Source organism: Mytilus edulis, chromosome 7, assembly GCF_963676685.1.
Source record: "Mytilus edulis chromosome 7, xbMytEdul2.2, whole genome shotgun sequence".
Lineage (NCBI taxonomy): Eukaryota > Metazoa > Mollusca > Bivalvia > Mytilida > Mytilidae > Mytilus > Mytilus edulis.
In genome coordinates this window covers 64,827,030-64,899,118 of record NC_092350.1, presented here as the reverse complement: position 1 = coordinate 64,899,118, position 72,089 = coordinate 64,827,030, and the positions used below count along the sequence as shown (strand labels likewise).

The window sequence follows — 72,089 nt, the reverse complement described above, 5'->3', positions numbered from 1 at the left end:
ATAGATTGGAAACAGTGTCGTCAGGTCATTAAAGACGCTCTGTCCGCCTATTGTAAAAATTGGTGCAAACGTGAAAAATCCGATAAAAAATCTTTAGACAGTTATTTGAATAAAATTATGAATACGGTTGATATTCGAATATCTCATTTAGAAAACAATTCTGAAATTAATAATAGGAACCATGATATACCCATTTCTAGAATAAAAAACAAACTCAAGGTACTCGCAGAGCGGTTTGTGTTCGTACCGGCAGACAAGGCAGCAAATAATGTAGTGGTGGTGTGACGCATATACTACACGAAAGTTCTTCAAAACGAAATTATCAATTCCTCTACATTCAGGTCAGTGCGCACCACAGAGAGTCAAATCGTTAACAAGCATACCACTGCCACTGCCCAGCTTAAAGCATCTTCCGAACATTTGAAAGTCCCTACCATGTACTGGTTACCGAAATTACACAAAAAACCATTTAAATTCCGTTTCATCTCCGCTTCCAGTAAGTGTTCTACTACTAATCTATCAGTGCTTCTAACCACCTACCTTACTACTATCAAAGAACTGGTTATTAACTTTTGTAATAAAGCTTATGAAAATAATGGTATTAATTATTTTTGGAGTGTTAAAAATTCTTTAGAGGTTTTAGATAAAATACATGCTTTCAATGGTCCTTACAATTCTGTTGACAGTTATGATTTTTCTACTCTGTACACTACACTTCCACACAATCTTATAAAGAAAAAGTTTTTGTATTTGATAAAATGGTCTTTCGAAAAATCTCATTGTAATTTTATTTGCTGTAACTCGTTTAAGGCCTTTTTCTGTAACGAAAAGGGAAAGTATGCTAGATACACTTACTGGAAATGTGAGGATATGATTGAAGCTTTAAACTTTCTGCTTGATAACATTTATGTACGTTTCGGCGATAAAGTGTATCGTCAGGTAGTAGGTATTCCTATGGGAACCAACTGTGCCCCTTTAATAGCAGATTTATTTCTATATTGCTATGAATCTCAGTTTATGACCAAAATCAGTAAAGACCCATCATTGTTACATTTGGTTGATACATTCAAAAATACCTACCGTTATCTGGATGATATTTTTTCGTTGAATAATCCAGAGTTCTCTAAATATACTTCAGAAATTTACCCAAACGAACTTACTTTAACTAAATCTAACATAAACAGCAGCAGTTGTCCTTTTCTAGATTTAGACATTTCAATTTCAAACGGGAAACTTCACACTAAAATTTACGACAAAAGAGACGATTTTTCATTTCCTATTGTTAATTTTCCTTTTTTAGACGGCGATGTGCCTTTGGCTCCATCATACGGTGTTTATATATCGCAACTCGTTCGGTTTGCCCGTGTGTGTTCTGATGTCATAGATTTTAACGAACGTAATCAATGCATCACTGGTAAATTGTTGTGTCAGGGATTTCGATACCATAAATTACTTAAAACTTTTACTAAATTCTTTCATAGATACAAAGATTTGATTAGTAAATTTGGCTATACCTGTAGAAAGCTTATTAAAAATGGTATTTCACATCCTAAATTTTATGGTAATATTGTACTTAAAGCGAGGAAATCACTATGTGATCCTTGTAAACTCATCGAACCTTTAAACAAACTTATAAGTAAGGGTTATCGTACCGATATTGTAATAAGATCTCTGAATATAGTTCACATTGGCACTAATATTGATATTGTCATTAGCAAATTAAAACATAACTAAATTTCATTATCTTTTGAGGCGAGATGTATAGAGACACAGACACGTTAACTTTTATTTCTATAGAAGTCGCTCTTCACTATACTACTACCTGTCGATACATTTATTTTTGGCATTGCACAAGTCATGTCTTCCTTGACTATTAATGACGTTAAAATACTAAATCCCTGTGATGTGTTTTAGTCGATTTTAGTCTCTGATGCATGATTTTTTATTATTAATTGGTTTTGGCTTTTAACTAGCTGTCAGTAACTGCGAGTACTCTCAAATCGTATTTTCTTGTTAATTCGACCTGTTGATACTGTTTATAATGCTTTTTTGTCATTTTTTATTTATACGGATCTTGTCTGTACACCAGCTTTGATTATTTGTAATATCTTCACTTATTCTTACAACATTTGTATAAACTTCAAGATTATAATAAAACCGGTTTTTTTCTAAAGTGAACATTGATTGGTTAAATATTTCTCAGTCATGTCCGGTTTTTGAATTTGTTTGTTAGCTTTTTGGTCATGAATGTTTGTCTCTAATATTTAATTAACTGTGCATTTGTATTCAGATATCGCAGATCAAATTTATTCGTTCATTGTTTAATCATACGTTTTTTGATTGAGTTAAGTCTGCCAATTGATATTTTATCGTATGTTTTTCTTTGTTGTGATGTTATGCTATTGTTTCAGAAAAAGGGAGAAGGTTTGGATCCATTAAAACGTTTAATCCCGCTGCAAATGTTTGCACCTGTCCTAAGTCAGGAATCTGATGTACAGTAGTTGTCGTTTGTTTTTGTAATATATACGTGTTTCTCGTTTCTCGTTTTGTTTATATAGATTAGACCGTTGGTTTTCCCGTTTGAATGGTTTTACACTAGTAATTTTGGGGCCCTTTATAGCTTGTTGTTCGGTGTGAGCTAAGGCTCCGTGTTGAAGGCCGTACTTTAACCTATAATGGTTTACTTTTTAAATTGTTATTTGTATGGAGAGTTGTCTCATTGGCACTCACACCACATCTTCCTATATCTATATATGAATGCAAAAGTCTCATCCCAGCTATTGACCCATCCTGTCATGAAAATATAAGTGAAAACTACCGTTTGAATTTATAAAAGATAAAAGCGTAAATTCTGCTTTAAAAATCTTTGTGGTAATATCCGAGCCCTAAAAGCTTCAATTGAAATTTTCGCCTCTTCTTCAGATTACAATGCGATGTTTTCAGCAAACAGGGGCGAAAAATACCAGAGAAAAAGTGAAACTCATAGATCAAAATAAACTGTCAACGAGTTGGCTAATAAAGAAAAAGACAAGTAAAAGTATACAAGTCACAACATAGAAAACTAAAGACTAAGCACGAACTCCGCCATAAACTGGGTGTGATCTCAGGTGTTCAGAAAGGGTAAGCAGATCATGTTGTATTCTTGATCTCTAGTTCGATGGGATAGATGTGTTCAACATAGTCACGATTTTTTTAGTATTTAATGAGAGAGCATCATCTATATAGCGGAAAGCGAAGTTAACGGATATTGCTAACTTCTTATTTTTCTTTCCCAGTAAAGTTGTTAAATAATTTAGAAAAAGACACAATTCATTCATTATGACAATTAAGATATATTTTTTTTTATTTAAAGTATGTACTATGTATGACCAATGTAAAGCTTACCACTCCAACTGCATCCATTTGAGCCGTATGGATTCCTCCTGCATCTAAAGTCCCACACTCTGTCCTCAGCTACATTATTATGTACACTTCTTATGTATGATATCATTTTATTCGCTGGGCAAACAAAGTTAAGAGGCAAATCGTAACCATTCTTCCAACATAGTCCATATTGAACAATACAATTAACGATACAGAAAATAAAACCTACATTACTTGTCGTCATATTTTTTCTCTGAAAAACAAAACAAAGCCATGTTAATTAAATACAACCAAAATGTTTCTCTTTTGAATCTGATTCAATTCGATTAATGTTTTAGGTTTAATTCAAGCTTCATAACAATTAAGTCACACTCTTTATGCATTAATATCAACCCCTTCTGGTACAGCTTTATTGTAGCCATTAACGTACTTTTCTTTCGTAATATATTAACTCGCGATCAATTTGTGTTTGTAATATTACACCTTTTCAAAAAATGATATTAAGTTCTTTGTTATCGTTATTGAAGTGATTAAGACCTTATTGGTTTTCCCGTTTGAATGGTTTTACACTAGTAATTTTGGGGCCCTTTATAGCTTGTTGTTCGATGTGAGCCAATGCTCTGTGCCGTACATTGACCTATAATGATTTACTTTTTTTAAATTGTTATTTGGATGGAGAGTTGTCTCATTGGCACTCACACCACATCGTCCTATATCTACTTATTACATTTATGTGTAGTCGAAATAATTCCCGGAACAAATCCAAATTGCTTGACATCATTTCAAAAAATTAAGATCAATTAAGAAATTCAATGTACATAAATCAGTATTTATCGTTCTTTAAATTATTAAAAAAAAAAGATGCGGTACAATTGCTAATGTGACAACTCTTAACCAGAGACTAAATTTCACAGAAATTAACATATATAAGTCATCGTTAGGCCTTCAACAATAAGCAACGCCACTACCGCATAGTCAGCTATAAAAGTCCCCGAAATGACAATGTTAAAACAATTCAGACGAGAAAACAAAAGACCTATTTCGTGTTGTAATATTGATCAAAAAATAAAATTGTCTTCATGTAATGTATTATTTTTTTTGGAATTTGCAAGCTATTAAATTACTAGTTTGTTTTCTTTTTAAAAGCGTTTTACGAATAATCAATGATTTCCCAATTGCACCCACTCTTGAAAGAAGTTTGTTAAAAGATTTAGAATACCCGGTTAAGAAACTTTGATATTTGACGATGCGTTTAACCATGCCTTAATATAAAATTTCATGTTTTAACTTACTGTCAATATGCTAGATAATACTTCCGTAATACAATAATCGAAATACAAAGTAATTCTGTTTTAATGTTATGTGTAGGACAGGCAAACACATAGCTTTTCATTTAGTATTAAAAAAAATCCATATACGTGTAACATATGTAGATCGTGCAGTATTGAACTCCGATGTTTTCCTGGAAGACCATACAAATCAAAGTATTCTAAAACTACTTCTATACATATCACACGGACTTTAAGCATTAACAAAACAATGATAATGATGATTAAATTATGTAGCAAACATACCAGCTCATTGGTTTACTGCCAGCAGTAAAAAAAATATGCTTATACATACTTGTTCCTTCAATTTGCATGCGGAAATTAAACAATATAAGATTATAATTTCTCCATTACAATAATCTCTTACAAAAACTATAACGATTCATTAGGCGTGGTTTTGCTTCTATACGACAAAAAGGGCTGTTTAACAAGATGGAGCTAGTCGATTTAATTTGTTTTCTTTTTCTAAGAACTTGCAAATGGAATGAATTCTTTTATTACTTTCATACAGTGCTGATTAGTCGAAATACTTTACATCTAGTAGATTCTTAAATGTTTACCGGATTTATAATAACATGAGCAACACGACAAGTGCCAAGAATCTGCTTACCCCTCCGGAACACATGAGATCATCTCTAGTTTTTGGTGGGGTTCGTGGTGCGTAGTCTTTATGTTTTTGTTGTGTCTTAACTATCATTTGTCTGTTTGTCTTTTCCTTTTTTTAACCATGGCATTGTCAGTTCATTTTCGATCTAAGAGTTTAAATGTCCCTCCAGTATCTTTCGCCCCTATTATATCCCAAAATATTTTTATTTTTAGTAACGCATGAATACACACTGTGTGAACTTTCTGATACAAGACAAACATATTTGACTGTTTTAATTTTGATAAGGTATTACGTATCATTATAATATGATATTTGCGAGTCATTAAGTTATGAAGTATAGGCACAAAAAGTTTTAAATGAATAGTTAAATCCTTTTTCTAAATATTTTGATAGAACAAAAATGCTTTAAAACCAATATTACGGTATTTAAATGATAAATAAATTTCAAACAAGTCATATGGTTAACCGTTTATATTTCGTGTTTATAACATTATAACAATGATCTTATTCCACAAAATATATATTTCACAATATCAAGACGAAATTAACAACATTGATACAGTTAACGTGTGTGTTATTTCGTCTATTGGTTTATTTTTGTATAGCATGTTTATTCGAGCTTTTAACACTATTAACCTCTTCGATTAAAGATATCCGTCGTAAAGATAAATTTAAATGAAAATCTAAATTTCCTTTTTTTTAAATTGTATTTCAAAATTAATGATCCATACTCGAGACGAGAAATACTTCTTAAGTTATATAGCAATGGATTTAATATTAATCTGATGTTTTTTAACTTACAATTATTATAAGGGAGAAATTCACTGTGAACAATCATACTAGTCGTGTTTTTAGAATAAACTACAATCACTGACATTGTACTTAAGATAAAACACACCACCTGACTAACTATTAGATATACAATATATCCACATGTGCAATGATAATCCAAGAAGTGTTGAGGAGATAAAAAAATCAAATATCAAAGTATTGGAATTGTTATTTGAAAGGAATTCTAAATATATGATAACTGACGTGATCATTATTCAGTTATATAGAAACAAATAGCTGTCTTTATTTGAAGACTTTCACAAGAAATCGAAGGATACATTAGAAATGTTTGAAACTTATATAACTTTCTAGTTGTACACGACTGTCTGGGTTGATGGAGAGTTGACAGCTCACAATCACATTGAACCTAGACACAATCTTGTTGGACTTTTTTTTAGTCAGGAGTTTGCAATCGTTGTATTGTTATAAATACTTTTCTCGTTTGAATTGTTTCATATTTGTCATGTCTGGACTTTTTACAGCTGACTACATGGATTATATTTTTCCTAATGTTAAAGGCCATATGGTGACCTAAACTTATGTTTATCCTCGAATTCGACACTTTGGTGAATAGTTTTCTCATTGACAATCATACCACATCTTCATACTTATATACTAGATCCATAAGTTGTGCTGATTATTTGGTAAGATGATACGTAATGAAATGTTACGAATCCTCTTAGATAAAAAATCTTGCAAATATCAGCCATAAAATCTTCACAAAATTCACACTGATCTTTGCAAATAAGTAACGCCGGCTATTTAACTATACTAAAACATTTATTTTTATCTATGTTGTGTCATGTGTGCTGTTGTTTGTTTGTCTTTTTCATTTTTAGTCATGACGTTGTCAGTTTGTTTTAGATTTATGAGTTTGACTGTCCCTTTGGTATCTTTCGTTCCTCTTTTATTTTGATATAGTAAGAATTCAATTTATGAATTAAGTAACACACATTTTTTGGATTAGTCTCCAACAATAGGAAACAAGTGTTTTATAACTTTTGCAAAATAAAGCTGAATTTGATTATATATACTCTTACAGTTTTTTTTTTTTTTTATTATTCAGTTCATTTAAGCTAGAATATAGTAGGTAAGAGTTAATATGTGGTTGCATATTCTAATACTTATACTAGAAACGACAAATAGAAAAAACACCTTGCTAAATTCTTAAGTTTTATTTTCATATATATTGCTGATGTCCTTTACGTACTGACATCTCATATATACCAGTGAACTTGAAAATGTCCTGTTCCAATTTAGTCAGGGAAATGGAAGTTGTTATCCAATAGTTCGTTTCTATGTTAGTTGGCGTTTGTTTTTGTTGCATTTCAATTTTTCACTAATAGTGGTTGCTTCAGTTTTAGTTTGATACCAGGATTTGTTTTAATTGATTTGTGACTTTTGAGCACCAGTATGCTACAGTTACCCTTGAGGGAAATACAACCAGATTATGCTGTATGAAGCCTTGAAGAAATTGAAAACCGTTATTGTTATTTTATAACACTGGCAAAGGTTTGGATTATCGCTCTTACTGCATCTATTTGAAACAAATCTGTTCTTTGCATTTACAGTTCCATTAAGGTCCTCAAATATAATTCAACGAGACAAACTAAGATACAGAACATCCAGAAAAACAACCAGTATTATTAGGAATCATCTGGTTTATCTGAAAAAAATGTACCTACAATTTGAGTTTCCAAAAATTGTAGAACATCTATTAAAGATGTCTCATTAAATTCTGCGTACATAAGTTTGTCCTTACCTAACCTTCGTGGTATTCTTATATGATCAGATAGTATGTTTCATTCTGAAGTCAATGATGTTAAAATATTATCAAAACTTACTGGCAAATGAGTGAGGTACAAAAGGTATGCAGATATTTTAAAGTCAATACTTTATAAGGTAAATTCCTCAAAACAATAAGATGGGAAATTAAATACGAAATGCAAAACAACAGTATGTTAGAATAATTTGTTAAAGTTTTACCAAAATAACTGTATTGGTTGTTTATAACTGGAAAAAAGGTCAAAGGTGTAAACGAGAATAGAACTGTATACAATTTGTACATTTGCAGCGCTTTTCTTTAATAACCTTCATCAGTAACTAACGTTTAAACCAAAACTATGGTTGTATTTATATTGTAAAGTGTTCCTTATCTAAGAAAATTTGCTATTTCAATAACAATTATTGTTTAAAATAAAATCATGGAATCACCGTCCAGATGTTCCCTGCTCAAACTTTCAATATTTCTTTGGCATTGCATATTATGTGTTGTCAATACATGTAGCTGTATGTTACTCAATTTATACTTCTGTCCAAATATTTTCAATGTCTTCCTTATTCTAACTTATTCACCACGACCCCGACAGAATTTGCTATATATACTGAAAAGTAACATTGCTTACCAAAAATAATGTGGGTGAATAACTTTATAATTAGTATCATTTGTGACAGTGTGTTGTAGTTTATCACCTCTATGGATCTCTATTCTCTGTTTCCGACCTTAAAAAACATTTCAAATCAAATATTAATACAATGTTACCTCACAATGCCAGGTACACGTTAAATCTTTAATTGGTGTATAACGTCTATATATAAAAATGTGGAAGCGTTTCAACTTGTGTTGATAACATATATATTGAAGATATTTACTATTTTCTACTTTATCATGCACTGCAGTTGACCTTATGAGACTTATTTGCGTACATAAGTAGATTGATGATAAATAAAGTTCAACGGCAAATAATACATGCATTTTCAAAAAATAAAAACATGTTAAAGAAATATGATTATAAAAGAAAAAAAATAAACAAAGGTTACGGGTATCCATTCATGTCACAAAATCAGTACATGCCCAGCAAAAAACTCACAAAAATCAAAGACATTGTGTTTTTATTACAGTTCCAATCTTATACTAATATTGACGTGTCTTTTTTTTTGTTATCCCATAATTCTTTTCCCACGAATGTCATATCCCAGATTCAGACTTATTTTCAAACATTTACTCATATAAGCAACCGGCGGGTGCCACACTTGAATAAGGATCTACTTACTTTTCTAGAGCACCTGATATCATGCCAAGTTTTCGTTGTGCAAAATCTGTATAAACGACCACACTAAATATACTACATTAAAAATCAGTTATGTTCATGTTGCTCAGTTTATAGTTTTCTTTTTTTGCTTTGATTCCGTTTGATGCCTCACATACGTCAATTTGAAAGATTTACAAAAGACTTACATAGTCTATGCATATAATTCATACCAAGTACAATGTAGATCGGAGATGCAACCTGCAAAAACATGCGCTTACTACTTCATACGATTCTCTTCCGGATGGGACTGACAAATGTGTCACTTCCAAAGGGGAAACTTCCGCATCAAAACTCCTGAGTTTTGGTGTGTAATATTAAGTCATCCGAGAACTGTCAGTATATCCTTGACGGAGGGTATGTTTATAGATCTGACACTATAAAAATGGTAACATGGCATGAATATGTTTCTTAAAATTTGCATTAAATATATATACATATAAAAACTTCGCATAATTTATTTTGTAGGTCGATTGGTGAAAAAAAGAATAAATGCATATTTTAATCTTACAAAATGGTTCCTTACATCATGAAGACATTCACTAGCAAGTGCATTTATTGTTGTGCTACTATAATTATCGTTACAGCTGACATGTGCTCATCTTTATCTCTCCCACTTTGGATTGTACAATTAAGAAACCTTGCAACAACTCTTTGAGTGGTCTGTATAGGTGGCCAGTTGCAAGGCTAAATTTCTGCCAAGATCCCTTATACCCTCATCCTGTGGCAGTCCAAAATTTCACGACCTTCATACGGTTAACCGTTATTACAGTGCATACATATTGTATTTTGTGTTAATATGTTGTCATCCTGAATATGTATGAAATATTTGCCACTGGACCTTAAGCAAACATATATCAATCAATAACTATGCAACAAAGTATACAGTAGCGAAGAGTCAGTGGAATCAGCGTTGCGTAACTCCATTTCAAACTGACACAATATAACTAATACATTGTTTACAATTGATACATACAGCTACCATGACTTGTCTAAATCCTTTAATGCCAATCCCCACACCAGCTTCTGCTAGCATACACGTCTGGGGAACGCCTGTTGTATACCGTGTTATGATTTCTTGGAAAGTCTGTCTGTTCTATTGAATTGCCTTCTAGGATCTTAAAAAATAACAAAAGATTAAAATATCATTCTTAATATAGTATGATGGATCTGTTGTACTCATAACATAGTAGGCTTTGACTGTGACAATTTATGGACGCAATAGTTATTATTTGTTTTACCACAAGGGTATACAAATGTCACAGATGTGACCTTGGATAAGTTCCGGTTATCGTAGCCAAAATAAACCTTCATCTTTTAAAAATTGTTATATCATCGGAATTTCACTTGCTATGCGTAACATGACGGATATCGCGATTAGAACAGAAACGCAAAACTGTACTAAAGCATTTGACTTCATATCTTGTTTTTCGGCGATGTGTTCTTTTAATCTTTAATTTGTTGTGTTGTATTTTGAGATATATTCCTTGTCTTTCAGTTACGTTTCGTTGGGCGCCAACCATAAACACATAGCTCACTGTATAGTGTAAGCTATAACTTAAAGGTTCTGGGATAACAAAAAGTAATATAATTTAAAAGACTTAACAAACAAAAAACGAAACACATGAATGGCAGCAGGCGCCAACCTATATTATTTTTTACTTCACTTTAATCATTTGATTAAATAATAAACAAAACATTCATTTGAATGATAAAAGAAGTTGTTGTAGTTTATTTGTATCAAAGTTCGTGAAGCTCATATTTTTGCGTTAACCAACAAATATATTCATGCGCCTGGCCAATTTTTTGACAAAAATTCACGAATAACGTATGGTAAATGTTACGAGTGTGGCAAAATATATTCCTTATCTCTATTTTAAAGAATTCTAAGGATAGTATTAAACGCCTTTCGAAAGAAAACTATTGGTGTATAAACTGTGTACCTAGTCACTTACCAACATATCATATTTGTTTTTGAGAGAATTGGTCGAGTTGATACACCAATAAATTCCTTTCAAAAGGCTTTTAATCCTATAATGATCATACGTTATGAAATAAATATGCAAAGGAAATACCAAACAAAACAATAAACATGTCATGGTTTAAATTTTTTTGGAAGAGATATTTATGTTAAACGGTAGATAATCCACAGTAAAATCTTACTTATTTTTCATCGTTCATTTTAATTGCACTGTCCGCCCAATACATCAAGTAATATGTAATTCTTATGCATTTGATTGAAATGATGATTTTAATTTGATATTGACAAATAATTTGAAAAGATAAATTCCACGTTCTACCAGGCCGTAACTAAGAAAACCACCATTCCGAATTCGGATTATTTGTTTTGGTATGCAGTTTCTCACAAAATAAACATGAAAGTCACATTTTGAGCCTCAACATGTTCTTTTGGTCAACGTTGAAACAATTATGAAACGTACGAAAGGTATATATACGTCTAGAGTGTTATGTTTGACAAAAAAAGAATACATATGACGTCACATTGTTTATTTGCTAAAGACAATACAACAGTTTCGCGGACTTTTTCATTTACGTCATTTTACGCCAAATTATTTATTAAAAAAACATTTATCTTAATATGCTGCATTAGAATAGAGAAAACTATGTTGCTTAAAAAACGATAAAATTTTCTCCTAATTAAGTTGCATGCAACGCGTCGCTCGGTCCACTCAATTTGCGAAGACAAAATCTACGTTTTACGCAGGCCAAGCTTAAAATACAATACAGTTATCTCCTAAGTATAATTTGCTTATACGTTATGTCCCTTTTCCGAAAAAAAACAACTTACGAAAAACTAAACAGAACCTCTACGATCTCTCGTCATTACACACATACAAAAAGTCAACAACTGAAAAGGTTGCTATGACTTGTGACATGTGCCTACATGTAGATACAGAACAGTTACAATAGAGTTCCATCACTAGCCTATGATACGCCCGTCGCATTTGCAACAAATAAAGTTCCATAACTTTTCAATATCATATCAGAAATTTATAATATTATAATTTAAAGGGAGCTATGTTAATAGATATAAATCATTCCAAAATTTCTTGAAAATAAAAGTAATGTTCGAGCTTTTGTTCAAAAACTGGCAAATCCCCTCTCTATAAATAAGACCTCCATAACTCGGAAACAAAACCAAAAAACGATAGGAAGTTTACGTCAATGAATAGTTAGTGAAAGCGTTTTTGAGTTATTGTTCGACATGTTGATGACGGGCGGCAAACAAACGGACAATGGTTTAACATAGCACATAATGCAAATCCAGAATCAACTTATGTAGAAAATGATGGATTAAACATGTTTAATAACTAGCTAAACCCTTCACTTGTATGATTATAATGACAGTCGCATTAGATTCCATTATACTGACAATGATGTGTGAATACAACAAACAGACTAAACAGGTTAAAATCAAAAATAGGGGAACAGCAGTCAAAATTGTGTAATAATCGTATAATCACTATGAAAACAGAACTCCTAAATCAGAATATTTTATATGAAAGCCTATGATTACCAGAAAACGCATGAAATAATTCCGTACACCATTATCTTCTTGATGAATTGAACTTGAATACATCGAAGCAATAATATTTAGTTTCTGTTTTGAATTACATTTATTCAGTATTTTTACGACAAAGGGTATGTAAAGTGCATAGGATATTATACATTTTAAAAGAAGATTGCTTAAATTTGTTTGATAATACAGTTGTTATCAAACGAAGATTAACTTTAAATTGTATTTATTACGTAAATTAATATTAAGTTGTTACAAAACGTCTACATGTCCAAAAGATTTCACCATGCCATTCAATGTGCTTGATGATATACGAAACCACATTAAAATGATGTTTTCAAAAAAATAGAATTAACCCTGAATTTTAAAATTATATGTATAGATAGCCGATAGTCGCCTGAAAACCACAGGGATTTTCCCTGTTCTGTTCTATACTCGGATAAAATATTATATTTCTAGTCAACGCCAATGACGTCAACATCAACTTGTTCTCAATCTACTCAACTAACAAAACCCAATTTTCAGTTTAATAGCTTAACATTGAAATTTCTGGACAAAATATAAGAAAATTTGATGACTTATTTTCTGAAATTAGAATTATGGACTTTTCGAAGCTTGATAATTTTTTAAAGGTCTTCTTGAAAATACAGTAATCGAAAGTATATTTGTTTTGTCATATCTGTAGAAAATTAATACTCTTCAAATTGGTATTTTGTTTGGCATTTTTACCTTTTTTTATTCGAGAAATTCTAATATGTCTTTTGTAAACGACGAACAAGTCTGTCGTACAATATTTAAAGCTCGGTAACTATGATGAGTTTATTCGTTAAATTTACTTCTTTTCTTCAGGTGATTTAACCTTTCGGAATTGTGGATCCTCAATGATGTTCAATTTTTGTACGTTATTTAGTATGATTTTTTGTTATTGGGTAAAATTATGTGAAGATACAGACGCATAGTTTTGATTTGATTTCAATGATTTATACAACTTATAACTTCAACAAAGTTTATAGTAAAATATGGTTCAAATCAATTGGCTAAAAATAAGATGTTCAAAAAAACGAAAAAACCGAAGAAATACATGGCAAAAAACAAGTAAGCAAGAGAAAGTTCTAACTACCAGGACGAAACGTCCGGCTAAAATAAAGTGAATCTATGGATATTACGCATATCCTTCGTAATTTCAAGATTTCATCAAATAAAACAGTATTCAAGGGTTCTGTTAATTATTCAGATGACAAATTAGTTACAAATTTAAAGATACTCGCTAATACGTCTAGACATATTTTCTAATGTGTAGTCTGACTTATCTCCTAATAAACCAATGTTTATGTTTCTTATCTGAATATGCATGAATTATTTGCAACACAATTTAACAACTCGCAAACAGTAATTCAATATATACAAATGCATAGACGAATACAATTAACGTATTGAATAAAACAAGAAGCTACAAAATTCAATAGAAAGCACACCAACATGACAAATAAACAAAAAACGTTTAGTAATTAACAATACCATAGTATTTACATGGTCGTATTTTCACAACGTCTACAATGGTCTATCTTCTACTTATTTTACCATATTTACCAAAATGTTATCTGTAGTATTTGCAACTCTCCTTTCCTTAATTTTGTTTTGTTTTGTAAAGTATGCTTATAATGTCCTTTGTCATGTTCGATGCAGTATTGAATAAATGCTTAATATGTTAATACTGTATAAAAACTGTCTTCAATAACATTGGATGCATCACTTTAATTTTGTTAATATGGAATTATTGAATTTTTGATACATCTGTAATGCATTTTATTTGTCCGTAATAATGTACACTATCTTTTAAATATTTGTCAACAAAGATTCATGGTCTTTTGATTTGGTTAATCAATTTTGAAGAAGATACATTTTTAATTAGTTCAAAAATAAGGATCAACAAAAACTAGAACCCCGAATGGCGGAGTCAATAAACCTTCCAAATGAAAAGCTTGACTATATCTAAGAAAACTAAATATGGTTTTGTCTTGAATTCATAAACCATTTTCATTTGAGGGTTAACAGAAGATCGTCCAAAAGTCTAACAGCCTGTGGGGACCGAATTAAGAGGAACATTGAAAAACGAGATCACAAAACTAGAATGGAAGACAACAAATAATAAATTACTGTTTATCGCATATATCCCTCACAAAATTGATACATCTGTGTATTCAACATTGCTTATCAATCTAGATGATCATATATAATATTCGAAATATTTACATCAATCAATACTTTCGTATTGAGGAAACACATAACTAACCAAACGTCTCAGCGTGGCATCTGTGCAGAGGTTAAAAGGTTACTTAATTATGACATACCGCTGCATCTGTTATAAATGAATGGAAAAATTTACAAAATTAGTTCGACCATGAAATGAAGATCATAGATGACCTACTGTAATATTTTCGTGCTTTAATATTTAAGGCGTATCCTAGGATAAAGTTTTAGTATTATGGAAGATACTAAATATATCCTAAATACGGACCAATACAAAAAATATAACCAAAATCACTTCACTAGAAAATAAAAGATCAAAGGTGATCCATTGTGGTATAGTCATGTTTAAATGTAATGTTCAATATTTGGTCACAGTTAAAGTCTGAATGAATTGATTTGACATGATTTTCTGAGTTTTAACGCCACTTTTAAGCATTGCTATGGTTTATTTCGTGGCAGCCAATTTTTATTGTGTAAGGGGGGTGCCCGAAGAAAAACCATCAACATTCGATAGGAAAACTGACATTCCTAGTCAATAAAAATTGGAGTCAAGTGCATACGCACGAGCGGGGTACGAACTCACAACCTCAAAGTTGACTAGATAGTAACTACATAGACCACTCGGTTACTGAGACCCATTTAATGAAATGGACTGTACAGTATACAAAATATGGACTCATCATAAAATGCCACTCACCAGTAAAATGAAGGCCAAGTGCATAAAAATTTTAAAAAAAATAATACATTTCAGAATAGAAAGAATGAAGAGGACAGGGAGGGAGAAGTCTTTTCCCTTAAACTAAATATCTTTCCCTGCCCTCTTCTTTTTTCCTCCTATGAAAACAACATTATAAATGCAGTTCCGTTTATGTTTCAAAAAAACAAATGGTATTTAAATTTTTTAATACATTTAAAATTTTCCCGAACATGGTTCTCTCGCTTGACAAGGACACGTGTTTCGTCTGGTTCAATTCACTAATGTTTTTGTTTTTTAACTTAAAATTCACTTTTGATTTTGATAATTCACAGTAAAATTGATCAAAATCGTACTTAATTTTACATCCTCCCTCCCTCTTTACAATATTTATCCACGATCCACTCCAGTAGTTAGGTTTCGGCTAATAAAAGTTCTAATAACCAACACTCAAATCTGAATATCAGTTAATGGAAATAATCAGTAACCCGAAATGCGTTTCTTTTCATTTTCCAGTTATCACAATTAAACATCTTTTTTCGGCCAAAGTACCATGTGAGGTATTTTCATTGCGCTCGTTAATGTCGTTATTCGTACCACCTTGTCATGTAGAACTTTGTTATGGTAATTTTTGTATTCTTGTATTTCGTTTGTCATAATGTGCTTTGTCTATATAAAATTGAGAATAGAAATGCGGAATGATTCAAAGAGACCACAACCCGACCATACAGCAGGCCGACTGTCACCAGTGGGTCTTCAATACAGCGAGAAACTCCCGCGCCCGGAGGAGTCATTCAGCTGGACCCTTAACAAATATGTATACTAGTTCAGTGATGCCTTTTTGTTTTTCTTTGTTTATGTATTTTCTTGTTTTCTTATAGTGATTAAGTATAGCACAATGATGACTGCTGTACAATTTTTTTTTTTAATTTTTACCTATCATGTTTTTTTCTTTTGTTCAAACATTGTTGTCAGTATTATGAAATTTTATGCGACTTTCATACACGTGAAAGGTTAAGCTACACCTAAAGCCAGGGATAGTCCACCATTTTCCACATTAGAAAATGATTGTACCAAGTCAGGAATATTACAGTAATATTTATCCATTCGTTTGATGTGTTACTCCTTTTTATTTTGTCATTTGCTTAGGGACTTTTCGTTTACAATTTTTATCGAAGTGCGGTATTTTTGTCATTTTAGTTTTTTTTCAAAACCATATCCACATGATGTGAAAACTTTAAAATTTAAACATGAACTTCATCACTATTTTAAAAACAGTATGAAACCTTTTCAGACCGACCTTCAAATATCTGCCATCAAATTCAATTTTCCTAACAACAAACAAGAGTAGCACATGCACACACTTATGTGTTATATTATATCGTCCCCGAGGGTATCACCAGCTCAGTAGTCAACACTTCGGTGTTGACATGAATATCAATAATGTGGTCATTTTTATAAACTTCCTGTTTAAAAAACTTTGAATGTTTCGAAAAACTAAGGATTTTCTTATCCCAGGCATAGATTACCTGTCGTGAGCCGTATTTGGCACAACTTTTTGGAATTTTGGATCCTCAATGCTCTTCAACTTTGTACTTGTTTGGCTTTATAAATATTTTGATTTGAGCGTCACTGATGATTCTTATGTAGACGAAACGCGCGTCTGGCGTACTAAATTATAATCCTGGTACCTTTGATAACTATTTACACCACTGGGTCGATGCCACTGCTGGTGGACGTTTCGTCCCCGAGGGTATCACCAGCCCAGTAGTCAACACTTCGGTGTTGACATGAATATCAATAATGTGGTTATTTATAAATTTCCTGTTTACAAAACTTTTGAATGTTTCGAAAAACTAAGGATTCTCTTATCACAGACATAGATTACCTTAGCCGTATTTTGCACAACTTTTAGGAATTTTGGATCCTCAATGCTCTTCAACTTTGTACTTGTTTGGCTTAATAAATATTTTGATTTGAGCGACACTGATGAGTCTTATGTAGACGAAACGCGCGTCTGGCCGACTAAAATGATCAGACGCTTAAAACTTTGTTCTTTTTTATTGAATTTGAAATGCAACAATGAACCATTAAGACGGTCATATTTCAATTACCTGAATTTGATCTAACTAACCAATCCTTGAATTGAATCTTCTTTTGTATAAATTTAAAACTGTAATTATTACTAAAATTCGCAATATCTACTGGTCAAAAATCTCTTGTTTGCTCTTGATCCCATACTTTTTGTTATTACAGTCTGAAGTATCGCTATTAACAATGTATCGATGTCAGGTTGAGAGGAATATATTTAAAATGAATGGAATAAAGGGATTTTCAGCACATCATAAAAAAAAGTAAAAAGACCGAATTCAGAAATGATTGTCGATATTTGAAAATTCGATATATTCAATTTGCAATGTTTTTTTTATGTGTATGAAATGATGACGAAACCTTCCTCTTCGACTATTTGACATGAATTTTTAAAACATCGTTTAACAAATGTCCTGTACCAAGTCAGGAAAATGGCCATTGTTATATTATAGTTCGTTTCTGTGTGTATTACATTTTAATGTTGTGTTTCTGTTGTGTCGTTGTTCTCCTCTTAAATTTGATGCTTTTCCCTCATTTTTAGTTTGTTACCCGGATTTGTTTTTTCTCAATCGATTTATGAGTTTCGAACAGCGGTATACTACTGTTGCCTTTATTTTACAAAAATATAACCTAAACTTCATATTGGAAATACAAACAACTCACAAATGTTTTAAAGGAGATGCATACATTGTGCTTTGACGGATTCCGTTGGACAAGATAAGCCTTGAAATTAATAAAAGAAACAATACATTGAGCATTTTTTTTTTTATTATTCATTAATTGCCCAAATTGCTAAACGCGAAGACAAACTGCCAGTCTCAGAAAAATAAACCATGTTTTAAAGTTAAATATTAGAATCAATTAATTGATAGTAAACCAAATTTCCAAACCAATTCTGAAACGTCATAATAATCTTAGATAAAGGCGACAGTAGTATACCGATGTTCAAAACTCAGAAATCGATTGAAAAAAAAACAAATCCGGGTCATAGACCAAAACTGAGGGAAACGCAATTAAATGCAAGAGAATTACGACACAACATTAAAATGTAACACACACAGAAACGAACTAAGCATTAGACAAAATCCAATGAGAATAACAAATCTAACATCAAAACTAAATACATGAATTAGAGATAGAAAAGTACCGTAACACGTCTTATAATAATGTGAATTCACACTCAAATATAAGAGGAAACAAACGACACAAAAGAAACACAACGTTAAAATGTAACACACACAGAAACGAACTATAACATAACAATGACCATATTCCTGACTTGGTACAGGACATTTTTTAAAGAGGAAATGGTGGGTTGAACCTGATTTTGTGGCATGCCAAACCTCCCTCTTTTATGGCCATGTCTAAAACATTTTTTTTAACCATGTGCAGTCTTTAAGGTAATCATTTAAATTAATGACGTAAATTCAATACTTTAAACAATTCCCTTGCGATTATTTCATAGCATAGTCTGAACATAGACTGAATAGATATTAATGAATATAATCAACGTATATAAACACTTCTAAATTTGCCATCGAAGATAAACTTGAAAATTTACCAAAAACTGCTGACATTTTTAATAGTGTTTAATATTTGTTCTGTTATGTTTAGATCACAATAAACGTTTCAGAACAAAGATTGTTTACTAGTATATAATACATAACCACAATAAGTAAATGTACAACTTAAAACGCATTACAAATATCTTTATTCATTTACGATAGGCTACGATTTTAGCATTTTCTCTTTGCAGAGTGTAAACACAAACTAATACACAAATAAATAGCCCTTCTGCATGAAGTAAAAATGTATCTGTGCTATCTTAGTTTTTCGTCGAATTCAATACCTCAAAATGCGTTTAAGTGTTTAAAATCAATTAGCGAAGTTCGATATGAATTTTCATGACGTCAATAAAACTGTCGATAAATTAAATCATTCTGTTATTTTATTCTGATTGTTTTTTCTAGTGAAATAGTTGTCATCTTGGCACAAAAAATAGTAAAGGATTTGTGTCATTTTTGTTTAATTGAATAATAAATTAAAACATTAAAAAAAAACAGCGATATCATCAATCATTTTAGTCATAAAATTCAGAATCAAACTTTTATTTCTATTAGAAAACAAACATACGTATTAACAAATTAAATTAATAGCGTGTCTACCTACTCTGCCCAGTCTGCATGATTACTATGGCTTATTGGTTGATCATACCAGTTTATTGATGTATAATCACATCTTTTCATAATTGCTTTTCCTAAAGAATAGAAAATACTCAAATAAAGAACATAACTGGTCCCTCTTAGTTTCATGTAATAATCTTTTATTAGCTCACTAGCATTACCTATAATACGTAAATTTTGTCAGATGTTTTGAACATTCCTACTTGAATTTTTCAACTTCTTTTCAAATCCAAAACCTCGTTTAAATATCCCCTTATCTTCTTTATATGAATCCTATAAGTGTTTTAGGAAAACATGTTATGTACACCTCGACCAGACTTACACTTTTAAAATTACAATACGGCAATAAATATGTCCATATACTTTTTATCATTAATACATTGCACGTGCAAAAAACATTGGTTTTGAGCGAACAAGTTAAAATCAATCTAGTTAAGAGTTCCGGATACACAACGTTGATAATGCATTAATTTCATTAATAAGATTTTGTATTTCATAGATTACCGCTCCAACTGCATCTATTTGAAGCAAATTTGTTCCATATGTAATTAAAGTCCCATCGTTGATCCTCAGCCCAATTTTCATGAATGCTACGTATGGTTGATATCACTTTATTGGCCGGACAAGTGAAGTCAAGAGTCTTGTCAAAGTCGTTCTTCCAACTTTCTCCAACTTTAACAAGGTAAAGTACGATAAAAGAAGACATATCCAACATTATTAGGTAGCATCATGTTCACCTAAAATAATTATAATTTACAAATATATAGGCTAACTATAAGTTCAAATCGAATATTCAAATAAAAAGGAGAATAAGATATTTGTTTTTAATACTGTTAACTTTGATTGAGTTCGCCATAGATTAATCTTTTTTTTTAAATATGGTATATATAACGACACAAATTTGAGTCCAGGTATGATATCTTTGATAATGATATGTTAAGACAATTTCCCTATTACATTTACACTAAACACGTTGATATGATCAAAATAAGTAAGTTATTAAGATGAATAGATAATTCCGTATAAAATTCATTTAACAAACTTACTTAAAATATGAACGGATATCTGTCAGAATTGTAATATTGTGTTACAATGTTATTTGCAATACAAACTAACAAACAAGTTCCAATTTCATTTATATTGCATATCTACATGTAACATATGGACATCGATAAGTTTTGTGTTACCTTACGTTCCGGAAGACTAAGCATTTTATAATTTTCAGCAATAATATTAACTAATTAATTAAACCTTTTTTTACGAATATTAAACGGAAGTCGAACGAAACAAATATGTTTGTGTTCTAAATTATATGTCATGCAATTTTTCTTATTGGATTGGCGATTAGATTTGTAAATTGCATAGAAATAAGAGTTAACAAAAAGAAAAAAATAATCGGCTAACATTGTATTAAAAGATTGACAAATCAAAGGATTTTGATTCGTTTTCTGCCTAATATATGTCCATACAATTATCTTGTATTAACAAATATCGATGACAATATATTTACGACAAAAATGTATAGTTTTATGTAGAGCTGCTTAGGACTAAAAGGCTGTGTTCTAAAAGTGGCACGGTAGCATTTGCCTTTCTGGATAAAGGTTGCACTTTTGTGTACCGAACTTAATTCAATGTATATAAACAGTTGATTGGACATACAAAACAGTATCAACTAAAATTCTTTACCAAACGCAGGGATGAATCCAGTGTAGAAAACTATGAAATATTTTTTTGAAACAGGTGAAAACAAATTTTTGTGAATTTCTAAAATTTCTATTCGCTGCATGATAAAGACCTAAAACCACTAGTGGCCTTATGTATTTTAAGATAGCAAAAAGGGTAAAATGGTCGTCAAACATATTCAAATTCATTTTTGAATATTACAGTGAACGTACTTTAGTTACTTAGTATGTAGAATTTTTGCAATATTGGAAAGTGGTGAAATTCTTAAAAGGACCTTATCATTATCCGTATGAGCCAGGAAATACTACTGTGCCACATAAAGCCCATGATCACAACAGAACATATAAAGGTGAACCGTGCATAGTTAATTGTAAAATAAATACCGGTCAGTGGTTCAAGGCAATTACATATTTTAGATCATTTCTGCACCAAATGGGATATATTTTATATATTTTGTTTCATTTGAAATTGGAGTTTTCCCGTTTGCTATTTGTAGTGATTATTTATAGATGGGAACAAGTATAACCATGGTTCTGCAACAGTATGTACTATTTATAAAGTTTGATGATATGTGCCTAAGGCAGGAGGAAAGTTTTGGCGGTTTCTACGGTTTGGGTATTTTTATGGTACTATATAAAGTTTGGCATTTAAATGTATTAGTATCGAATGTGCTCGCACTTGAATTGAAGTTGGTCACATTGGTATATATACGATCATATACAGTTGCTGCTATTTTTATTGTACGTACAGGCGTTGGAGGTATTTGCCGAGGAAAAAGAATCGATACTAAAGATGAACTATAATATTATGTCATGTATTTATATGTTGTTTGAATCGAAAAATCTGTACAATAAAGTAAAATAAAATATTGTATCGCAAGAGAAAAAATGTGTTACTGCGAGCAACTAATCCTATATCTGTGTGTGTCTTGTTTCGGTACTTATACATCTTCGGATTTCAAATGTTTGGCTTTGAGCGTTCCTGATGAAGGCATATCCAGGAAAGCGTTTCGGACGCAATAAACTATTCAACGTGTTGTTTTTTATAGCCTATTGAAGATTAAATACTTTAGATTTGAACGAGCAGGGCGAGGGAGAATTAAACGATCGTTATAAATTTCCATATATTTCTTTGCGCCTAACAAAAAAAAAATTGTAATTGAAATTATCAGTACTTTCAGAATCATATATACACCTCATAAGATGGGGAAATAACCTATTCCCTGAAGTGACATAGTTGTGTCATTAGGTTATGTTTCGCTGTCTTCATATCAAATAATATGAACTTCTTCCACTACTTTGTTGTTATACATATGGTTTAAAATCTAAATTTTCAACTCATTTGCATTACTAACGGTTCACAAATAGAGTGTTCCAAAATTTCTTTATGCATCAAAGTTATGCTTAACATGCGTAGTGTCTCCACACTTTTTCTATTGTTGATATTTAACAGTAGTGGATATATTGAGTTCATTTTATTTATTGTATTATACAATAAAAAAAACATTGACCTTTTTTCTATTTTTATACGTATTGCGTGTATACTATTTGAAAGTCATTCAAGTATGAAAAGACATTTAAAACCCTCTAAATAAAAAGAAACATACACTGATCGTTTAAATATTTTGACAGAAATAATTAAGTAATTAAAAATCGCGAGCTATATATAAGTAATAAGTACGTGATGGTATTTTGAAAAGACGACATCAAACGTAAGTTATTTTTTTCAATATATTCCTAATAAGCTCTTTTTGACCATATTTACTTTTTACCATTATAATTATAACACATTGTCAATCTTAGTATAATCATTCTGCTGTTACTTGTAGTCTTTTTACAAAGGCTATCGACTGTGATATATAATGATAACAATAAAAAGCTCATACATTTTAACAAAATAAATACTTTTTCGTATAGCCTTTTTAAAAGAATTAGAAAAGGTTAGCAAAACAATACTTCCGCAATATGAGACGCACTCTTTGAGTTGTATAAAGGGTTAAAGTATAAATGTCATTTAAAAATTCAGTGAATCGCACAAACCTGTTATTCAGAAATTTAAATAGAAATTGTAATTTCATAAAAAAAAAAAACATTAAACGATTTTTAAGTCGTTAGTAGTACACGAAGAGTTTTTGAAAATTCGATCAATAAAATTAAGTGATCATGTGTATTACCTTATTCCAATACTTTGGAATCCACTTAAAGGCCGGATACACGGATATCTATTATACTCCATGATTATAACAGTCAAACAGAAATATTGTATTGGATTTGCAAATCCGTTATATAAAAGAAGAAAAAAACAATGGATATGGGGTATTCATCCATGACTCAAAATCTGTACATACATTATACACTGGGACATGGTCTGAAAAATCATCAGCATCTTGTATGCCTGGCATTAAATGCTGGGCTTTTATTGGGGGTCATAAATCACTGGCTGATGGTCAGACTACCTGCTGGGATAATTAAAGGTGTTCAGCCGGGTGTCTTAAATCCTTTAACAGGTAGAAAGTTTCATGTATTGATCATGTTGATTGCATAATATTTAGCTGTATAGGTAAATGTACTTGTGTAGTCCTCACAGAATTAAGAAAAAATATAACTTTTGTTATGCTTTTCTGTTATTTTGTCTGTCAGAATAAAACATGAAAGAATATATTTTTTCATATTTGTTTATATTCTTCACCTGCTGTGTTTTAAGAATTTATCTAATGAAATATTTTAAATCTAATATTTGTTCAAGTGTTAAAAAAACTAAATTTTACAATGTAAAAAATATTCATAACCATCTTCCTTTATTAATAAATATATATTGAATAGATAATTACAAATAATAAAAAGATTTTAATTATTTTTTAAAGGAAATAGGTTAATTAAGAAAATTAAATAATGGTATTTGTTTTTTTTTTTGTGTCTCCTGTTTGTGCGAAAACAAATTGTCATTTTAAAGGATTTTGGTTTTATATACAAAAGACTATGTTTTTAATTGGTACATGTGCATTGTATGTATGTAATTCCTTTCTTTTTTTTAAATCTTGTGACCTTCTTGTCAGATTTTACAAGTTAAAGCTCTTCCTTTTTTCTTTACTTATTTGTAGCATTCATGGTATTATTTAGTCTTGTTTTTTATGTTTCACCAGTAAATAAAATCTTTGTTGTTATGCTCTTTTCTCATCTCCAGTCATTATGCAGTGTTCAATATCTCGGCGTAGTCTTCTTGTGTAGATGTGTCTCCCCATATGGTGTTGTGTACATCTCCAACTATAATAATACTTTAGATCTGGGTACAACATGATATTTTGTCTTTTTACCTTGGCCACTCCATTTCACAAGGAAATGGCTATACTCTTTGGCTATTGTTCTAGCAGTCATGACAAGTTACTAAGTGATATCATTGCTACTACTACTAAATAGAGTTTAATGGCGACTACTCTTGCGGGTATTGCGCCAGATTACCTTATATAAAAACATTTAAGTAAATGTTTTAAAATTATCATTATTTAGGTATTAGCCTAAATTATACATTTATATTATAGAAATTTGTGAGTTTTTGTTTTCCTTTAAATTTAATCTTGTTATTTAAATCTGAACTATAGTGTGTATTTAAATATTTTGATTGTCTTGTGGTTAATTTATAGTACGAAGAAAAATATGTGAGCTTATTATTCCGTTATTTGTAACTTAGCCTTCTTTGTTTATAAATATTAAATGATTTGGTAGGAAGGTGTGTTTGTTTTTTATAATGAAAACTGTACGTATCAAATACTCTTGGATAGACATATCTGACTTTTCCAAATATACAAATCCTAGAAGGGGTCTGACATATTCCCGTACACGGTAAATACGTTAATACAATTATACTGTGGCTCGTACGTCCTTAGTAAATTGTGATTCTGTGTATATTGAATTTAACCAAAGATAGCACCTTCACTTAAAAAGGTTTTTAAGATTACGTTCTAGAAGAAAAATATATATATTACTGTGAATGTATAATTAGAATATTATAATATTAATGTATTGTTGTAACATATTTGTGTGTAAACTATTGCTAGTGTCCATGTTTTGCAGTTATGTACAGTATAGAATCCAAGTGCTATCTTAGTAGTACTTGATTTAGTGCACTACTTTAAAAATAAAAAAAATCGTAAAAGTTTTAGTGTATATTGTCAAATTCAATGGGTTATGTTTCTTATATTTAGAAATTATAAACTGATAAATGATACCCTCCAGCTCTGTAAAAACTATTAAAAAGCCAGTATTTAGAAATGAAAAAACTAAAAAAAAAGGTAAATAATTTATATCTACCAAATTATGTGTTTTTTGTGTCGTCCGTTTAGACTGGAGTTGTTTCCCCTGCACTGTAAAGAAATGCATTGTAGGTTAATACTTGCAGCCGTGAAGCTACCATGTGGCAACCATGACCATGTGCTGCAAGCAGACACGACGAGCCCTGAATAGTAATGATAGACAATAATACTAATACAAGGTTAGTATTTACACGGTGCATTGTTTTTAGTCGTTGTTAAATGTGCTGGTTGATTCTTAAAATCATCATATCACAAGGACCGTGGTTCTGGCAAGCCAATGCCCTTAAAGAAAACTATCCCACGATAAGATAACTTATCTCGACCCCATGTATAACCCTATCAATTTTAGCTACGGTGTCAATAGTTTATCCATTGACAGCAGCTGAATCACATTCCTCTTAGTGTTAGTTAGGTACATATATATACATGTACATGCAGTTAATTCTTGTTGTGAGGTTTGTATCCCCAATTTGATTTGGGATGGACCGACGAGAGTGTGATTGTGATTGATGATTTCTGGGAGATATTTCAGACTCCTGTGGCATGATATTTTACATAATTTTATGATCCCATGTATTTATAAGCAAATTTATATAAAAAAAATCTACTTAATGCTAATTAATTTAATCAATTTTATTTTCATTTCCTTACTATATTTTCTCTTATCAAGAGTTCATTTAATCAGTTGTTACAAATGTAATTAGTATTTTGAATATTTGATATTTCTTCTCATACTTGTTATAATCTATGGATTGTTGTCCAGTGACTAATATTTCAATGTTTTGTTTAAAAGTAATTTTACTAATGAATACGAAACGCGCGTATGTCGTATGTACAAGATTTAGTCCTGGTATCTATGATGAGTTTATTTGCAAGCCCTAAAGCTTTTGTCATTACTCTTTACCTATACTGATAATCTGTAGGTTTTCTCACCCTGACCAAAAGCATCCTATTAAACAATTATAAACATGTTTTTACAAAGTTTACACTAGAAACTAGAAGTATTTTCTGTATAATTTTACTTTTATCGCATACCCGTTTTTATTAAATAATCCCATATTGGGATTAGTGTCTGAAAGGGTTTCCGCTGGCGGTCGCCCAATTTGCGAAAAAATAAATAATTGTGGGTTAAACATGTTTGTGAGATCTCAACCCTCCCCCTATACCTCTAGCCAATGCAGAAAAGTAAACGCATAACAATACGCACATTAAAATTCAGTTCAAGAGAAGTCGAGCAAAATTTATAATTGGATGGATGGTCACCTTTACAATTTACACACTTTGGGGATTCAGTGTTACATTCGTTATATTGGTGGACTTCGCCACATTTCCTACATTTTCTTTTATTACTGCAATTACCTGCCATATGTTCATATCCCTGACATTTATAACATTGAATGGGATATGGTACATAAAGCTTTATTTTATAAGTATTGAATCCAATATTTATGGTTTGGGGTAGTATTGGTACATGAAAGATCAGTTTGACTGATCTTATCATTTTTCTTGTATGTATTACTAGTTTTGTCATAGTATGCTAGACGTGTTGCCTTACTAACTTTTTGACCTTTCATGATTGATTTTAAGTCTTCATCCTCGATATCGAAGTCAAGCGGCACGTTGTATATCACTCCAGTCGATTTGGGCAAACTTGTCCTAATCGATCACTCACCAATGGAGGTTCTTTGTTGGATGGCTTTCCATTGATGTTTATCTTGGCACTCGATTAGTAAATTGCCGTTTGCGAGTTACTTTAAATTGTTTGCAACTCCTACCGAATCCGATAGAGCCTTTTGAATTTTAATTGGATTTTGTCTTTCAATTTTCATTGAAGTGACAATGTTAGCCTTCATATTATTAAAGATCAGCTTGTCATATTTTGTTTAGTATGAAAACACTTAACCATGTCCTAATTTAAACTTTTGTTCTCATTGATTAATTCTGATAAGTATGCTTTGATCTTTTTGTTGATTGAATATAAATTTCATTAACATTAATTAATTTCCAATAAATCCCTTGATCCCTCTACATCAGCAATTATTTGTTCTAATGAAGTTAATTAATTGATTAAACAAAAAAAATATGGTAATTTAATAATGCTTGTCAACACAATTATCCTTTATTTCTTTGATTTCTAATTATATGAATTTCAACTGATTTGAGAAAAGAACAAAACTCATCTTTTATCAATTAATTTTTAAGAGCAAAAATAAATTCACTGGAAAGTTGTTATGGAAATGAGTTTGATATATATTTTTCTTTAAAGAAACATACTTTTATATTAAAAAAAATATTATTTCCCATTAGTTTCATACATGTAGATGTGATAGAGATTGCGGAGACATGCATGATTATAGTTTGTTCATTAAAAGTGACACCTGCATATTTATTGAAAGGAAATACATGCCGACCTCCATATGGTTGTAAATATTAAAGTTATATCATACATGTATAGATATATAGACTTGTAAATAAAGATTATTTATTCAGTATTGTTAATGAACATTCAGAGAAAAAAGATCGTTTAAGAAAATGCCGAAATCTAAACTTAGTCACTGCCATAGACTAGAAATAGTATCTCTAGTCAGAATTGGAAAGTCAGCGCGATAGTCCGGTATGTAGGAGATAAACATGGTATTCACGTTGACTGGTGTACTGTTAAAAGGGTTATAATAAAGTACAAATGAGGAGATCTTTTTGATGAATCAATGTCAACCGACAGCTTTATGAAATTGAGAAAAGTTTCTGATTGTGATATTTTAACAGTCAAAACCGCTCTTTCTGAAAATTGTAGCAATGACTGTAACAGACATTCAGTGCCAATTCCAAGAAACAGGGACTTCCTGTTCATAGTGCATAGAGTAATCAGGGAAGCTGCCTACACTGCAAGTACACCTCGTTATTGTCAAATGATTCGTGAAGTCAACAAAGTTAAATGCGTAAATTTCTGTACACAGCTTGTGTTAGATAATGACAATTTTAATGACATTGTATTCACCGACGAATGCAAAGTGCAATTTCAAGATAACAAAGTTGTTGTTTATCGTTTAAGGAATGATTCTGCTACATCAATTCCAGAACCGAAGCATCCACTGAAATGCATATATGGGGAGGTATCAGTCGTAGGGGAACCACACGTCTTCTGATTTTCGACGGGATTCTTAAGTCCGATTTTTTCGTTGGAAACATATTAGATAGACTCTTCTGCCTTTTATCAAATCTGTTTATCCAGATGGTCATCGTTTTTAACAAGACAACGACCTAAAACATCGCTCCAAGCTTGCCAAAAGTTTCATGATTGACGATGACTTTAAGTGCTGCTGACCTTCCGAATTTCCCGATATCAACCCAATTATGGAATATGCTGAAACGCAGACTTGCTAAAAATAACTTTAAAACAAAAGATGACCTTCAGACAGCTCCTCAAGCGTTTTGGATCAGAGACCTTACTTTGGAGTACTGCAACCGCTTTATTGACCATTTATACAAAGTTGTCCCAGTAGTAATAGCATTAGAAGGACGTGCAACAGCCGATGTACCTCGTAAAATATTTCCAGAAAGGTCTTTTGGTAAATCGATTCGATATTTCAAAACCAAGTTAGATGACCCCAGTTTCACCAAGAAGATCGAACACCTCCTACCGCAATGAGAAAACCAAGTCAAGAACACGGAGAGATGCAGCAGAGAATATTTCATAACAGTCTTTTTCAACGCTACCAAAATCATGCAAAAATATATCTTTAATTTGTTGTACACTCAAAAGGGGGCTTCAAAAAGTTTTACTAATTATACCCATTGCCTTATCAAGTAATAACCTTATACTGTTTGTGACTAATTTCTGAAACGTATATATATATTTTTTCTACATGTTCTTGTTCTTTAAGTACAAAAGAAAATATCGAAATTTAATGTAAACACGTATTTACGCTACTCAGTAAGTTTTGAATCATAATTGAGATAATTTGCTGCATTCTTTCTTACTGGGGGAAAAAAATTTCAGAAATGTTTTTTTTTTTTTTTTTTTTTGCTGCATACTATTTTACCAGAAAAAAATCTCCAATTATTTTTTTTTTTCTATCATTAATTATTTAGCCAGTTGAATATGACGTTAGATTTTTTTTACAAAGAATACACTGGACATGGTTTCATGTTTGGCTAATAATTTCTTTTATAATTTTATCCATAAAGTGTACAGGAAAAACCCAAAAGTTTTAAACACATGTACACACGTGTTCTTATCGTGTCAACCTTGACCACGCTTTCACCAGCAATACATTTAAATGTTCAATCATATTCTCTTCCCATTCAAATATGTTATTACAATAAAAATAACCATCGTATCTTACAAACGAAAAACTAGTTGTCAATAATCTGCGTTTCATCAGCTGTTTCATTCGTGTATTTCTTATTACAGTAATATTTCACGTTTTGAGAATATATAACATCACGTTTTCAAATATGAACAACGACAGGAAACTAACGTTTTAAAAAAGATAACTGATCTACAAAATTGCTAGAACGTATATCTAACAACGAAATCTGGAAGTAACGAGAAAAAGAAAGAAATGGAAAAAATATTTGAACTTATATTCATAAAAAAGATTAATAAGAAAACAATAATTGTATAGAGTGTTTCTTCTTCGGGCAGACCTGAAAAAAATAAAATATTTCTTTTATTGGTAAACTAAATAATTTGAACTGAAACAATCTGAAAACCGTTCATGCCTTTTACATGTCTATGATATAATTATCGATTTTACCTGTAACATTATCATAACTAATTACATATATTAAATAGCATGTGCGACCGACCAAGCATGTTTGGCTGATTTTATTGCACTTGTTATCAGCTGATGATTTGATTGACAACAGGTAATCTAATCATCAATATTTAGGTCGCTGATGCTGGGCCTTTTTTAAACCTGCAATATTTTTCAGACCATGTCACGGAATGTACTGTACATAGCAAAAGAAGTACTTGTCCCAACATAAAAACATGAAGGCTAAGCAACACGAACTCCACCAATAACCCGGGATCATCACAGATACGCCGGAAGAATGAGCAGATCCTGTTTTATGTGTGGTATCCATCGTCTCGCACAAGTATAATTCAGCTATTCACATGAAAGGCGTATAGGTCGGAGCTGTGGTCGCGACAATTTGAACACATCTGTGAAGGAGATGTTCTTTAATTATGAATGATCTTGTGGTTGTTTCCGTTAACTTTTCGTGTGGATAACTCCACCCTTTTGATCTCTTAGTTTACTAGATTATTTGAGAAAACAAATTCCCAATCAAATGAATCATAATTAAAAACGCAAGTTCCGAATCAAAAGATTAATTGGAGATTTGATTTTGGTCTCTGGTGGAGGGTTGTCTCATTAGAAATCAAAGTGTTTCGTAGTTTACCTTTGAATATGCTTTTCATTTCAAATCGTATCTCTTGGTGACATGCTTTAAAAAAAAAGTGATATGAATTAAATAAACATTAATTTATTTCATTTGTACCTTTTGTATAAATGTAAAGAAGTTTGTCAAATAATGATAGATCATTTTAAAAATCAAAATGAATAGCATTAACCTGTTATTTAGATATTTGAATAGAATTTTTTAACTTGAACAATTTATAAGTGGTTAGTACACATAATAGTGATCATGTTGGAGGCCTCATTGTGACTTTCAGATAGAACTCACAATAAAAGCGCTGCATTTAGTTTTTATGTCATTAATTGCAGTGTCATGTCTTCATACCTTATTTTCTTTGTTTTTCTAAAATATTTAACATTTTGGAATAGCTCTTATTTGAGTTTTCTTAAATTATACTATGAAATATTTACACGTAACTTATATTTGATATAATATTTTTTATACCAAAGAAAACCCCAAACTTTTTAAAACATTTTTGGAATATTATAAATGATAGATATCATGTAATGAATTGGCTAAAAGTTACTCAGTTATTTTTTAGTTACTTCCAAATCTTCACATCATTTTCAATTAATGAATCAACTGCCCTTTTTTCAGAAATATATTTGAAATCTGAATTTATTGTCGCCAAAAAATCACAAACACCCACAAACAAATAGTAGTAATCAAAGGCAACAGTAGTATACCGCTGTTCAAAACTCATAAATCCATGGACAAAAAACAAAATCGGAGTAACAAACTAAAACCGAGGGAAACGCATTAAATATAAGAGGAGAACAACGACACAACACCGAAACGCAACACACACAGAAACGGACCAAGCAACAGACAAAACACCACGAGAATAACAAATATAACATAAAAACCAAATACATGAATTTGGGATAGACAAGTACCGTGCCACGTCTTATCTCAAAAATAAGAGAAAACACAAACGACTCAACGTTAAAATGCAACACACACAGAAACGAACAATATTATAACAATGGCCATCTTCCTGACTTGGTACAGGACACTTTTAAAGGGGAATAAAGTGGTGGGTTGAACCTGGTTTTATGGCATGCCAAACCTCGCACTTTAATGGCAAAGTTAAATATAACATTGAAATGACAACATAATATTACAGGACTACAATACAAATAAAAAGGAGACCATATTAGACAAAGAAAAGCATGATTAATAGATAACAAAAAGCATCAGGTTTAAAATTCAATACGCCAAAAACGCGTCTTGTCCACACAAAACTCAATAGTGACGCCCAGATATAAAAGATCGAAAGTGAAAAAAGTACAAAGTTGTACAGCACTGAAGATCAAAAGTTGAAAAGGTTTTGCCAAATACGGCATTGTTTGTATGCCCGGGATAAGAACATTCTTATTATATAGAACAATTCATGCTATTGCAAACAGTAAATTTTATCAAATGAATATGAAAGAGATATACATAATGAAACTGAAGTATTAACTAATTACAGAAAACTAAACCCGAATACATAACGCCCAGATATAAAAGATCGAAAGTGAAAAAAGGTACAAAGTTGTACAGCACTGAAGATCAAAATTGAAAAGGTTTTGCCAAATACGGCATTGTTTTTATGCCCGGGATAAGAACACTTTTATATAGAACGATTCATGCTATTGCAAACAGTAAATTTTAACAAATGAATGTGAAAGCATAATCATGTGAATAAATTATTTCGGCACAATGTAGAGAAGTAACTGTGATTTATATATGTTATATTTAAATCAATTATTACAAGTATATTACACAGAAGTATTTCTCCACTGAATGTTGCTATTTGTTATAACTCAAAGAGGGATTAGGAAAAAAATACTTTAAATTTACTATAAATTTATATGTATGAAGAATATACTGAAAGCAATTTCTGAGCAGATGAAATTTCATTTCGGTAAGAAAAGGATAACATGTCAGAAGACGCAGCAAAACGGAAAAAAGAGAGAAAAAAACAGAATTTGCAAGCCTTCTGTTGCACCTGTGATCTCTTCTGATTTTTGTGATGTTCGTGTTGCTAGGTCTTTTTCTATGTACATGTAATGGTTTGTAGACGGTTATATTTAGTCTTCTTAGCCTTGATGCTCTTGATTACTATTAGTCATAACAGTGTTTAATATCTACCTCTGAAACGTTTTGCCTCTTTTATGGACTAGGTTTTTTTTTATTCACTAAATGAGTATGTAATACATAGCCCCGTGATAGAAATAATCATCGATTCAACACTATATCAAGAAATTGATAAATTTAGCAATCTTTTGAAAAATGGACAATATTATTCTTGTTGTAAATGTCTTCTTGATGTAGCTGATGAGTATTTTGTCAAGAAATATCGGCGTTTGAATATTGTAGTATACAGGGTAGAAATAGTAGACCAAATTGTATTTGTAGCGTAGTAATGATAATTTTACTACTAAGCAAACATAATAATTTTCAAAATATATATTGAACAGACTTACATTGATGGATGTCGCGTTTTTTTTTTCTTTCTTTTTTTCATAGTGCACTAACAACCTGTTAATCGTGGAAGGTAATAAACAAAAAATAAAAATTGTATCTTAATATTTTAATAACAGGTTAATGATGTTGATTTTACATTTTATAAATGAAATTCAAACTGAAATCAGTTTTATAACTCATGGAGTGTGTCTCGACTTTAGGTTGTTTTGTTTTGTTAACCCTTAGTCATTCTTTTGAATAGCTATTTAAAAAAATGGTATTTGACTGTTATACAAAATACTTTAATAATCGCTTTATTACTATAACAAAGCACCTGCCTTTTAAGCTGGTACATGAGTCGATGTAAAACAGCAGCCAGATACTAATAGATCAAAAGTAGTTATGATAACTATAAATGTTGTTACGTATTTTGTAAAACTATTATATACATTTGATTGTAATGAAAAACGTATCTTATTAAACCAAATAATATCAGTGTTAACAGATTTATAATGGTAAGACACATACATTTTTGTTTATTATAATCATAAAATTAATAATTGTAATGATTTCTATGAAGAAGAAAAAACATGTTGTATTTTTTTAATACATCACTTACTAAACACTATATCGATCAAGGTTTTCTACAACAACAAAATTTTTGACAAAGTATTTAAAAGACAGGGTCATGAAATTTATTTTGATGGTTTCAAATGTCTTTTTAATACTTGTCAGACTTCCAAATATCATATTTACTTGATACGCAATACCTTATAAAAATAGAAACAAATCATTATCTTTTCTTTCAAATTATAAATTTGAAACAACATGTGATCAGGAATGATGAGTAGTAATTAGAGGCCTCTTTGAGTGATTATATACAGTCCAAAGAATGCATTGTTAAAAGGCTCGTGTATACTTTCAACCCTCAAGATTCATTTGTTATCAATAACAGAATCTCTATTAGAATTTATTTTACATGGCTTGAAATTGATCCTTCGTTTAATCATCTGGATACTGAGCAATGGTTAGAAATATCAACTCATCATCAATTTGGGAAAATAAATATAAACATTATGTAGCCGCTATTGTCAAATATCAAAACTGAAGAAAGTGTGAAGACATTGTGCATTATCTAATGCATAAAGAAAATTCAAATTTTGTAATAAATTATTTTTACCATCAGGATACTAACAAGGTGAAAATTTAGATATTAAACCAACATGCATAGCGAAAAAGTATTAAAAGGAGGTCATAGTTTTTATCAAAAGACAGTTTTTCCATCATGCAGCGAGTCATAACCTTAGGCAGTAACTATTTCAATTAAGGGGAAGTGTTATTCATGTTATTATCAGAATGAATCTAATTTGTCCTTTTAAATATAGCATTTCTCTAATTTTAGATAACTTGTATCACTCACACCAAGATTTGCCTTTTAAAGCGTTTACTTTCCGCTATACAAATGTTCTCTCACTAAATAATTCAAAATTTGGTGACTTTGATGAACGCATCTTTCCCATCGAACTAGACATAAGGTTTGAAAAGTCTGCCTCATATCTTGACCTATATCTAGAAATTGACAATGAGGGTGGATTTAGAACAAAACTTTACGACAAAAGAGACGATTTCAGTATTCTATTTATACACTTTCCATTTATATCATCAACATTCTTGCAGCGCCTGCATACGGAGTATATATCTCCCAATTGATACGATATTCCCGGGCTTGTTTTTCCTATCATTATATATATGTATATTTCGTTGATATACGGTTGCTGCTCACAAGGAAGGTTTAAAACCAAACGTTCCAAATGGCGAAATTGAAATCATCTTTCGTAAAATTTACGGACGCAATCACGAGTTGGTTGACCGTTATGGAATAACCGTCTTACAGATGATATCGGAAATGTTCCTCATGTCGTAACTTCAATCTACGACCTTTTTCACCACGAATGTGATCTACCGACTAAGACTATTTACCGGGTTTGTAATAACATGAGCAACACGACGGGTGCCGCATGTGGAGCAGAATTTGTTTACCCTTCTGGAACTACTGAGATCACCACTAGTTTTTTGTTGTGTTAGTGTTGCTTAGGCTTTAGTTTTCTATGTTGTGTACTATTATTTTTTATATTCAAAGTAAGTTGCAAAATTTTGTTTTGATTGACATCAGGGTCCGTCTGTCAACTTCCGGGGAAGAATAAAGGCTAGAATTTAGGCAATGTACTATATGTTCTGACGCCAGATTACATTTAAATCAATCTAAATTTTTACAGAAATTCAAACTAGAAAGCCTACACTTTCAAATAAATCTACATTCAGTTACAGAACTAGTGATATAATAACACTAAACAATTTTTAACAAAAATTATATATTTTTTAAAGAACTACATTCGTACGTACCGGACTGGTTGCTGTAACTAAGATCCTATTCCTGTCAGACTCTATTTTTTCCAAAACTTAAAACTGCATTTTTAAAATGAAGATATACATCTCAGTAGTTATTAAGCAAAGTTTCAATAAATTTGATTGAACAGTTACAGAATTATTCATCCTTATCTATAAAATCTCAAAGACCACAAAATTGACCGGAGAAAATCCTAAATTCATTAGGAAAATAGCTAAAAATCAGCAAAACTTTGTTATTTCAATAGATATTTACATTCTGTGTATTGCATATGGTAGATAAATTCATTCTTTGTATTGAAATCTAATTTAAACAAAAATTTGCTAAAAACTAAATTAATAATATTTATTTTAATAAAAAAAAAAATCTTTTTTTTTTAAAGAATTACATAATATGCAAAAAGGCATAACCCATAACAAGGGTATAAAATATGAGACAAAGTTTTCAAAAAGTCTAATAAGTTTTTTTACAATATAATGTTAGAGGCTAGATGCAGAGAAGTTCTCACTTGTAGCTAAAACCAGTCAAGACGGCACCTCCTATAGTTTAACAGATGTGAAGGAAAGTCCTTGATCTTCCTTACCGCATAAGGTGTCACACCTATTAATTACTCCCTCCAATTTAGAACGTATGTGAAAGTAGGCCTAATCAGACAAAAAATAGTGCATTTGGTGTCATCGTTTACTTAAACTAACCAAACAATTGGCAGAAATGAAACTTTTGATGAAAGAGAAAATTATCAAGACCATTTTGGGCTAAAAATTTACTTGTATATGAGTTTGCATTCAAAAATGAGGATTAATGCACTCCATAAAACACTATTTTAATATTTCCTGAAAACCAGGGGTTATTTTAGTGGTATCTCTATTCGGAAGACCTCTTCTTTCTTATATGATTTTAAACATATATTGAAAATTGGCATGTAGAAAGCTGATACCTGCACAATTCAGGATACACCTGGTTTCAACATGTTCTATGAAGTTAAACTTTAGGTAAAATATTTAGAAAGATGTAATAATTGCAAAATTTGGTTGAACAGATAGGGTTTATTTATTAGTGGTGTGACACCTTAATGCTACTGTGTGTTGTTGTACTTTTGACTGCTCTAAATTTCCCACTAGTCCATACGTGTGTTCTCGTAGACACTCAAACCGTTTTGCCTGAGAGCCATGTACCATAGTCCAAACAAGTTCACCAACCTGAATATAAATAACAAAGGCAAGTTGATAATGCAGGAACTTTAAAAATGAAACTTAGGAAAGAAGCATTAATGAAAAATGAAATTTAAACAGCGAAGCTGATAAAAGAGCACTAAGTGTTTCCTAACCAGAAGCTGATCTTCAAAAGTTCCAAAAGCAATGAAGATATTGCTCCATTCATATACTTCTGAAATAGATACAAACAAAATTAACGGTCCTTTTAAGGACCAATAAAAATCTTAAAAAGGAACTCTAAAATTGTTGTGCATTTAGTTTAATTTGCTTTTATAAGCTAATTAGCCCTACCCCTTAAATATCTTCTAAAAAATGTAGAGAGCCCCTGGCAAGTGTTTCTGAGTTTACACAATGTCTTGTCGTTTTTTTTTTTGTTTTTTTTTGTGATGCGGGTCTAAATAAATGTGAGCTGGATTCGCACAAAACTTTCATAACCGAATGGTGGCACAAAATGAGTTATGTAATAGTCACAATTCATCAAAAACTTATGAAAAAACCTAAAACTGAAACTATGGGTTTCTTTTCATTTCCCAGGAATAAGATACTGGAAAGATATAAGCTCATATTTTCCATCTTTCACTGTCCCCTTATCCCATATAACAAATTTATTATTTCTTTCTAGGTGGCTCTTTTCTAATACTGTTTGCTGATATGTTTCGAAAAATCCTTCAATTTTAACTTACAAATGTATGAATACATATTACAAACAAAATTAACTTTCTGTGGCCCTCTTTTAAACTTTAAATTAAAAAAAAAACTTTGTTAGATTTCAAAAATTTAAATTTCAATATAATTTAAAAAGTTTATTTCAAATTTAAAAAATAATTACACCATTGTTTTCCTTATTTAATTTTGAAGTCTTCAGCCAAATTTCATCCATGAAACTTAAAAAATAAACTTACAATTGCAGATTGAAGTGTTCAAAAAAATGCTCTATGACAGGAACGGGAACCCAATTATTTTCCCAATTGAAACGCATTGAAATTCATAGGTAAATACATTGGGTCCTGTTCAATTAATAATTTTGATAGCCACCTTGGGACTTCTTGTTCATGTTAGGCATTTATTTTGAAGTGTCCAAGTACAATCTCAGTGCCTCATGACCGGATTCCGTTGCAAAAACCCTCTATCAAGGAAATCATGATAGGAAAAACAAGCCCGGGAATATCGTATCAATTGGGAGATATACACTCCGTATGCAGGCACTGCTAGGATGTTGATACATAAAAATGGAAAGTGTATAAATGGAATACTGAAATCGTCTCTTTTGTCGTAAAGTTTTTTTCTCAACCGACCCTCATGGTCAATTTCGAAATGTAGGTCAAGATATGAGGCAGAGTTAACTATATCTATTGTTATCCTTCTCTCTAGTTCGATGGGAAAGATGCGTTCATCATGGTCACCAAATTTTGAATTATTTAGTGAGAGAACATCTATATAGCGGAAAGTAAAACGCTTTAAAAGGCAAATGTGAGTGATTTTAGTTATCAATAAAAAGAGGAATGCTTTATTAAAAGGACAAAATAGGTTAATTCTGATAATAACATGAATAACCCCACCCCTTAATTGAAATAGTTACTCCCTAAGGTTATGACTCGCTGCATGTTGCAAAAACTGTCTTTTGATCAAATAATATGATTACTATGATTATTTAATACTTTTTCGCTATGCATTTTGGTTTAATATCTAAATTTTCAGCTTGTTGGTATCCTGTGGTTAAAAATATTTTGTTTCAAAATAATTTGAATTTTCTTTATGCATTAAATAATGCACAATGTCTTCAAACTATCTTCGGTTTTGATATTAGACAGTATCGGCTACATTATGTTTATATTTATTTATCCAAAATAATGATGAGTTTGTATTTTTAACCATTGCTCAGTATCCCGATGATTAAATGAAGGATCAATTTCTAGCCATGTAAAATGATTATAATAGAGATTTTGTTTTTTATAACATATGAATATTGAGGATTGAAAGTATACACGAGTCTTTTAACAATGCATTCTTTGGACTGTATATAATCACTCAAAGAGGCCTCGTATTATTCCTGATCACATGTTGTTACAAATTTATAATCTGCAACAAAAGAACAGTATTTTGTGTCTATTTTTACAAGGTATTGCGTATTACGTTAATATATTATTTGGAAGTCTGACAAGTATTCAAAAGATATTTTAAACGATCAAAATAAATATCATGACCCTGTCTTTCAAATACTTTGCCAAACATTCTCTTGTTACAGAAAACCTTGATCGATATAGTGTTAGTATAATATTTGGAAGTGTGACAAGTTTTCAAAAGATATTTTAAACGATCAAAATAAATATCATGAACTTGTCTTTTAAATGTTTTGACAAAAATCTTTTCGTTAAAAATAAATTTTGATCGAAATACAAGTGGTTAGTAAGTTATGGTATTTAGAAAATACAACATCCGGAAAAGTAAGTTTGTTTGGGTTTTTTTTTTTTTTTTTTGTTCAATAACATTATATAAATTATTACTTTTATCATTATAATACACAAAAATGTATTTGTCTTTCCATTATAAATCTGCTAACACTTATTTATTTGGTTTAATATGATACGCTTTGCACAACAATCAAATGCATATAATACGTGTGATCTCTAAACATCTGGCTACTGTTTTTATCAACCCGTTCAACAACTCAAATATAAGATGCTTTGTTTCAGTAATAAAGATGTTCTTAAAATTAAATACCACTTCTTTAAATAGCATTTTAAAAATAATGACTAAGGGTTAACAAAACAAAACAACTGAAATGTAAGACAATCTTTATGAGTCACAAAATGGATTTCAGTTTAAATTTTCAAAATGTAAAACCAATTTCATAAACCTATTATTCAAATATTTAGATATTTCTTTTATATAACCTTGAACGATTAATTAGTGGTTAGTACACGATGAAAATTTAAAAACGCGACATCCATCTAGCGACGTTATTACGACCTCACTACCACCATCACGTTCTCACCACGACCCAACTACGCTTCCACTACGACTATACCACGCTGTTGACGACCATAATACGATTCTAGCACGCCCGTGTCGTCCTCATCACGCTCTTCTTACGACCTGACTACGTTCATACTACGACCACCATTCTCATTGTCTTTTTCACAAAAAATAGATCAAACAGCTCCCTAGATTTTGTTTTGTCTGTATGTAATTATTCATTTGCTCTAACGGTTCAACCATGCCTCTCGTTTTTATATAGATAAGACCGATGGTTTTAAACTAGTAATTTTCTGGGCCCTTTATAGCTTGCTGTTCGATGTGAGCCAACTCTCCGTGTTGAAGGCCGTAACTGGCCTATGATGGTTTACTTTTAAAAATTATTACTTGGATGGAGAGTTGTCTCATTGGCGATCATATCACATCTTCCTATATCTATTGACACATCTGTGTCATTTCTGCTATCGTTCACTAAATTATCGTCATTTGAGCTTTATGGACCAGCAATAGATTGTAATGTAGGTTGAATTGATCAGGATTCTTTACTTTGCTCCCTCTGCCTCTACATCAACCCCTCGCTCCACGTCTACGTGTTCTAGTAGATTTTGATGGCATGACTATATTGTTTCCGAGAAATCTACGTATTAATCTGAAATTGAAGGCATGGAACTGTATTAATATGGAACACGATATTGACGTTACTGCTGGGAACGTAGTTAGATCGCGGTATGAACGTAGTATAATCGTGGTAAGAACGTTCTATAATCGCAGAAGAAGCGGGCTGCAATCGGATAATTCGTGGTATGGTCGTAGTAAGAACGTGAAAAGCGTAGAACTGTCTTGATAAGCGTCGTAAGGTCGTAGAATAAGTGCGTTGAGAACGTGGTATAATCGTAACGAGATCGTTGTGGAAACGTAATGAGGACGTCGTAACATCGTGAAATCAAGGAACATTTTCATTTTCATGCCGCTCACACCGCGACCTCACCACGATCTGAATTTATTTTAGATCGCAGTGAGCGTGGTGCGATCGTGGTCTAGTGGGATTGGGGGTTAATAGTATAATTAGTATTACCACGCTACAATATTAATCTTGTCTTCTATTTGTACTCTGTATACTACATATTCAAACGCAGATATAACTTGAGCAAATTCTCCTTAACTACACCAAGAGGTCATTTACTATATCAATAATATAGTCGATTTTTTAAAAAGATTCACTATCTCTGCTAAATCTATTAATGTCTTGATATCGTGTTGAATCGAGCCATGGATTACACATGTTACATGTTTATTTTCAGTATAATAAAAAAAAAACCTTCTGGTCAACAAAACAAACAAAATTATCAGGAAGATATTAAACACTTTTATAACTAATAGATATCAAGAGCATCAAGACTACGAAGACACAATGCAACCGTCTACAAACAATAACATGCCATTAGTTAACATCTCCCGTCAGATCTTATTTTTGATGGAATGGATGTGCATTTTCTCTATATATTTAGAATTGCTGAAATGGAATGCTTTCTTACTAGTCAACGCCTAATTAATTTATAAATAATGGTCAATTCTGGAGTATTCCCATGGTACATGTGTGAATTATATTGAAGTTAAAGGGGTACACATAGGAAAATCCTTATTTATTCAATTATGACTCAATCATTTTTGGCATGAACATGAAGTTTTAAATGAATTTAGCTCTTAGATGGGTGGCACTATATGCCTGATTATCAAACATGTTGTTCCTTGACCAGTTTTCTTCAAAACCGTGTCTCAGATTTCCGAAAAAAAAACAAGAGAACAAATGTTTTACACAATTAAATTAATTGATCTCTTATGAATTGAGGTTGCAAACTTCATTGAAGGTTTATTGGAATCCTGGTACCTTTGATAACTATTTACACCACTTGGTCGATGCCACTGCTGGTGGACGTTTCGTCCCCGAGGGTATCACCAGCCCAGTAGTCAACACTTCGGTGTTGACATGAATATCAATAATGTAGTCATTTTTACAAATTTCCTGTTAACAAAACTTTGAATTTTTCGAAAACTAAGGATGTTCTTATCCCAGGCATATATTACCTTAGCCGTATTTGGCACAACTTTTTGGAATTTTGGATCCTCAATGCTCTTCAACTTTTTACTTGTTTGGCTTAATAAATATTTTGATATGAGCGTCACTGATGAGTCTTATGTAGACGAAACGCGCGTCTGGCGTACTAAATTATAATCCTGGTACCTTTGATAACTATTTACACCACTGGGTCGATGCCACTGCTGGTGGACGTTTCGTCCCCGAGGGTATCACCAGCCCAGTAGTCAACACTCTGAGACATGATTTTGGATGTCAAACTGTTATGTACAGAAATCTTTAAAATATTTTGAGATGGTATGAATTACAAAGAAGCTTATTTCACAATATAGCAACTAACTGCATAATAATTAATTATATAGTAATTCTGACATAAAAAATATCACTATTTGCAAGATTAATTTTATTCCTTTTTTCGGTACCTTTATAAAATTTAAAACTGTATGAAATAAATTGCATCACTTTAAAGTTGTCTGATTGGGTGGAATACATCTTTATATTGTGATACCTTAAGCATTAAATCAGTTAAAAGTGTTCACTTAACTTCTTATCAATTCATTACATGATATATAACATCTATAATATTCCATAAAACAGCTAAAATGTATTTTTTTTGTTATAAAAAAGTATATCTCAAATATAAGTCACGGGTAAACATTTCTTAGTATAATTTAAAGAAAACTGATATTAATGCATTCGAGTGCTATTCCAAAATTTTGTAAATATAGAAAAAAAAAACAAAGGTTATTGGGTATCAAGACATGCCGCAAAATCAGTACATACACAGCATTAATACATAAAAAAATGCAAAATACACCGCTTTTTATAGCTCGTTTGTATCTGAAAGTCAAAGTGAGGACTTCAACACGTGTACAAGTTTAAGATGGCCACGAATACAGGTTTTATTGTTATTCTTTGCAAATTGATTCCGGTAGACAGGTGTGATGTTTCACCATCATATCGGACCTGGTAAAATACCATACTTGAAAGAAGTACATATTCAAATCAAAATAGGGCTACACATAGGTGTCAAATTAAAATAGGGCTACACATAAGTGTCAAATTAAATTTTTCTACAATATATTTAAGTAAGAACGGTATCAAATGAAAGGTGAAAAACTGGTGGTATTTGTAGAAGACACATTGACTGAATGTATTCCAGAACTATTAGCTTAATTATCAACAATACATAAAAATAAATGCTTCTCCTTTTCCATCTATTTAATAATTCTTTAGTTTTAACAAATCCATTTGTTTGACGTGTGTGAGCATTTCATTTTACCATTTGATAATGGACTTTCCGTTTTGAATTCTGTGAAGGAGATATTCTTTAATTGTCAATGATCTGGTGGTTGCTTCCGTTAACTTTTCGTGTGGATAACTTCACCCTTTGGAACTCTTGGTTTACAAGATTATTTCAGAGAACAAATTCCCTATCAAGTGAATAATAATTATACGCAAGTTCCGAATCAAAAGATTAATTAGAGATTTTAATTTTGACTCTGGTGGAGAATAGTCTCAATAGCAATTAAAATGTTTCGTGGTTTACCTTTGAATATGCCTTTCATTTTAAATCGTATCTCTTGGTGACATGCTTTTAAAGAAATAAGTGATATGAATTAAATAAACATTAACGTTACTTTAATTTTATTTGCATCTTTTGATATAATATAAAGAATTTTGTCGAGTGATGAAAGATCATTTTAAAAAATCAAAATGAATAGGATTAGTACACATAATAGTCATCATGTCGGTACATAGATGATCCTTTAAACATGCCTTTTGAAATATTTTTGAAAATTCGTGATATGAAACAAATAAGCTTTGCTCTGTTTTAATTTTCCAACGTTATCGCGTATAAGTTATATATATTTTTTGCAAGTGTGACAAGTTTTCAAAACATTTTTTTAATCAAAATGATTAGTTCGAACCTATTATTCGTCGATTTATATAAAACACCTATTATACTAAAAAAAAAACTTGAACGACATTATTCCTGATCATATGTTGTTATGAATTTATAATATGCAACAAAAGAACAGTGACTTGTTTCTATTTTTATAAGGTATTGCGTATCACTTTAATATAATATTTGGAATTCTGACAAGTACTCAAAAGATATTTTAAACTATCAAAATAAAAATCATGACCATGTCTTTTAAATACTTTGCCAAAAATCATTTTGTTATAAAATCTGCATCGATATACAAGTGGTTAGTAAGTGATGGTATTTAGAAAATATACAACATCCTCATAAGTAAGTTTGTTTTTGTTTTTTTTCAATATGATTTTAGAAATCATTACCATTATTACTTTTATCATTATAATAGACACCGTTGTCTTATCATGATAAATCTGTTAACACTGATATTATTTGGTCTAATAAGATACGTTCATAACAATCAAATGCATATAATAGTTTTTCAAAATACTTAACAACAAATATCAAATACGTGTGATCTCTAAACATCTGGCTACTGTTTTTATCAACCCGTTCAGCAGTTCAAATATCAGATGCTTTGTTTCAGTAATAACGATATTCTTAATCATTAGTTTGTATACAAAAAATCAAATACCACTTCTTTAAATAGCTTTTTAAAATAATGACTAAGGGTTAACAAAACAAAACAACCTAAATGTAAGACACACTTTATGAGTCATAAAATGGATTTCAGTTGAAATTTTCAAAATGTAAAACCAATTTCATAAACCTGTAATTCAAATATTCAGAAAATTTTTTGACATAACCTTGAACGATTACTTAGTGGTTAGTACATGATGAAATTTTAAAAACGCGACATCCATCTATAGAAGTCTTTTCAATATAATATATATTTTAATCATCATTATTTTTGCTTAATAGTATAATTATTATTACCACGCTACAATAATAAAGTTGTCTTCTATTTCTACTCTGTATTCAAACGCAGATATAACTAGACCAAATTCTCCTCAACTACACCAAGAGGTCATTTACTATATCAATAATATAGATCATTTTTTTAAAAAGATTCATTAACTCTGCATAATTTATTTATGTCTTGATATCGTGTTGAATCGAGCATCATAACGGTGTCATGGGGGCCATCGATTACATGTTTATTTTCAGTATAATCAATCACCTTCTGGTCAATAAAAGAAACAAAAATATCAGGAAGATATTAAACACTATTACAACTAATAGATATCAAGAGCATCAAGGTTAAGAAGACAAAATGCAACCGTCTACAAACAATATTATGCAATTAGTTAACATCTCCCGCCAGATCTGATTTTTGATGCAATGGGTGTGCATTTTCTTTATATATTTAGACATGTTAGAATTGCTGAAATGAAATGCTTTCTTACTAGTTAACGACTAATTAATTTATAGTTTATGGTCAATCCTGGAGTATTCCCATGGTACATGTATGAATTATATTGAAGTTAAAGGCGTCACATAGAAAAATCCTTATTTATTGACAAAAAAACATGAAGTTTTAAATGGATTAGGCTCCTAGATGGGTGCCACTGTATGCCTGATTATCAAACATGTTGTTTTTTACCAGTTTTCTTCAAACCCGTGTCTCAGATTTCCGAAAAAACAAGAGAAAAAATGTTTTACACAATTAAATTAAGTGATCCCTTATGAAATGAGGTTGCAAACTTCACTGAAGGTTTATGTGAGAATGAATTACAATAGGAAAAATCTGAGACACAGTTTTGCAGGTCAAACCGTGTGGTACAAGAATCTTTAAAATATTTTGGGATGGTATGAATTACAAAGAAGCTAATTTCATTCAAGTGTGGACATCACAATATAGCAACTAATAGCATAATAATTAATTATATAATATTTATGACATACAAAAATATCACTATTTGAAAGATTAATTTTCTTCCTTTTTTCGGTACCTCATTTATAAAATTTAAAGCTGGATGAAATAAATTGCATCAGTTTAAAGTTGTCTAATTGGGGTTGAATACATCTTTGTACAAAGCATTAATACATTAAAAATGTAAAATACACCGCTTTTATTGATCGTTTGTAGCTGAAAGTCAAAGTGATGACTTCAACACGGACCAAAAAAAAATCTCACCTCATGTACAAATTTAAGATGGCCACAAGTACAGGTTTGATTTTAATTCTTTGCAAATTAATTTCAGTAAACTGATGTGATGTTTCACCATCATATTGGACCTGGTAAAATACCATACTTGAAAGAAGTACATATTCAAAACAAAATAGTGTCAAATTAAAACTTTCTACAATATATTTAAGTTGGAACGGTATCAAATGAAAGGGGAAGAACTAGTGGTATTTGTAGAAGACGCATTGACTGAATGTATTCCAGAACTATTAGCTTAATTATCAACAATACATATGTAGGACTATAAAGTGCGATGGGGACGCTAAAGTACGATGGTCACGCTAAAGTGCGATGGTCTACGCTAAAGTACGTGGTTCTATACGCTAAAGTGCGATATAAACGTTATAGACGTAAAAACGTAGTTCGATAATGACGTTAACAGTTGTTTATACAGACTAAAAATTAACATACCGGAAATATATTAGGAATATTTTATTAACAATTTTTTACACCATATGTCCATGACTTACGAGTAATTGATTGAATTTAACCGTTTTTTGTCGGCTGAATCACAATGTTTATATTTTGCGAGTGCTGGAAAAAGGACGTGTGTCCTACAGTCGACCATTTTACTATATAAATACAAAACAGTATACGCATACTTATCCTGCTTCTATTTGAAGCGAATGAATACATTCGAATCATTGTTTATGTGGCAGTTTACTTTGTGGTCCCCATTAAAATGCTGTCGATTTTAATGAAAAGTAACGTCGGTAAAATAGAGATACATGTTTTCATGCATTAACTATAAATTGTCTGCTAAAACAAGTTTGTACTGTATATTGTAGGAAAAAACGGAAAAGGAGAAAGCTCGGCGAACATTGAATTTCTCTCGCATTTAGATTTAAGCTTATACAAATAAATGTTGCATTTTCCGACAATGAACGAATTAGGGATTTTTAATTTTCAATGACAAATGTAAGGGAGGTTGCAATATTAGTGTGAACGGCAATCTACACCAATTATCCAAATATTCAATACGCTCCGAATTGTTTAGAATTTATTTTACATGAAATATAATATTAGCAAAACATAAATAACCTTTATAGCAATTATTACTTGGTCAGACTTGTTAATTTAGAAACAATTACTTACGCCTACCGGTAAATTGTAAAGCCTATCACATATGTTATATCTTAGCATAATAGCTTTTGCAAAAAGACTTTTTAAACCTCTATGTTTTAATACTTCGAATCTTACCCTTTGGACCATCACACTTTAGCGTCATACACCATCGTACTTTAGCGAACAACCAACCAACGCACTTTAGCGTGAGACACTATCGTACTTTAGCGTAGACCATCGCACTTTAGCGTGACCATCGCACTTTAGAGTCCTACACATATAAATAAATGCTTCTCCTTTTCCATCTATTTAATAATTCTTTAGTTTTAACAAATCCATTTGTTTGACGTGTATGAGCATTTCATTTTACCATTTGATAAGGGACTTTCCGTTTTGAATTTTCCTTGATGATTGGTTCTTTTGTTATTTTACGTTTTTGCGTATCATTTTAATATAATATTTGGAAGTCTGTCAAGTATTTGTTTTTCGTTTACAAAACCCATATTGAATATCATCAACCTATTTATATTATTAATCAGGTATTTAAATAGAAAATCAATGTTTTTAAACCTTAACCAATATATATTAGTGATTAGTACATTTGGTACACGATATCGAAAAGGCAATACAAGCATGAATAACATTGATACGATCGTTTGTTTAAAGACTGATCACGTATGTTAAATCTATTAATATATAGTTGTCGGTAAAAGGGAAATTTTTTTACATTATATGTGATACCAAGTTAACTTCTGGTCTACAAAAAAGTCGAACAATGCCGAAAGGATAAAATCTTAAAGCGTATAATTCTAGAATTGATCATATTGAAACATTTTGAAGGCTTTGACTAATTATAACATGCTAAAACTCATAAGTGTAACCCTATTAGTAGGAAATATTTATAGAACATTGTTCGGCAAGAGTTGCTCCAACTATATATGTAGGACTCATGAAACATGTCAAATAAACGTGCAGTTCAATGATTTTTAACGTATGTACACAAAACCATTTGGACATGTATATATTGTACTGATTGATATTTTGGTCTGCGAACCGTTATTGATGTGTAGAAGATAGCTATACACCAGCTATCAGTAACTGCTTATTCTGTTTCATTGGACTTTGTGTCTTTCGTGTTTTTGTAAGTAGTTTTTAGTGTTTTGTGGCGACCTAATAAATATTTACACCACCACTCTGACTGGTCAGGGGAGAGTTCGCGATTTCAAAAGGTTTAACACTGTCACATTCAAGAGACTGTGATTGTCGTTGTTTCATATCTGTCATATTTGTTTTTCGTGAACTATTTTGTCATAGATTTGGAAAATAGTTTTATCAATTGTTTTGTTCCCTATTATTCAGGTCGGAGTCTTCAAGAGCCGATTTAATGGTGTAAACGTTTTATCACTGTCAAAGACCGTACGGTTGTCTATAATTGCTTACATCCAATTCGTTGAAATTAAGTTGGATAGATGTGTCATTGGCAATCATACTGTATAGCGGGTTATTTTCCCGGGGTGTAATTTTCGCTTATTTTCGCGGATAGAACAAAATCTCCAAAATAAATTCCGCCAAATTTAAAAGTATACATGCAAAGGTATTGATTAAAAGTTCGAATCCGCCAAAATATAACCGCCAAAATATTTCGTATACCTTTTTAAATGAAAATCGCGAAATTTTACACCCGCAAAAATATCACGCTATACGGTACCACATCTACTAATTCCTATATTGTATCTTATACGTGTACTCGATTAGCTTTAAAGCATAATGCGTAAAATTATAACATTGAAAATGGTGAAATATTTGTAAGTCTTTTAAAGTTATTTGAAAGGTTTGTGTCTAAATAAAAAACATTACATGTTGTTTTTTAATTGTGAAATGAAACAAAAAATATTAACTTCTATTAGTTCGAATACGTTATTGTGTATTATTTTGATATAATATTTGGAAGTATGTCAACTTTTTGGAAGGTCAATAAGAAATAACTATTTTAAAATAAAAAAGCATAAAGCATAGAGCATAAAACTATTCTTTTGATATTTTTATAGATATGCGTGTGTAATATAAATCATGAACGACATAAAAGTTGTCAGTATGCGATCAAATTTACGAAAGGTGACACACATCGTAAGTTTTTTTCAATATATTGATTCGTTTTCATATTACGACTATCATTATTTTAGTGTTGATATTTAAATAATCTACTTTTATCAATTTGTTAATATTACTTCGTCTATTTTGGCGGATTCTAGGTATTTCACATCCAATTTTTTATGGTAATATTCTTTATAAAGCACAAAGGTGTCAGTATTCACCTCAGAAACTTACAAAACCTTTGAATAGACTTATTAAGAAGGGATATAATTACGATACTGTTGTCAAGTCATTAAAGATTGCATATTTTGGCGTTAATATTGAGTCATTGATAAGGTCTTTGCATCGGAACTAAACACATTTATTCTAAAAACAGTTGTTGGCATGACACGGGTTATGTTCTTCTCATATATGTTATGATGGTATGATACTAAACCCCTAACGGGAAGGATTGTGCCTGATGTTCATATGATGAAATCATAATCTTTCAGTCAGTTTAGTTGAAGTCTGGAGCTGGCATGTCAGTTAACTGCTAGTAGTCTGTTGTTATTTATATATTATTGTCATTTTGTTTATTTTCTTTGGTTACATCTTCTGACATCAGACTCGGATTTCTCTTGAACTGAATTTTAATGTGCGTATTGTTATGCGTTTACTTTACTACATTGGTTAGAGGTATAGGGGGAGGGTTGAGATCTCACAAACATGTTTAACCCCGCCGCATTTTTGCGCCTGTCCCAAGTCAGGAGCCTCTGGCCTTTGTTAGTCTTGTATTATTTTAATTTTAGTTTCTTGTGTACAATTTGGAAATTAGTATGGCGTTCATTAGTATATATTTATATAGACTAGTATATATTTGTTTAGGGGCCAGCTGAAGGACGCCTCCGGGTGCGAGAATTTCTCGCTACATTGAAGACCTGTTGGTGACCCTCTGCTGTTGTTTTTTATTTGGGCGGGTTGTTGTCTCTTTGACACATTCCCCATTTCCATTCTCAATTTTATTTGAAATTCATATTTGCAAATTATTCAAACGCTGATATATTTTGACACAAAATTCTGTTTTGATATCTCGGAAGAATTAACAGCATTATTTTTTTTCACAACTAAGTACTTCCTTTCCTACGACTGATGAATGTGAAGTCTATTGATATTTTCGATCGCTTTTTAAAGAACTTCGGACAAAGGGGCATGGTGCACAGACTTTTTTAAATATAAGGTATCAAGTACCTAAAATGGACGCGGAAGATACCTAATAGATATTCAACAGTTTTTAGTCGAAGGGATTTCAAAAGTGTCTTGAAAAAAAAATTACAAACAACGTCTACCATATTTTACACAGAAAACTTAAGACTTAGCACTACAAATCCCCCTGAAATTATGAATGATAATGTTTTGTAAATGCTTTCTTTTTGGGTTCATAAGCTAGTTTCTGTTTAAATATGTTGAAACGAAAGTCAAACTTACTTCATCCAGAATATTTTTGTTCTCCAAATAGTTCACTTGAAAAGACCAGCAGTTCCTTTGGAGGGTTTGATATGCTCAGTCTATAGTTTCTATGAAGTGCTATCTAAACGATTGTTTGATTGTTAATTTTTATGCAGACCATTATGAAATCTTATCCTTTTTAGAACAAAATCGAATACCTGCATCTCGGCTGTCCTAATTAAATGTCTTGAAATCAAATTGAATTAGTGATTTCCACAGCAAATGACCTGACTTTATATTATAATTTTGATTTATATAGTTCTTAATATATTTAATTTAGGTCAATAGCTATTAAAGAAATAGTGAAAAAAAAGTAATTGAATGCTATTTTCTCTAATTTTAATCATTTCTCACTTAACAATGAGTTGAACTAAATAGTCAACACTGCATTTATCACACGATTTGCTGCAAATGATTGTTATCTGGTGAATATGGTCTGTAACGAAAATCGGTATATTGTTAAAGTCAAAAGAATAGTTCCGTGATTAGAAATAAATGTGTACAGAATTTCATGAGAAACTACTGTTATTTATTAAAATGTATCGTTAAAAATGCTAATATGCACGGGAGCTCAGAATGGATAATAATGACAAAACAATCAACTGGCTGCACTAGTATGATCTTGTTCCGATCATCTTATGAATAAAAACATCGTTCACCGTGTCAAATTAGAGTGACTTGTTCGTGTTGTTCAGTCTTTAGTTTTCTATTGTGGGTTTTGTGTACTATTATTTGTCTGTTAGTCTTTTTCTTTTTTAACCACGGCGTTGACAGATTATTTTCGACTTATGAGTTTAAATGTCCCTCTTGATTCTTTCGCCTCTCTTTTAAATAATATTTGGATTCATTCCATTGTCTTCGATTTTGTTAGAAGTATATAACAAAATGTGTTGAAGGAATTGATTTTTATAGCATACCATTCCTAGTTTTATTTTATGTTGAATGATAGCAGTTATCTCGTTTATTCCATTGACGTACATCTACTATCAAAAAACTTATAATTTGATTAAAAAAAAACATATAATAAGCCTATGAAAAGAGTGGAATGAACTGTTTTTAGTATTGAAAATTCCTCGGATGCTTTGATTCAATTGATAGTTTTGACTTTTCCACTCTTCATACTACACTTCAACACATTTTTTATCAAAGGAAGTTTTCCTAATTAACTAAATTGCTGTTTCAGAAATCTGATTGCGAAGTTATGTGCTGCATCTTTTATAAAGCCTAAAAGGTAAATATGTTACATATACTGACTATATATGAGAGGAGATGATTAAATTGTTAATTTTCTTCTCGACAACATTCATGTACGTTTAAGCAAACAAAAACCTTTCGACTGGTTTTAGGAATTCCTCTGGATACCAATCGTGTATCATTGATAGCAGACGTGTTCCTGAATTGAATCACATTGTATAGCAAAAACTCAGTAAAGATGCGTCTAAATTAATTGATATAATAAACAACACCGTTATATTGATGATATTTTTGGGGGTTACATAGGCAAGAATTTTTGCAATATACCGCCGCAATTTACTAAACAGAACTTACTTTATCTACATTAAATATTTAATAATTGTTCTTTCCTAGATGTAGATATTTCACTTTTAAACGAGAAACTCTAGTAAAAAAATAACGACAAAATGGATGATTGTTGTTCAGTATTGTTAATTTTCATTTTTGGACGGTGATATATCTTTGGTACAGTCTAACGGTGTAAACCTATACTAACTTTTCCTCTATGCTTATGCCTGTACCTTCGTTTTGGATTTCATAGGGCGTATTCTTAGTATTACTGGGAAAGTATTTTAAAGTCAAGGATTTCCTTAGCACAAATTACTTCAAACCCATACTAAATTATTCCAAGAACACAAATATTGCGTTTGCAAGTATGGCCTTACCTGTAGAAAACATATTTCAAATGGAATAGTACATCCTAAGTTTTACGATGATATTGTTTCCTGAGCCCGCAAATTTAGAGGCGATCTTAACTCTTTACCGTTCATATGACCCGAATTCGGGTCATAAGCACTTTTTTGCGAAAAATTTAAATTCAAACCTTAAGTTCTTTGCCATTTGACTATCAACAGATTTCACCAAGGACTTAAACAAAACCTGTGAGTTTCAGCTTCTCGTTAAATTGCCAGTTGTGTATTTTAGGGTTGATCTTTGTATTTAAATATTTCAATTAAGCTATCATCGTTTAAAACAAATCATCTAAAAATTTAATAGAAAAACTTAAGAATTATGTCAATCTCGAATTTTGAAAATATTGTGTTTGGTTTCAATAAACCGCACAAATCGGTCACTTATGGGTTTTTTCTTTTTAGCAACTATTTCTTAGAAATTCTGGCCATACCTGTATAAAAGTACATATTAAGGTTCCATAGGCCAAATAGTATAAATAAAATACATTTCTCACTACTTGTGTAACTTTTTTTGTAAAACAATCATAATTATACCCCCCCTCCACAAATTTCCCCCTAGTTTACACACCGTCCCACATGGTGTGTTCTTTTAAAGATGTTAAAAAATGCAGTTTTTACGTTTTTCTGGATATCTTATTACAATCTAATATTTGTATGTGTAAGGTCAACTTATTTTTTTTTATTACAAATAACATTGAAATAAGTATGAATTTAATCAATTTTAACCGTCTGGTTCCGTAGCCGAAGGGATGCATCTCAGGCTAGTAATCAAGTGATCAGGGATCGTATCCAGCAAGGGTGTATATCAGGTAAAAAAAACCAATACCAAATTAAATAACTTGACTTGACTTTAATTTAAATCAAAAATTGCTGTTTCTCACATAAATAGACCATGCAGGGTTCTTTTTCGTTGATATGTTATTCCTAACATTGTACTTGAATGCTCTGTTGATAATATTAATGACATTTTGTATCGAAATTTTACAATTTTCATAGTTTTTTTGTTGTTGTCACGTGACATTGGACTTATTATCACGTGATCAAATATATATTAAAAAAAATCACAAACCTATCAGTAATATTACTGAAAAACTATTGTCTATAAAAAGTCTTAGTTGATAAGTCTACTAACAGTAATAAGAAAGTTATGATTGATTGAAATTTAATCGTTCCTTTGCGGCAAAAAAGTACAATTTTTGCCGAATGGTAAAGAGTTAATAAAATGTATCAATCCTTGAATTTAGTTTCTTATAAAAAAAGGTTATGATTCAACACTGTCATAAGATCTTTGAATATTGTTTATATTGTCATAATGATTTTGTTATCAGTAAATTAAACCATCCTTATAGTATTGTTATACACGTATGCACACAAAAAGTATTCATGAGTTTTCATTAGTCGTTAGTCGCTTAGCTAGCTATAAGTTACTAAAGCTTGTACACAGGTTAAATAAGGGGGGAAATTTGATGGGTTAACTTCCAGTGATGGTTATTTTCTTATATGCAATGAAAGGTTATGTGCATATTTTTTTTATAGAACATGGACACAGGATATAAATTTACTCATGCCAAGTCTTTCTTTATTTGGAACAAAGATAAATTTTGTCCAATTTTTTAAAAGAGCCAATTGGTATCTACAAATCTTATCTTAACTTGTATTTCTAGTTGATATGTTTTTATATATCCGTGCTAGGAAACAAATAAGAAAAAGCCCGTTTAATTTTCAAAGGATATTATATATTGTTTAAATATAATATTTGAAAGGCTAACAAGTATTTAAATTTATTTAAAAAATCAAAATGAATAGACGTATAAACCTATTATTCAGCTTTTCAAATAGTACAGCTATCATAATAAAAACCTTGAACGATATATAAGTGGTTAAGTCGGAAAAAGCTAAACGCCTATAATTCTATAGTTAATACGTTGAAACATTTTGAAAATGTTACTTGTCTAATAATCAAACGTTTAGATTCAAAAGTATTCTCCATTAGTAAGAAATGTTTAAGCACGTATTTTTGAAGAATATTACACCATATAAATTGATGATCAACAATTGATGTTTGATGAATGAAATCACTAATTGTATGAGACTTTGCATTCAATATTTTTGTTCTTCATATTTCGATTTTCTTTAGAAAGATTGGTAGATACCAATTGGCAAGTATAATATGATTTTTAATTTCAGTTAAATGTTTGACAAATGATGCTATTGACTTGTTATAAGTTTTTTAATTAACCTAAAATTTTGGTCAAACAAGGAGAAATACAGTGTATATCAACGTAGTTGTTCTTCTATTTAATTTCTCATTTAACAAGTCTTATAAGGATGTGAACATTATGAACTGATTGATATTTCAGTTTCAAAATCATATTTTATTTATGTGGTGTAATTAACTTTAAACTAGCTTTCAACTACAATCCCTTTCCCTTTTAACGAATGTGACCTACCGAATAAGACTATTTACCAGGTTTGTAATAACATGGGCAACACAGTGGGTGCCACATGTGTAGCATGATCGGCTGACTCTTTCGAAGCACCTGAGATAACCACAATTTTTTGCTGGGGTTCGTGTTGCCTAGTCTTTTTTTATGTTGTATCGTGTTTACTATTATTTGTCTGTTTTTTCTTTTCTTTGTTAGCCATCGCGTTGTCCATTTTTTTTTTTCAATCTATGAGTTTGACTGTCCCTCTGGTATCTTTCGCCCCTCTTTTTCAGTGACTGTAAGTACTCTTAAGTCGTAAAACGTATACATGTAAAATTGTGAATGTTGAAACATTGGAAGCAGTTTAATTATAAAACAAAACAGTTCTCTCTTCATGTTTATATTAACAGTGCTTCACTATGCAACTCATTTTAATAACATCAGTGGAATAAAATACATTTGAGTTTTGTACTAAAAAAAACATTTGAGATTGTTAGAGCTCAATGAAATTCAACTTCGCACTTGCTTTGTATATTGATTGAAGCGTAATGACGAGTTAAAATCTCAATCATAAGAAGTTTGTACGATCACAGACAATTGAATCAGATTGGATTAAAAGAATTACAGACAGTCTTTTCTCTCGGTCTTAATCATGGAAATTAGTAATATATCAGCATGTTGAAGAACCGATTATGTTAACATTTTTCATATAGTTTCTTAAACTGTTCGTAAAAACAGTTATCATGGGCGTAGAGTAAATCGCAATCAAAGATAATTTCGTACCAACTGTACAAGTATTTCGAACCCATTTACAATGAAAGACATTATCTGTTAACTAAGCTCTGTTATTTACCTGTTGATAAACTACATGCATTCTAGAGGATTGCAACACAATTCCTTATTGCAGCTCTAACTATAAAATCGTCTAATGCATGATTGTGGTTTTTTTTATTCTAAATTGTTTCCTATAATTAACCAACCTGAAGATCATAAAAAGCATTTTTTTTAAATCAAATATGATCACAAAGGTTTTGAATTTGAAAATATTGCCGGTATTTTTTGTGAGCATTCTGTTACAGAATAAATTCCTGGATATTTCCGTAAAACTGAACTCTTTTCATTTATTAATATAATTACAAATAATCTACCCGGAAATATGTGTTTAATAATAGTGAAGTGTGTAAAGATTTAATATCATAGAAATACACCATGAAATAGCAGCAATTTCGAATACATTTATGATCCCAGTTCCCATGATATAATAGGAGATCGTAACATCGTTCATAACCGTGAGTTGAAATCATTCAACAGAAAGGACATATATATCGTCCCCCGACAATTAATATTTGGGTTGAGTGTCATATCATCATAGACGACTCATTCTGCATTAAATTGATCAAACGAAAGGGGAAAAAATACAAAAATCCTTAGATGCTTTTCCTAATTCTGTAATGAACATAGTTGATATTCGTTTTAAACCTTTTAAAGAACATTTTCTTTATAACAGCAATCATAATAGCTATATTTCTCGTATAAAACATAATCTAAAACAAACTCGCCAAGGAGTTTGATTTTGTCCCGGCTGATAAGGCCGCTAATAATTTCATTACTGTTTGACATAGATTTTACATTGAGGTTCTGCAACCGGAAATGAAGAATTCACCAACATTCAAACTAATTTGACTCCATTTTCAATAAATGACATGTAACAAACATACAATTTTAGAAACCTCTTTTCAAGCTGAACCAAAGACAAAAAAAGTTCCAACTAGCTCCCGAAGCTGCGCATTACACCTTACAAATAAGATTTATTCCGTCTTCAAGCCATTGTTCCACTACGAAACCGATTATTTGTTGTATACAACATGATCAATAAATTAGATCACCCATCAATACTAGTTCACTTGGTACTATCAAAAGCCTGGTAATAAGTTGTTTAACAAAGGACATTGATAATAATTAAACTAATTACTTTTGGAGTGTTAAAATTTGTTGGAAGTACTTGATAAATTGCATGTTTATATTGGTGATTTTAATCTGTTTAAAGTTTTAATTTTTCTACCCTTTATACCACTTTGCCCCATAATCTTATTAAGGAAAACTCGTTTAGGTCATCTTCCAGTAACAACAATGTCAATTAGACCTGCTTTGAAACTGTAAATGCCCTTGAATATTTGCTGGATAACATTTGTGTTTGCTATGGAGATTCCGTATATCGGTATTCCAATGGGCACTTACTTTGCACCACTTATCTGGACCTAATACTGTATTGGTATGATATACAATTTAAGACAACATTTTTGAAAACCTATCGAAACAACATCTAAAAATACCACTTTTATATATTTGGATGATGTATTGGCTCTCAGTAATTACGACTTCAATCTGTACACCAAAGAGATTTATCCTGATGAATTTACTTCAAATAAAGCGAATACTAAAAATTAACACTGACCTTTCCTGGATCTTAATATATATATATCCCTCGCCGGGACTCGAACCCATGCTACTGAGATATCGTGACACCAAATTGCCTGCACTGTAGCCGTCCCGCTAGACCACACGACCACCTGGGCGTCATAAAAATGAAGCTTTCGGTGGCTTGGTGTTACCTTTCCACGTCAGTTTTAATCTAGCGTCGTACTACAATACATGATATATAAGGCATGCAGATGTTATTTTTACAGATCAGCTAAATAATCTATAGCAAAGGATCCTACAAATTAATGAAAGATACAGTCACAGAAATAATTATATTTATAAGTACGTCTGAACCAGTGACAACTCTACAACAAATTAGGATCCTTTGCTACAGATAATTTATCTGATCTATATTATGACAGCTGTGGCGTTCCATACAATATGATTGTCGTTAATCAATTGTGTTTCTTTCGTGTGTTTTAGGTGAAATATTATATTTCTGTCAGTGCCGACGTCATCAAGCATGGCAGCACTGAGCCAGGAAGGAGATCGTTTCAAACGTGCTGAAATGCTGATTGATATTGGAACAGACGCTCTTCGATTAAAATTTGATGAATTGCTTCCAACAACAACATTGCAAGAAACCCTTCAGCCTATGAAAAGTGTCATGAAAAGGAAAGCAAGTCGACCACACGTTGCAATTCTATACCCGACAAACGGTAAATAAATGACAAAGACTTTGAATCATCATATTTTTTTTAAATGGCTATAGTATGTATGTTAAAAAAGAAAAGTTCATTCGTTTTCTTGAATGTCGGGATTGACTTTTTATTGGAATCATGTTATCACCACAATGCCATTTGGTCAATATTCTGTGTTAGTTTTTCTGATAATATATCAAAATTAATGTAATAACTGATATATAAGAAAGTATATTAGGGCCATCCTTTTTTTATTATTTTATCAATTTCGACTTTAATCGTGGAATTATCAACATCGATCTTGGAAATTCCACCTATAATCTTGAAATCATCAACTTTAAATATATTAAACTTGGAATTATCAATATTACATTTTCAATATATTTCTAAAGTCTTGTATAGATTCACGTAGCCTTATATACATGAAGTGGACATAACTTTCGAATCATGGATATACGTGGATACGACACAAATATATGTCAAAAAAAATTATATGAATATGACACTTTTAAATTACATTCTATTTTATTATATGTATTGTTCTTTCATAACTTTATATCGATTTTAGGTTTGTTTTACATATCTTATATAATTATGTTATTGGAAATCTTCTATTAATGACCAATAGTAGTATTCCAATCAATAAAGGACTTCACATTTACAAAAATATAAAATCCTTGCATCTGTGCATTTCAAAGTACATCTTTCAAATCTATTTCCAAATGACAGGAATGAATTCCGGGACATTATGAATAATGATAACTTGAATATTGTATATAAGTAAAGGTTATTCTTTTTATATACTAACATAAATATATATTATATATAACACTCAGAAACGTGTCCTTCCCCCCCAAACGTGTCCGATTTCCCCAAACGTGTCCACATCGACGTCACTGAACTGTAAAACATGTATGGGTGTCCAAACGTGTCCATTTTTCAAATAACCCCCAAACGTTTCCAAATGTGGACTGGCTCCCGGTATGATAATACATTTGTAGAACCTATCTAAATTTTTAACATGATGTAAATCAAATAATGCATGAAATATTTGGCACATGACGTTATGTTTAATCGTGTGTCTTAAGTGATGCTCGAAACCTAAAATTTATTTAAAAAAACTGAATAACAGTTTATGATTTGATGAGCTTTTAAAATATCAGAACTGTTGAATAAATGGAAGTAAATTTTGCTGAACGATCGCCGTCGGATTGATATAAAAGACATCACCGGAGTTTATAATACACAAATAATTTACACAGTAAACAATTAATCCAACTACCTTTAATTTTTTGTATGTTCGCTATTAATGAGCAAGAAATACTTGTAACTGGACCATAAGCAATTTTAGTCAAAATTTAATTCATATGATACAGATTGAATTTGCAATTATGATAATCATTAACAACCGGCATTGAACAAACTAATGCTAATAAATGACTACCTCATCAATTGCTTCCCTCTTAATAGAATTGCCGTAAACGTTATCGATTTCATTTAAGAGATACATGTATTAGCGCTTAAAGACGTGAGACGTTCTGGCGTGTAATAGTGGACACGTTTTGGCGAATAAAAATTATCGGACACGTTTGGGGGTTCTGAAATCGGACACGTTTGGGGAGAATAGACACGTTTGGGGGTATCAGACACGTTTGGGAGTGTTACATAGGTACCAAATATTATTTAATGTTATATAAAAATGGTTACCGTAACGCATCTGGAAGCGAAGTGCATTTTTTGACAGAGGCGCGATTCCAGTCTGATAATTCCAAGATTAATTTGGATAAGCTAAGATTAAAGTTGATAATTCCAAGATGGAAGTCGACAATTGAAAAAAAAAATGAAATGACTCTAATACGCTTCCGTAGATATGTAACACATGGCTCGCATTATCGTAAATCTCCAGATGACGTAACACTTGTATTGCTCTTTCTGATATCGATAATGTGAAATCGCAACAGAGGAGAGTGAACTTTGCGTATGATCTTTTTGCAGATCATTGAAAAAGAAAGATTTTCAAAAAGTCATCAGAGAAACACATTTTAACTTTTGAAACATGTATCTCAATACGATATGTCTCCATTCTCGACAGTACATTTTCAACTATGTTTGGGAAGAGATATGTGGTATCGCACTCGATACAGTAGTAGTATTTATATTATAACCTAATTTGTTTGATTTTTTGTTTGTTTTTTGTTTTTTGTTTTTTTTATTTTGTTGTAAATTTACTTATTAACACATTTTTTAAACATTAAAGTACGACATTTCGAAATAATTTAGTAAATTTGTTTTTTGTTTGTTTGGGGTTTTTTTGGGGGGGCGGGGGGTTCTAGATCTGATCCAGTTAGCTAGAAGCTAGATATACTACCATTATTCTAATTGAAATCGTCTTTCATCAGGGGGCATTGGATCGCATATTTTCGCGAAAGTACAAACTAATACTAGTAATTCGTTTTAAAACCAAAAGTACAGGTTTTAAACATTAAAGTACGACATTTCGAAATAATTAAGTAAATGTGTTTGAAACATGGCTGTCTAAAACCAGAAAAACTATGATATGTTTTTACTCAGAATTTCGACACAAACATGTGTCAATGCCATTACAAATGTTACCTATATTAAGAGACTTTACTTGGTGTCCTTTTCTTAACAACACTTCTGGGCATGATGTTAAAGAATTAAAAAAATATTTTACCAAGTATCATTTAATATACAACAATTACAACAAAAAAGCTTAAAAGCTTAAAATTCAAATTCAAAGACATAAGTATCTATCCCTAAAGTGTCGGTAAGTAAAATTACATTTTTTTTTAGATCCCTATAGAATGAAAAGCAGATAATAATATGGAAATTGATAAGACAATTTGTGTTTTTTCGATTTAAAAAAAAATACATGTATTATCATTCAAAGTTTAGAGGCTTTCAACAAATCATAATTCTATTAATGGTTTTTCAGGCACTGTGTTGTCCATGAATATGGACTTGACGTTAATGGCGTTTGTGTTACGAATCACTGAAAAAGTAGCGGCACCACATTCTTCTACCTTTGACGACAAACCTCACGAGCATGAAATAAGTGATGGAGCTGATGTTGCCCGATTAAAGTTCTTTAGAAATGCATTAGTTCATGCAAAAGTCAAGGAACTAAATGAGCAAGAATTTAATGAAATATCGAAGACTTTGAAAAAGGTAATTCAAAATAGATAATGACTTTTAGCATAACAAAACATAATGGTGAAATTGAGAATGGAAATAGGGAATGTGTCAAAGAGACAGCAATCCGACCATAGAACAGACAACAGCAAAAGGTCACTAATAGGTTTCCAATGCAGCGAGTAATTCCTGCACCCAAAGGCGTCCTTCAGCTGGCCCCTGAACAAATATTTATATAATAGTTGAGTGATAATAAACGCCATACTTAACTTCAAATTGTACACAAGAAATTAAAATTTAACAAAATACAAGACTAACAAAGACCAGAGGCTCCTGACTTGTGACAGGCGCAAGAATGAGATCTCAACCCTCCCCCTGTACTTCTAGCCAATGTAGAAAAGTAAACGCATAACAATACGCACATTAAAATTCAGTTCAAGAGAAGTCCACGTCTGATGTCAGAAGATGTAACCAAAGAAAATAAACAAAATGATAATAATAAATAAATAACAACATACTACTAGTAGTTAATTGACATGCCATCTCCAGACTTCAATTCAACTAATTGAAAGATTATGTCTTCATAATATGAATATCAGGCACAATCCTTCTCGTTAGGGGTTTAATATTATACCACCATAACATATTTGCCAACAACTGGTTTTTAAATAAATGTGTTTATTTCCAATGCAAAGACCCTATAAACATTTACATATTGAATGAATCCGATGTGTTCAAATAACGATCAAATGAAGTTGAAAATTGAGAGATATGTATACTTTAACAACCTCACAAAATGAGCTATTCAGTGTGACATACATGTAAGCATAATCAGTTTGAAACTGCAACTTAAGAGGAAGCGTCCGTTGTTGTAAAGTTCTATCAGCAACAATACCAGAGGACATGATTATGCAGTGCCACAATTGTCTGCGAAATCGATGTTTAAACTTATCATTTTAATAGAATTGAATTTTATAAGTTTTTTTAGTGTCAGTGTTTTGTGAATTATTGAACCTTCTACTACATCCAAAAAGTCTCATCAATGAATATCGTTTGCTTAAACTTAACCTTTTGGGTTCTTTTATCTATCTGACATCATTGTGTTTGTCAAAAGTATCGAAAGTTTAACAATGTTTAATATTTTCAATAAAACTAGGAATCGTATGTTTTTCATTCTTTATTATGTCTGATTATGGGCATTATGTTATCTGGTATGTGCGTCCGTTCATGCATACGTCCATTTCTCCGCCCGTTCGTTCGTCCATCTGTCCGTTCGTTCGTCCATCCGTCCGTTTGTTCGTCAATCCGTCTGTCCCGCTTCAGGTTAAAAAAAAATATCAAGGTAATTTGTGGTGAAGTTGTAGTCCTATCATCTTGAAACTTAGTACACATGATCCTTATGATATGATCTTTTTTTTTTATTACGGGTTATTTTTTACTAAAGTACTTTAATTTCAGTGACCACTTGCATGTAATTAAGTTGCTTTTTGCTACGTTTATATATTTAAGTAGTGAAGGATCCGCTCTATTGCGTTAACTACAAACCTTATTGCAAAGTACTAGTCTTTAAAATAACTAGTTTTGATAAAGATGTTATTGAAAGATTATATAACTGCTGTTGTATACGGGATAACGAAAGTACAATTTCTAGTCTTTGGAGATTTAAATGCCATTGTCAGTTTATTTTCGATCTATGAGTGTGACTGTCACTCTGGTATCTTTCGCCCCTCTTTTAAATGTATGATAAGATAATATTATTTACATTTTGTTTTCTCTTGACAAATAACTTGTCTGTATGTATGTTTTAATTTCAAAGCGAAATTTATGTTATAACATGTATAAAGAATACAAAAAATTAGATGCGGTTCAAATGTCTTTCAGCAACAAACCACAAAAAACTATCAAGGCGGATAAGCGATTTAAATTAGAATCCATATTTTTACCATGCAATTGTGAGTTTTATTTATGTAGAATATTGTCATTTGTATTAAATATTTCTCTTAAAGGTTATCAAAAGACTCGGAAAATCAAGATTTGATGACCGGATAACGCATATAATGAATGGAAGTCTAGATTACCGTGCAAACAACATTACTTGGCATGCACAGCAAACGATATATTTGTTACCACAGGCAGTTGTTAAGGGGGTGCTTCAACCTGCAACAGTGTTAATTATCCGACAACATGAAAAGCAGCCATTTCAGTGGTCAATTATTGGAGGTACAGTCATATCTGTAATTCATTCACGTGAAGAATTAATTTACTATTTAGGTGTCTTACAGAACATGACTGTTAGATACTGTAGTTGTGTTCTAAACGAACATCCCTTTTTCAAACAAATACTTGCAGAACTCATATCGTATCAAAGAAAACAAAATCATTCACCAAATTATATAAAACCTGTAAACGCCACTACCCCTGAAGATGTTTTGGCTTCAAAATCTACTCTTACTTCAGATTTACCATATATTTATGCACAACGTAGACACGTTGAACACGTATGCAAAGACCAAACAATAAGGGAAAAAAAACTTTTAGAGCAAGAGAATAGCATGAGCTATTCAGATGACATAAACTTTCCTGACTCTCAAAATAGCTCAACTAAAATTGACAATTTTTCAGGATCAAATATTGAAAACAATTTTGACGCTCAATGCCAGAATGTGCTACCATCAAAGTGTCAATCAAATAGTAAATTATCAAGTAATAACAAGGATTTAAAATCCAAGCAGTATATGGAGAATGGAGAGATAGATTTATCACATTGCGTTGAACTTGGAATTGCTGTTACGAATACATCTGATCACCTATCAAATACTGTTCTCCCTAACGCCAGTCAACCAGTTTTAATTGGCAATGACAATGTCGTCACACCCAGAGTTGAAAATCGTGAACATGATGAAGAACGGAATGAATATATAACTTATTTTACGATTTTGTCAGTCTGTATTGCCTCCATTGTTTATTGTTTTCCTAGACTTTGTGACTACTTTAAGTCAAAGTTTATTGCTGTTATTTTAACAATCCTTATTGTTATCTTTGAAGTGTGGTTCATTGACGTCTTTTTTGAAGAGGAAGAATGTGTCGTTCACACTTATGGAATATATTGTCGTCATCAAATTCTATAAAAATCTAATGTCTACAATTTTGTGTCGTATTATTGTTGTCTCAACGACGTTCATCCATAGTCGCCTTTGTCATGTTTGTTAACATATCTCATTTAAATTTATCATTTTGTTCGCGAGTACCATCTATTAATTATGATAAATCTTGTTAATTATAATAGCAAGATAAAGTGAAAACAGGCCAAAACTATTGATATCTCATTGATATATATTATAATATTTGTTATTAGTAACTATGAACTATCGAAGTGATCAATATAATTAAAAAGGCAAGACAACCGTATTGATAAAAACTCGATTAAACTCTTTTTTTAATATGTGTCACAAGTATTTACTTAAATGCAGTATGACTTCTGTACTCGTACACAACAAATTTATTAATTTTGTACAAATGCCTACTTCTGTATTCCTCTCTCCAAAATATGATATTTTAATTTACCTGTGTACGTTGTTTATTTAACGCCACTTTGATTTATATTAATTTTTTTTGTTCATTGTATGTTAACTTGATTTTTTTTAATGTCTTTTGATAGAACTAAGCCATTTCAATTGATATTTTATAGTGTATTTTGTTGTTGTAATTTTACACTATTGTCGCAGGTAAGGGTAAAAGTTTGAGCATGTTCAAACTTTAAAACCCGCTGCTTGCATGCACCTGTTTTAAACCCGGAGCCTGTTATTCAGTTGTTGTCATTGGTTGGTATGGTTCATTGGCGTTTCTTTTTTATTGTTTTTTTATATAAATAAGACAGTTGGTTTTCCTGTTTTACACTAGTCATCGTGTGAGAGTTAGTAGTTTGTTATTCGATGTGAACCAAGGCTCCGCATTGAAGGCCGACATTTGACCTTTTATTGTTAACTTTTTAACCATTTATGGCTTGGATAAAAAGCTGACTCATTGGCACACATCTTATTATCTATATTAAACATTATTACTTATTTGCTTGTAAATCTCTAAATGCAGGGAATCGTAGATACAAATTTCTTGTTTTGGGTTACAATAATTCATATTTTGTGAAGAATCACACTGAATCTTCCAAAAAATATACTGAAGATGATATTATCAAAATGCTGGACTTTTTTGATGACAATATATTTGTTGAGTTTGGAGATTTATATTTAAACAGACAGTCGGTATTCCAATGGGTACTAATTGTGCACCCCTGCTGGCCGATTTGTTTTTGTACTCGTATGAAGCAGAATTCATTCAGAACCTTCTAAAAGACAAAAAGAAAAAGCGAAATTCTTTAATTTTACTTTCCGATATATTGATGATGTTCTATTATTGAATAACCCATATTTCAGCCAATACTCACATCTCATATGTCCCAGCGAACTTGAAATTAAGGATACTACTGATACTAGAAGGACTGCTTCATACCTTGATCTTTTCCTCAATCTTGACGCAGATGAACGACCTCACACGAAAAACTATGATAAACAGGACGATTTCATCTTCCCAATTATCAATTTCCCATTTCTTAGCAGTAACATACCCTCTGCCCCTTCGTATGGTGTTTACATATCACAATTGCTACGTTATTCTCGTGCATGTTCACACTATACGAACTTCATATACAGGAGTGTGCTCCTAACACAGAAACTGCTTCAACAAAGTTATGAGGAGGACAGATTAAAATTGACACTCCGTAAATTTTAAGGACACCATCACGAATTAGTTGATCCATAAGATGTGTCTTTGACCAAACTAGCTAAGGACATTTTTACCACATGGTAGATTGTGGTTTATCATTACGTCGTCTTATCTTTTAATTACCGAACGTGACTTATTCCCGATTGTGACTGTTTTGATGAGAGTGAATTCGCATTACTATAAGACGTGTAACGGTACTTGTCTATTCCAAATTCATGTGTTTAGTTTGATGTTGTATTTGTGGTTATCGTCGGATTTTGTCAAATTCGTTGACGTCTTTTCTATTATATTCATGTGTTATGGTAAAGAAAATTAATCACCGCCTTCATTTTTAGATTTGATTTTATTAAACGTAATCTACGATCATTTACGTTTGAATTTGGATTCAAAACAAACTGGACATATATATATTATAGTAAATTGCTATTAATAAGTATTGCAATATGCATTGTGTTTAAATGTAAAATCAGTATTTAGTTCTATTGTAATCTTAGATCAATCCTAATTCTATCTTACTTTTGAGATATAGTTTTTCAAATATGACGTCATTTTTGTGATGTTTCAGAAATTCAAATGTGACTTTATTTTTGTGCCCATTCACCACTTTGTATGTGACTTCATTTTTATGATTTTTTGCGTTGAGGCCTGGACTAAGTCGGGTGTGTTTATTTTTCTGTGTTTGTCTTTGCATTATGTATTCGGGTTTTGTTTTCTGTAATTAGTTAATACTTCAGTTTCATTATGTATATCTTTTATATTTATTTGATAAAATTTACTGTTTGTATAGCATAAATTGTTTTAAATAATAAGGATGTTCTTATCCCCAGCATAAAAACATAGTCGTATTTGACACAACCTTTTTTCAACTTTTGATCTTCAGTGCTGTTCAACGTTGTACTTTTTTTCACTTTCGATCTTTTATATCTGGGCGTCACTGGTGAGTCTTGTGTGGACGAGGCGCGTTTTTTTGCGTATTGAATTTTAAACCTGATGCCTTTTGTTATCTATGAATCATGTGTTTCTTTGACTAATACGTTCTCCTATTTATTTGTATTGTAGTCCTGTAATATTATGTTTTCATTTCAATGTTATATTTAACATTGCCATTAAAGTGCGAGGTTTGGCATGCCACAGAACCAGGTTCAACCCACCATTTTTATCTTTAAAAATGTCCTGTACCAAGTCAGGAAAATGGCCATTGTTATATTATAGTTCGTTTCTGTGTGTGTAACATTTTAACGTTGTGTTTCCGTTGTGTCGTTTGTTGTCTCTTATATTTGAATGTGAATTCACATTACTATAAGACGTGTCACGGTACTTTTCTATCCCAAATTCATGTTTTTGGTTTTGATGTTATATTTGTTATTCTCATCGGATTTTGTCTAATTCTTAGTCCGTTTCTGTGTATGTTACATTTTAATGTTGTGTCGTTGTTCTCCTCTTATATTTAATGCGTTTCCCTCAGTTTTAGTTTGTTACCCCAATTTTGTTTTTTGTCCCTAGATTTACGAGGTTTTGAACAGCGATATACTACTGTTGCCTTTATACAGCACATAACATGGCGCAAAGCTTTAATAGATATACCTTAAATGTGTTTTAACGCTGTTGTGTTTTTGTCTTCTATACATATTGATCGATAACTGCAACTTTTTGTGTATCTTCGTTTGCATTAAAATGTATGCCTAGGAAGATAACATTTCTTTTTTTTTTCTATTAGTGACAGGAATATTCATTTATCTCATTGCTTGTTTATAAACTTTCTTCGAGCGGCAACCAACGTTTTTAAAAATATGGAAAGAAAAAAGATTTGTCTATTAAAGAATTATCAGAACTGAGGGTAGGGGACTATGTGCATTACTAAAAATTCAGACTTGTTCTTCGCACAATTTGTTAACTTTTGCATCGTGCTTACAGGTTATCACGGTTTCATTTTTACGAAGGTCGAGCAAGATTACGACCAATTAGTCAATTAATCGATAATGCCTCGGTGTTATATGGTTCTGATGTTTAAAAGTATTCAAAAGAACGGTAATACTGCAAATGAACACAACGTGGAATGGGTGTTGGCAACATTAGGTCGTCAAATAACATCCAGCAAGTAATAGAACACATACAATATAGTCATTAATGGCAGTCTCCAAATATTAAAATTTTTTAAAAATGCCAGATTTATGACAACACAAACAAAATATTAAAACGAAAAAAACGATAAATTATAACAGATATCGGCAATGACAACTTCTTAATTTCATAGTTTCATAACTTTGGGACTTGCGGTTTTAGAATGCACAGGGGTTGAACAGATGTGTTAGTGATCAGCAGTCCATTTCAAAGGTAAGCAAGCTAACATTAGAATTGTATTTGTGATTCTAGTATGACGTGCTTCTTTCGCTTTGTAAACAACACTGTGATAAAATATTCGAAATGTTTATGTCTATGCGCAGACTCAGAGATATACACAATAATAGATGTTACAATATACATCCCACGTAAATCCACATGTATGGGAACCTTTTTGCAAATGCTTTGCCGATTTTATTGATTTAAAAATTGCAATAAAAAAAGACAAAAGATCTTTTAATCTTGTTAGATGCATAATAAAAAGAATTAATGCATAAGAGATCAGAGAAATCAACAAAATTAATATCAAAATAAAATTCCGCGAAAGTCTATTTCTAAATCAGAAAATACCTGTATCAAGTCAAGAATATGACAGTTGTTATCCATTCCTTTGATGTGTTTGACCTTTGATTTTGGTTCTTGATTAGGGACTTTCCGTTTTGAATTTTCGTCGGAGTTCAATATTTTTGTTGTGATTTTACTTTTTACTGTTTTGGCGCAAATAAGTCATTTCAAAACATAGTATCTTACTTAATCCTCTTCGTGCTAACTTGCACATGAGGCCACTACCAACGCCCTTCACTGTTGCCTGTCTTGTGCGTTTCTTTCTGTCTCTCCCTATGTCACTCCCATGTTTCTTAGTTCGCTCTCTATTTTACGTCGCCATGTTTATTTCGGTCTCCCTCACATTATTGTCCCCTCTGTTGGTGTTCAACGAAGAACTATATTTGTTATGTCATGTTTGTCTTTCATAGAATATGGCCAATCCATTTCCATCGCCTTTCTTTAATTTCTGCTCTGATGTCTAGTTGTAAGGTTAGGGTGTATAAGTCTTTATTACATATGGTTTTTGGCCAGAAGATCTTGTAATTTTACGAAGACATGTATTATGGAATGATGACAGTTTGTTGAAGTCAGATTTTATTACCCTCCATGACTCTGCACCATATAGCAAACCTGATTTTACATTGCTATTTTAGATTTTGATTTTTGAGGACCTTGTTTCCCATATTGTTCGCGGTCTGCAGAAAGAAATTCTGGCTTTGTTGATCCTTACCATTATATCTTTGCTAGTGCCGTTGTCCTGGCTGATATAAGTACCTAGATATATAAAATTTTCTACGTTGTCTCCTTTAAGTGTTATTGGTTGTTTTCTAGTTTTGTCATTAAGGCTAATTATCCTTGTCTTATGTGTATTTATCTTTAAACCTACAGACAGAGCAGTCTCATGTAGTCTTGATGTTTTGTTCTGCATGTTTGTTCTAGTTGTTGATAATAGGCATATGTCGTCTGCAAAATCTAGATCTTTTAAGACTGTGTTCATCGACCATCTTATTCCAGTTACCCTGTTCCCAAGTGTTCTTCTCATGCACCAGTCGATGACAATAAGGAAAAGAAAGGGAGAGATAATGCATCCTTGTCTAACTCTAGATTGTACGTTGAACCAGGTGGATTGGTTTCCATTGTGTAGGACACAGCATCTGTGGTTATGGTAAAATAATTATATCATGTTAATTATTTTCTCAGGTATGCCATACTTTCTCATTATTTCCCACATGCTGTCTCTGTTCAAGCTATCAAAGGCCCTTTCAAAGTCCACAAAGTTTAAGACGATATTGTGTTGCCATTATATGAACTGCTCAATGATGTTTCTGATTGTGAATATATAGTCACTTCACCTTTATTTGGCTCTAAAACCTGCATGTTCTTTCCGCAGAGTGTCATCTAAAGCTTATACTATTCGCTTGGCAATAACTCAAAGGAACACTTTTGCAGGTACAGATAGTAAAGATATACCTCTCCAGTTGTTGCAATTCTTCATGTCCTTTTTTGGCAAGTTTAACCAGTAGTCCTTTGTCCAAGTCTTTAGGTATAACTTTTTCCTCATAAATTTTACTAAATATTGTGTGTAGTATTGGTGTTGTTGTTGTACAACTGACTTGCGGAATTCTGCACTGGTGCTGTCTACTCCAGCTGATTTACCATTTCAAAACATGAAGTTATAGAAATAAAAACGCTAGAGTTACGTTAATATCGAAATTCGTATAGTATTTTATTAAAATTGATTTCTGAGGTATAGTCCAGCGGATATCGGAATAATTGATCACTTTATAGTAAAAGCATGAAACTTGGCATAGTGAAAGATTAAAGGGTAAAGACAAAATTCAGATATGGAGCCACGATAAAAAATCGAATATGGCCGCCAAATTCAAGATGGCCGACATAAGTATAACATCATTCACTTGATGAAGTCTGCCAATTCTAATGAGTTCAGAAGATGTCACAAACTTAAGGAAATACAATTAAGATAAATGTCATTTATTATTTTTTTAAACCTTTTAGTACAGAAATCTTCAAAATGGCGTCCAAATTCAAAATGGCGCGTCAAAATGTCTAAGTTTGACAGTATTCGTATGTATACACCATAATTGTGTGATAGAAAGTTAGCGAAGCTGTGAAACTGATCATTTGATATAGACAAAAGCCTAAAATGTATCATTAATATCTAGGTACATAAATGATATTTTCAAAATGGCGGCAATATTCAAAATGGCGCCGTTTAACATGTGAAAAGTTGACTTTGTTTTTGAATATGGTATAAAAACGATTAAAATATAATGGATCTTGTATTTCAATACAAACACCTATATACAAACATATTATTTGTTAATGCAACAGGTGACATTAGCTATGAAATATAAATGTCCTACATAACTCAAAATTGCGTCTTTGACGAGTTCTTATATTTTACCTTAGAAAATTTCACAATTTTCCTGAAATGAAAAAACCAAAACATATGCAGTATTAAATCGTACAAAAAGTATTTCTTTTTTAGAAATTAGGTAAGAAAAAAAAAAAACAAAAAACTCACAAGTAACTACTTAACATAACAACAGATTTAAATTATAATTGAAATATGATCCAAATGCAGGAAAATCAAAATAAAACACAGTCTCAATCAGTTTCTCTTTCACAGTCCGTATAGCAGTTGCACAATGCGGTGCATTTAAATGCTGCTGATATGTTGGCAAAC

General features: G+C 31.3%; 2 protein-coding genes across 8 annotated transcripts in view; one reads left to right on the top strand and one right to left on the bottom strand.

The window, feature by feature from the left end:
• The window catches only part of LOC139481993 (dermatopontin-like), a 6,919-nt gene extending 2,155 nt beyond the window's left edge, over nucleotides 1-4,764 (bottom strand). The window contains exons 1-3 of the mRNA XM_071265621.1: nucleotides 4,656-4,764; nucleotides 3,385-3,616; nucleotides 2,756-2,790 (exon numbers count right to left, since the gene is read on the bottom strand). Coding sequence (XP_071121722.1) covers nucleotides 2,756-2,790; nucleotides 3,385-3,607 — 258 coding nt within the window. The 5' untranslated portion in view covers nucleotides 3,608-3,616; nucleotides 4,656-4,764. The remainder of the gene's footprint in view (nucleotides 1-2,755; nucleotides 2,791-3,384; nucleotides 3,617-4,655) is intronic.
• Nucleotides 4,765-23,259: 18,495 nt separating this feature from the next.
• LOC139481991 (uncharacterized) lies at nucleotides 23,260-65,081 on the top strand. Of its 7 annotated transcripts, XM_071265614.1 has the most exons (6): nucleotides 44,734-44,793; nucleotides 49,780-49,858; nucleotides 52,494-52,541; nucleotides 58,566-58,801; nucleotides 61,740-61,972; nucleotides 63,943-65,081. In XM_071265614.1, exons 4-6 carry the CDS (start codon nucleotides 58,606-58,608, stop codon nucleotides 65,062-65,064), a joined length of 1,551 nt encoding a protein of 516 aa, XP_071121715.1. In that variant the 5' UTR covers nucleotides 44,734-44,793; nucleotides 49,780-49,858; nucleotides 52,494-52,541; nucleotides 58,566-58,605; the 3' UTR covers nucleotides 65,065-65,081. The 7 variants fall into 7 exon arrangements, with proteins under 7 accessions (XP_071121721.1, XP_071121717.1, XP_071121718.1 ...); XM_071265616.1 differs by lacking the exons at nucleotides 44,734-44,793; nucleotides 49,780-49,858 and adding an exon at nucleotides 23,294-23,368; XM_071265617.1 differs by lacking the exons at nucleotides 44,734-44,793; nucleotides 49,780-49,858 and adding an exon at nucleotides 26,053-26,145.
• Nucleotides 65,082-72,089: the final 7,008 nt, after the last annotated feature.

Bases quoted from the DNA above. Each gene is read 5' to 3' on its own strand.
- LOC139481991 (XM_071265620.1), top strand. From the start codon at position 58,606: ATGGCAGCACTGAGCCAGGAAGGAGATCGTTTCAAACGTGCTGAAATG. The intron at 58,802-61,739 runs GTAAATAAATGA...ATGGTTTTTCAG, and splicing joins AATTCTATACCCGACAAACG to GCACTGTGTTGTCCATGAAT. The intron at 61,973-63,942 runs GTAATTCAAAAT...TTTCTCTTAAAG, and splicing joins TATCGAAGACTTTGAAAAAG to GTTATCAAAAGACTCGGAAA.